We start from the raw sequence: 72,089 nt of genomic DNA, 5'->3' as shown, positions 1-72,089 counted from the left end.
GCTGCGGAGAGTTCTGTCGGATGAGTCAATCTTCCGTTTCACAGCCGGGTTATAGTTGCCGTCCTTTCTCCCGGTCCTTTCCACATACGTCGTCCTTCTCCCTTCTTCATTCTGGGGGTGTTCGTGCACTCTGTTTTCTGGACGGTGGAACGGCTTCTTTTTCTTTTTACCTTGAGTTTTTCCGCGGGGCAATTTTCTTTTCACTTGCTTCTGTCTCTCATTGGATTGCCCTTGTACTTGTCGTTTTCCCACCTCTGGAACTTGTACCTGCGGTGTCTGCCGTACCGGATCCTGCAAAAGATCTGAAAAGATTTTCATTTTATTACGATCGAAGTAGGGTTTAATTTGATCAATATTTGCGGAACAGGTTTCACCATTTCTTGCCTTTAACACTACAACAGCGTGAGTTATTTTTTCTATAACATATGGTCCTTCAAAGCGTGGAAAAAATTTGGCAGTTTTATCTTCTGGTGCTGAAGAAAGTGAATGCTTGATTTTTAAAACTTCATCCCCTACTTTATAAGTTACTCCCCGTCGTTTCAGATCATAGTATAACTTCTGTTTTCTTTGTGCTACTTCCGTATTCTTTTTTGCTTCTTTTATTAGTTTTTCTATATCACCCATTTTAAATTCTGGGGCTCTTTGTTGCACATAAAATAGTTTATCTAACGGTGTTATAACCTTTCTGCCTAGAAATAACTCAGCAGGAGTTTTGCCCGTTGTATCATGTTTTGCGGTCCTAAGGGCGAAAGCAAATTCATTGACATAGTTATCCCAGCTTTTATGAAAATTTTTAACATAACTACGGATAATTTTCACTATACTTCTGTTGACCCGTTCCGCTATATTTGATTGCGGCCGATACGGGACCATTTTTAAATGACGTATGCCCAGTTTTTGGCACATGTCTTCAAATATATTACTTACAAATTGAGGACCATTATCCGATATAACTTTTAGGGGCGCCCCGTATTTTAAAATATATTTATTTAAAATAGAATCAGTAACTAACTTCGCGGAGGCTCATTTTAAGGGAACAATTTCGGTCCATTTACTAAAATGATCAACCATAACAAGGAGATAGCGACTTTTGTTTAACTGACTTTTTGGGAAAGGGCCCAATAAATCGATGCCGATTATTTCATTTGGAAATTCGGATTTAATACTATTTAGAAACCCGGCCGGGCGGAAATTAATATAATTAACGGCTTGACATGTTGGGCAGGACTGGACATACGCCCTTGTTAACTTTTGCAGTTCAGGAAAGTAGACTGCCTCGCGTACGCGTTGGATAGTTTTTCGAATACCAGCATGAGAAGCTAAAGGGCTGTCATGGAGCTCTTGCAGGATATTTAATCTAAGACTAGCTGGGATAACAGGTCGAAATTCGTTGTTGGAATTCGTAGTTTTTGTGTAGAATAATAGACCATCTATTAGTTCGTAATGGGCCGCCCTATTTCTTATCGCCACAATATCTTGGTGGCTAAAATTTTCAGGATCCTTCAAATACTCATAAATACTTCCAAACTCAGGATCCTTACCCAGTTCGGTTATTACAGTTTCTCGGGAATTTATTGTACACGCTGTCAGCATTGCAACTTTTACGGTATTACCCTGTTCGTCTAATTTAATTCGTGATAGGGCATCTGCTACGATATTTTCCTTTCCGGGGGTATGCTTGATTACCAGATTATATTCTTGCAGCTTGAGTGCCCATCTTATTAACCTTGGGGATAAATTTTTCCCTGAGTACAATCTAGTTACCGCTGCATGATCAGAATATACTGTTATCGGCGCCTTTCCAAAATAGACTCGGAACTTTTGCACTGCTAACAGAACTGCAAGTGCCTCTCTCTCGGTCGCGGAATAGTTTCTTTGTGTTTGATTTAAAGTTCGGCTAAAAAATGCCACGGGCTGCTGATTTTGCGAAAGTACCGCTCCTACCGCATAATCCGAAGCATCCGCTGAAATTTCTAAATTTTCATCCTTTTCAGGAAATTTCAACACAGGGGCTTGCGTTAATGCTTGTTTTAATTTTTCGAAAGCACTATTGGCTTCAGCCGTCCACGAGAATCTTGCCTTTTTCCTTTTTAATTTTAACAATGGCTCAGCGATAGCCGCAAAATCTTTTATAAAGGACCTATAATATGAACAAAGTCCTAGAAAAGAAGAGAGCTTCTTTGCCGTGTTTGGAGTCGGATACTTTTGTACAGCGATTATTTTTGATTCATCTGTCTCGATCCCTTTTTGCGATATTTTGTAACCTAAATATTTTAATTCAGGGGCTGCAAATTTGCACTTTTCGACATTAACTTTTAGACCGGCCTCATTTAATAAAGAAAACACCTGTCTTAAATCCTGTATATGTTGGTCGAGATTATCACTAGTAATAATGATATCGTCTAAATAGATAAATGTGGACTTTCCAAGAACAGGTCTTAACACAATGTCCATGCATCGCTGAAATGTTGCTGGGGCGCCTGAAAGGCCAAACGGCATACGTAAAAATGCATAAGTGCCAGACTTGGTTATAAAAGCAGTCTTAGGCACGTCCTCAGGCCTGACCCCTATTTGAAAATAACCATTCGTTAAGTCTAAAGTCGTCATAAATTTGGTTGATTTTATGTTCCTTAAAATTTCTTCTATGATCGGTAACGGATATACCGGATATTTCGTTATGGAATTTAATTTACGGTAATCAATAGCGAATCTCCACCTTTTTGGATGCTCCAAAGGATAATCATTATTTTTCTTACATAAAACCACCGGACTAGCATAACTACTTGAGATAGGCGTTATGATCTTTTTACGTAGCATATCGGTAATATGCCATTCTATAATTTTTTCCTTATTCTTATCATACCGGTATGGTTTTTGACGAACCGGCAATGCATCTCCGGTGTCAATACTATGGTTAGTAACCTGAGTAAATCCTGGAATATCACTAAATAAGGAAGCAAATTCACTTACCACTTGTCGGATTCTATTCTTGCTCGTCATTAGGCAGGTGGTCAAGATTTAACCTTGGCGGTTCAACCTTTTCTACACGCACTGGTTTCATCGTCAGCTTAAGGGACGCTGCATTAAAATCCAGTGTAGCTTGTGCGTCTGAAAGAAAGTCTATTCCTAGGATTAAATTTGCTTCAAATTCTTTACTATAAAAAACATCACCTTTACTTGTTCGTCCTTGATACGGATGTACAAAGGTACTTTACCTACGCACTTACATTGTTCTCCTTGCGCCGCTAATACTGTTGTATTATCCGCATTATATATGCGGTATTTGCGAAAATACTTTCTAAAAAAGACTTCTGCCACACAGGAACACTGCGCGCCGGTATCCAGAAGTGCGGTGGCCGGGATATTATTTACCAAGACTTCAATCTTCGGAAGAGTTAAATTTTTCACCATTACTGTATTTAACTTGTAGGAAGAGGGGTTTTCGTGGCCTTCGGATTTTCGCACCCTCTCGTCAGCAGAAATCCGTTTTAGTTTAAATTATTTTTCCTTTCGGTGCTTTCCTTCTTTCTCCACTGGCCTTGAGACTTTTTTCCTGGGTTGCTATTGAACTGTCGACGTTCGCCGGCTGTTTTTGAATGCTCGGGTTTCCTTGCCCACTGATTCGCTTTTTCTCCGTAGCCATGTGCTTGAGTTTGCTGTAGTCTTGGCGTACCAAATTGGTTTCGCTGTTGATATTGGCGTCTTCTTTCGACGTCCGCCGTTCTTCTACTTTCAAACTGGATTGCTAGCTCAAATAACTTTTCAGTGTAGTCGGATTTCGTAATTCAATAAAGTCTTGCACTTGGGGTAGTAACCTCGGCAAAATCACTTGAATTATTTCAGGATCCGGACGGTTTCCATACAAGAGCTTGAAAACGTGAATTTTTCTTAAAATAAAGCTCGAGAGGTTTTCCATTCTTTGTTGATATATACTGAAAAGTTCTGTTTCTAATTTCGCACGATCCCTTACAACAGGGAAGGCTTTTAGTAGGGCAGTCTTGAAATTTTCGTAAGTATAGGTGGGACTGCCTGCTTGACCCAAGAGACTTCTGCCGATACATTTGAACCAGTTAAGCGCTTGGCCCCTCAAAGCGCTGGTAGCTAAGGTAACTTTTTGAAACTCGTGCACGGGGTAGAGCATGAAGTGGTCATCCAATTTTTCCAAAAAACTGGTTACCTGTGAGTTTCCATTAAACGTTGCTTCTGGTTTCATCGAAGCGCGCATGGTATGGACGATGTACCCAAATCCTTCCAGAGCGGCAGCTGGCATTTCTGGATTCTGAGCCGTTTCTGCAGGCGGCACAGGTTCTTCTTGAAATTCGGCCATGGTTATTCTTCGTCGGGCGCCACTATCAGGTTCAATGTTTCTTCTAACCTTCTTCGGAAACATACAATGACCTGACTAGGAACAGAGAGCTTACTAAAGCTATGTTCACTAATTGTAGTAAGTAGACAGGATACAGACGAAGGGTATACAAGACCCTTTATTTTTCTTTATATACAATGACTTCCGTACTTCGGAATACAATGACCCTCCACTCGGGGTCTAACGTAAAAGGTATAAAAATAAAACTAAACTCTAATTTAACTTTAGAATAAGATTGGCCTTATAATAACAGGAAGCGTATGTAGCACAGAGACTGTGAACACTACAATACGTTTAATTTATCAAGAGGATTAAAACCTCTGGCCTGGAAGGCAAATAGCAACTGCGTAACTTCTAAGGTAAGCGGCCTGCTTCGAACTCACTGCTTCCTCTCTCCTGCTTGGCAAAAAGGCCACACTTAAATACTTGGCGTTCGCCAGACAACTTTGCATAAAATCCTTCACGCTTATAATTCTGGCCGGAAGTAGAAAATAAGAAGTGATAGTAAAGATTTAAAATAAAATAAACGTTAGTAAAACTTAAGATCCTTACATACTTCCCGCCATACAAGACCCTTTATTTTTCTTTATATACAATGACTTCCGTACTTCGGAATACAATGACCCTCCACTCGGGGTCTAACGTAAAAGGTATAAAAATAAAACTAAACTCTAATTTAACTTTAGAATAAGATTGGCCTTATAATAACAGGAAGCGTATGTAGCACAGAGACTGTGAACACTACAATACGTTTAATTTATCAAGAGGATTAAAACCTCTGGCCTGGAAGGCAAATAACAACTGCGTAACTTCTAAGGTAAGGGGCCTGCTTCGAACTCACTGCTTCCTCTCTCCTGCTTGGCAAAAAGGCCACACTTAAATACTTGGCGTTCGCCAGACAACTTTGCATAAAATCCTTCACGCTTATAATTCTGGCCGGAAGTAGAAAATAAGAAGTGATAGTAAAGATTTAAAATAAAATAAACGTTAGTAAAACTTAAGATCCTTACAACTTGTCTTCGGTCACATACTTCGAATAAAAATCAATTAATGTAGGATTTTCAAGAAACTTGCATTTTACTGCAGAGTCACACTGTAAATCTATAAATTCTAATTGGAGTTGGAACAATATTACATAAGACAAGAAGATTATTACATAATAAGAAAAAGTGAAATTTATGAAAAATTCGTCATTTTCAGAAAATGTTATCTCATTTATATAAGGTCTGTCAGTAAAATGTTTTAAATATCAATAATAAGAAAAAATAAAAGTTTCTTTTAGGTTTTACGACAAAAAGCTGAGAAGGCAATTTCTATTGAAATCAAAATTTCTTCAAATTTTTCAAATTCAAATGTGGTGCCACCCGTGGCCCGCGGGCCACGGGTTGAAGATCCCTATCTTAGACTAAAATAAATAGAATTCAGTATTTTTTACTCACAATGCACAGAATTTTAATCAAGGTGGGTCTTTCTTTTCTTTTGTTATGTGTGTGTAAGTGATGATGGAGATAAGTTTAACATCCTGAGGGAGACATCTCAGACAAAGAATCTCTAGGTCTCAGATAAGCGACGTTGATTTGTCACAGAAGCAGGAGATGGTATTGCGGAAGTGCATTGCAATGTGTTTCACTGCACCCTTGTCAAAGAATATGACGTTTTCCCCCTTTGTGTTGAAAATTTGAACTGAATGAGAAGTTGTCAGATTGTAGTCGGGTTGCTTGCAGTCTTTCTATCAAGCGCTAAATCCCCAAACGCGCAGGGAGGTCACGTGACATCCGAACTACGTGTAAGATGATGTCACAGCAAAGGTACTCCCCTTATGCTCAGTAAATTTCTGCGCATAAATTGAAACATGCTTGTGCAATATGAATTTCAGAAGCAGAGAAAATTTTTCGGAAAATACTACAGATGCTAACTAAATACATACCAAATATTTAACATTTTAACATGCATAGCTTTCCAATATACTCTTGTGTTTATTTTAAATCATTGAGAAACATATGAGATTTCAGTTTTAAATTCATTCTGTTAATATTTCCAATACATTTCATCTAATAATTGGTGTTTTGTGCTTTAATTTCATCATTGTATTAGGAAAAAAATTAATATTTCTCTACATATTATTCAAATGAATAATTAATTAATTTAAAATTACCAACATTTTGTAATAAATGTCACAACTTGCTTTATTTTATTGTATATCTGAAAGGAATCTGGTTTAAATATAAATTATTAACATAATCTTTGGATGGAAAACTGTCATGTAATATATTTAAACAAAAGATCTACTGGAAGATTTTTTTTTTTAGTTTTTGCATGTTCAGAATTTTTAATGTGTATATAAGTTTGTTCTGAATAGTTTTGAAAAATATATTGCACCCACACTAAATTTAAATAACAAATTTTTATCCTGTGAAATACACTCAAATTTTAATATGAATGAGCCCTTGTGAAGCTGCCAAGGTATTTTCATAGAAAGCTAATATCAATTTAAGGCTTAAAAATGACTTCAAAGATGGATTCCAGGCTTTTCAAGTGTAGATACGAGCCAGTTTCTCCCAGAAAGTCCTTCACAAAGACATCCATTGTTTTAGGTTGATAGCCCTTATGTGCTATAATCTAATAAGTTAAACCAAGCTTTTGTAAGGATGTGATATTCTTTCTTCCTTATTATTATGGATCCTGTTTTTTAAAGTTGTCAAGATTTTTGATGAATCGCCAATGTAAACTATTCTGAAACATCTGGCAGCCCCAACAATGATGATTTACAGTTTGCTTATAATGAGAAGAGCTTCGAGGAGAACATGTGATCATATTTCTTCCTATGCAAATGTTAATAATTCATAATCACTCAGAATTCTCTCATCACAAGAAGAGCTCTCAGTATTCTATACGTTAATGAATTTTATTTATATTTTAATCTTAAAATTCTTAATTTACTGAGAAGTGAGGAAGATGCTTGCTATATCTTTCTTTCCAGAAATGCACATATTTTACATCACATTCGAATATGCAAAAATGGACATTCAATAAAATTTCACATCAGTGAAAGCATTTAGAGGTGCAGCTTGAAAATTTGCTAATGAAAGAAAAGTATATGTTTTAACAACTGGTTTAGTGGTTTCAGAATACTGTTTGTAACAGCATAAAATGAAAGAAACACTACAAAAATGTGACTATTCACTGAAACATTTTTACGAGAGAGATGTATTCTCTGCATATGATCCGCCAACCAAATATGTGAATAGGTGGCCCTGAAAAAATTTGAACATATCAGAAAATCTGTTCATACAGCAAAAAAAAAAAAAAAAAAAAAAAAAAACTGGCATGATTCTTCCATAATGCTGTATAAATGACAAGTTATGCCAAAAAAACTGAAAAATTCTTTCTCACTCAGTTTCTAAATAGAGAGCCATCCACACTCATGCCAAAAGTTGTCGACCAGACCAGACAAGAGGGAGTGACAATTTATTCAAACTTCTGGTGAGAATATAAAAGACAAGAACTGGTAAATACCAGTTTACAGATATTTTTCTGTGGACAATAAATTTCATTTTCTTGATCTAACAACAGCTGCTCATATATAAAATATAGAAAGACTGTAGAGCTTCCTAAGTGATGGAATAAAAATTGAAGAGGCACGTTTCACTATCATCATGAATCTTAATTTGCAGAGTTAATACAGCAAAAATCTTTGAGACCTTGGAATGCTTCTTATGCCATATTAAAAGCAATTGAGGAAGCAGGGCAGTAACAAAGTGTACATGAGACATGAAGTTGGCAATAATTCTGATGCCAGCTTGATGTTTAAAAAAAAAATGGAAGCTGCAATACTAAAGAAGTATTGTAACATTTTTAAAACTAAGGTTCTGTTTATATTTCAGTTCATTTTGTTGCCATATCAGTATGTTTTGATTTTGATGTCCTCCAATTATGAATGTCTTTTAATTTCTTTTTAAAATATAGAAATGTGTCATTACTCTGTATTATGTATGTTTTAGTTAATTTCATAAAGTCTACATTACACTTGGACTTGAAAATTTACTGATGTCTCCTCACAGGAAATTTCTAAATCTATAAATGTTTGAGCAGAAAGAGGCTGTGAAGTAGGTAAAGTATATTTAACTGATTGATAAGGGCATTATTTTAATAGCCACTGTATTGTCTATTAAACACATAATTTATCTATTTCTGTATAATATTTGGCACTGTTTCTTTACCAGGACCTAATTCAGAAATGTAGATATGTATGCATGTATATATGGATGTATGTGTTCATATATGTAAGTACGAATGTATGTGTATACACATACGCATATATGTGTACATGCATACATTTGTTAATCCGGTCCTGATAATAGAACAGTACCTAATATTTTGCCAGTTGATTTTTTTTCGTACACCTCCACCCATAAGCCATGAGAATATATTGATGAAGCAACGCACCATGTCGCCAAGAAGCATTTACGTAGCAACCCATGATGTCACCAAAATATATTTATTGTTCAACCCAGGGATATGTATAGCATTTTCCCAGATGGTTTTTCAGTAGCATGACTGCAGATTGAGATCCCTCTAATGGGAATTTTTATATTTTAGCCTAGTGGTGGACAGCATAGTGCAGTTTTGATTGTTTTCGGCAAAATCTCATATTTAGCCTTCTGCATGCATAGGCTGTAATGTGGCTTGCTTTAAAGACATCATGCACCTCTTTCTTCTTTTTGTTTTTAGAATTTTAATAGCAAGTTTATAATATTCTCAGATGTTTCCTTACCTGAAAACAGATGACTGTGTATATGGTGAGAAAAAAAAGCACAAAAACTTAGACGGATATGTATGTTATATAGAAAAAGGCGAATATAGAAAAACAAGTGGTAGTGGATGAATCGTTGCAATAGATATAATGTTTCTTTCCAATGATGCAAATGAGTTATTACAGTTAAATGCCTAATGACCTTACAGGGTATGGATGTCTAGGAATACGAAACGATCAATAACACATATTAAAGATAATGAGTAACTTTCTCTATTGTTCAAGAAATTTTTAAAAAATACCTTAAAATGTGTGATTTACCATAACTGTGAAAATTGCATTCAAATTTAAGGTTAGGTTATTTTAATATGGCACAAGTACACAAGGGCTACATGCCTAAGGACAGGGATACCTTTGTGGAGAACTTTCTAAGGAAACTAGCTCATATTCATGTTATACATGGAGAAAAACAACTATGCAGCTAGATCATTTGAGTGTGTTCAAACCTGGGTTGAACTACCAGTGTTCAGTGGTCATAACTTCTCAGTGATTGGTGCGACCCATATTTAATGTGTATTAACAATATTTTCCTGCGATGGAAATAGTTCACAATAGGCAATTGGTAAAACTGAGGAGTGTTGTTAGTTCAACCCAGTTTCAAATCCCAGTAAATTGATTGATTGTATGAGAGTTTTGTGTTTTTTTTTCCATGTGTAACATAGAAGCGAGGAACTTATAAAACGTATTCCACAAAGGCATTCTTCCTCTTAGGCAAATAGCTGTTCAGTCCTTTGTTATAATCTAAATAATGCAGTGCTAATTTGTAAGTATAATTATGATTTAAACAGAACTAAATAATTTAAAAACTTAAAATTGTAATTTTAGAAAAAAGAATAGCTTGTTTATAAACTGTACCAATTGCGTTAATAGTACAGAATAATTTCTTTAAAACACGAGGTATCATATTTCTCTTCAGAGTTTATACTCTATAAACACTAATGTAATAATAATATTAAATACAGTAAAAGTTACTTAGCAGTACAATAACAAATCTTTCCAAGTTTACTCTACGTTATGAACTATCAAACAGAAGTATTTACAGAGAAGATAGTTCATTCATAGTGCAACAAATTTTGAAGAGACTGATTGCCTGTGTGATGCAAACTGTTTTGTTATATTATTTGATACAGGCTAGCCAAAACTAGATCACTAAAGGAGATCTGTTTGGCATGTACAAAATTTGAAGAAATTTTTTATATACCACAAGGCACGTTTTTGCAGAATTTTTGATAGTTTACTATAAATTTTTAAAACCCTAGTCCGACCTTGGCACCAAATTAACACCATTGCTGTAGAAGTACATGCCGGCCATCTTTCAAAGTATATGCCAGTTACCTCATTGTGGTTGCGATGCATGTGTTGCTGTTAGTGATAGTTTATTTGAACAGTTTTTATAAATGTTAAACATTATTCCTTATAAATATTCATTATTAAAATAATATTTTGTTCTCCACACTTTTTTTCATTGAGTATTTAAATTTTGAAACAGTCATGGATTTATTTTCTGTTTTGTAGCTTTGAAAAATTAAAAAGGAATATAAGAAAATATATTGTTGCTGAAAATTCTGAAATAGCAAATTATATTATTGATTGGTTTGTTGATTATGCTGATTTGTCTATTAAGATATAATTTATGTCCTTTAAAACAATTCTTTTCCTGCATGCATATATATTTTTAGCAATATACCATTGCAAGTATCTTACTTACTAATAATCTTTTTAACTAATGAAACTAATTCCATGTACGCATACCTGAAAATTAAAATAATAGTTTAATACTAAATCAAGTTCAGTGACAGAAGTATAGTAGGTAGTAAAGATGAATGCTGAAAACAAAGAAAGTAAGTTGAATGGTTGACATATGTAGAAAAAAACGCATTCCTAGCACTGCTACCTATTATTTCCCAATTTGGCAGAATCTGCATTTAGTTTGTCTTTCGTAAAGAAGCAGCCTATACAATTGATATTCATTTTTTTTTAATATTCAGAAATGCAGTGTTTCATAAAATTATAGCAGAGGCAACACTGCAGAACAAAAGTGTGTTGAGTGCCACACATAAAATCTGATATTTATTAATTTTTTTCAGTTTCACTTGTAATACATGAAAAAAGTACACAAACATTTTAAAAACATACTTATTAGAGAAAAAATGAGCATAAACTTTTTAATAGGAACATTGTACAGAATTTTTTTTAACACATGTGAGCTCCGTGTTTTGAAAATATGATAATGATAGAAATAGTATTACAAGATATGTGCCCGAAATTTTGCTCATTTTATATTTTAATTGCATCATATAAAATTTTGACTCAAACACACCTAATTTCAGCTTGCAATAAAAAACTGTCTTTTTTTTTTTTTTTTTTTTTTTTGTAATTTCTGATTTATGTATCTGTTGGATTTGCGAAGTCAGAGAATAGAAATTCTCTACTTTTTTTTTTTTTTTTTTAACTTTATTGAATTGGCAAGGAAATTATTTAAAATTAGGTTAAAAAAATTGGAGCCTAGATTTTGGATGAAACTAAATTTATTTTGAAAGCGAGGAAACACAAATCACAGTTTGCCTGGAGCAAAGAAATTCAGTTTCTAGTTGTTTGATACCATTATAAACTGTTATATGAGAGTTGGATATTTATCCACAAGTATGAATGATGACATGACAAATATCTGTTATTATGCAAGCATCATAAATCCAATAAAACACACACATGTTTTAGCAGCAACTATATAAATTTTATTCACAAGTTTGTCCATGGTGATGAATGATGTGACATGAGAAAAAAATAGCAAATATACGGAAATGCAGTTGATTGGCATTTTCAAAAACTTAAAATCTATTTTTAAAGTCTGGTTACAAAATAACAGATAACTGTTAACATATATTTTTTTTTATTCAAACAAAGTTCCATTGTGAATTAAATTATTAATCGTACTGAGAAGTTACCATAATGCCAGTTTTATTCTGAATATTCTTTGAAAGAGAAATTTATAGACTAAATTTGCCTAGTTTTGCTAAGTTTAGCTTAATCAGTGAACTTGACAAAGCAATCGTATCATGTAAAAATAAGATTAAAAATATCTGATAGTACTAGAATATCTTACTGAAGATTTTTTTTTTTTTTTTTTTTTTTTTTTTACGTGCACTACATTTTCTATACAAGACCAATCTAAAAGATGATCATCACTATTTATTCTTTCGCTTTCTTATACGAAGAAACATAGCCAAACCATTCAGTTGTATAATGCTCAAAATCGTTCAAACATACATATTCACAGATATCCACCCACAAAGACTTATTTCAGATTTCCGAATCAAAGTTGCGAACCCATGGACCTTATAAGAAATAGACTAATCCAGTGGGCGGGGCGTGCGGCACCGACATGTCGGCAAGAAAGAGTAGGGACGATCTGGTCTACTTTAACATTGAAACCTATGGCGTTTGTATCACATAACTCTTTTTAATTATTAAATGTGATACGTTGTATAGTGATGAGATTATGAAAGCCACAGTTTTTTCCAAATAGGATTTAATATATCTCATTAAAGCACTTTTTACTGCATTTCGCGCAATTTTTTTCACGCGTAATTCTTGTACAAACATCTTTACTTTGGTAAAACGGTAAAAACTCTAAGCACAAAATTTATGAACTTAATTTTACGTAAAAATAAAGTAAAATTAAATAAGACTGATAGTATGTGATGCTTTGAAGTAAATAATTAAGCAAGATCTGATAATTTTTTTAAAAAAATTTAATGAAAATTTTCAGGCAGTGATTTTCTAAACAATAATAACATTACAAAACGATCATATTTATTTGATTATAGGATCATTAAATTATTAACGTTAAAGTGGATTAGTTATTTTAATAATTCATAAAATTCGGAGCATAAACATTTCTAAGTGTAATGAAGGGAAAAAAAAAGATTAAGTACAATCTAGAAGCACTCAAATTTTATATTATGCCCAAAAGGAACTTTTTTTAAAGTTTTGTGTGTTACCTATATTTATTGAATATCATGTTCTTCGCCCGTAAACCAAATACATTTGAAAACAGCATATCTTTAGAATTTTCGCACTGGAGATAAAACTGTTATTTTCGGTACAGTGCTCGCTCTGAACTCGTTGAGTTTGTTAATCAAAAATTCATTAAAGTTTTACAAAATATGAAATAGATTTAAATAAATTCGAAATTCGGCCGTCCAGATGCCCTTGTTCGCTTGGAGAATTACATTATTCAAAATTTGATGGCTCTAGATACTGTCGTTTTTGTCACAGTGCAAGAAAAATACGTGTATTCATGCAGATTCCTTCATTATTTAATTTTTTTACATATAATACAAGGCGATAATATTTGGTAACAACAATTTGCAAGGAGACACGAACACTTATAGTAAAACAGCGCAAAATGCAGCTTCGAAACTAACAGCCTTTCTAGGCGACCGCCGCTTTGGGTTAATAAATTAAATTAACAGTAAATAAAAAAAAAAACTTATGCAGAACTAAAAATAAATTTTAAAAAATAGTCTCTATAAAATACAAGCAGAATTAATTATTACGGTTAAATACAATTTTAATATTAGAATTAAATGTATAAAAATTTTTAAGACATCAGAAGTGTTTATAACTATGATGTATTATGAAAGATAATCGAAATAAAATTCCTTTATAGAAATTGTGCTATAATACTCATCTACAATTTTAAAAAAGCAGCACAATTTAGAATTTTAAACAAAACTTTCAAAAATTCGTTTTTAAATATTTTAGTACTTTTTACTTATTTACACCAATAAAAAGCATAAAAATTGCAAGAGAAAATTGCTTGTTTGAAATTTTCTATTAGTTCAGATTTAAAATATTATTTTCTAAAAGAAGTAGTTACAAATTTCCTTACAGCATAGGAAAAGCTAAAAAAATATCCATCCCTGAAAGCATGCAATAGCTTTATAATTATTTGAAACGTTAATTATGCTTGATAAATATGCTAAAGTTTTAAAAATCAATCTCAATTTCAAAAATAAAAATATATAGAAATTCTAATTTGTGAAATGAGGCGCTACATACAGCTTTTTCTTGATAATTATACACGCTGCAATAGGCAACCAATGTTAAATTTCTGCGAGTCGTCCCTACTCCTCCGGATGTGATCAAGGTGACAGCCGACAACACCTCAGACGAGGGAGAAAACCCGTTTGGGCTAGTCTATTTCTTATAAGGTCCATGTGCAAACCATGTTTACATCAAACGAAGTTGTTGATGCTGGGCGGAGCTTTGTTGTGACATCGGCTTACGCATTAAGCGACGATCACGTGACCTCCCTGCGCGTTCGGGGATTCTCCCCGTTTCCTCCTTACAGATTCTTTGCCCCGTTTATCCTGTGTTTCCACTTTGAAACGTGATAGCAAACGATCCTGTGCCAAAGAATTTCTTTGCCTGTGCTTCCAAGCCTCAGAAAGAATTCCATTAGAAAGTGATCAGCATGGTATGTTTTACATATTATACTTTATTAGTAAATGATACATTTATTTGTAAAAATTGGGTGCATTTTGCACTTTCCAACATAAGTTTTGCCAATGTTTTATATTTATGTTTAACAATATCTCTATTATTTAATACTAACATCTTCTTATATCAGGCGAATTTTATGACAGGAGGGTAGAATTCATTTATAATTTTTTTGAAACGTTTCTATTAATTCATTTAAAATTTATTCGCCCGATTACAGTGGTTTATTGAATTTTTAAAATTAAGAGAAGTGTTAGTTTCGCGAATAAAACGCGTATTATGTTATCCGATATTGGAGGGCCAAATAGCCCTAGTTTCTCACCTAAAATAGCAGGTCAGTGTAAAGTTAACTTACCTTATATAAAATTAAATGAAAAAATTTTAAGTAGTCATTAAAAGATCAGCTTTCTTTGAAAACATTTTGCCACGAAATTATGTGTAACTTTTTAATTTTTATGTTTTTAAATAGGAATTAATCGAATGAATTGCGCAGTTTGCATTAAATTATAAGTCATTTTAATTTTGCTTATAATCGTAGAGTTGGTTAATAAGAAAAAAACAAACAAGGGATAGCCCTTGAAAACGTTCTAAAATATTCCAGCCCTTCTTGTTAAGTTAAATTCAATTAATTTAATTCTTCTTGTCAACCTAAAAACATCAGTTACATTCTAGTGCTTTGAAAAGTTTTAAAAGTTAAAAATACGAAGAAAATAATTAATAATTTGAAGATGCAAAAATTAAAAACTGAAGGAAAATTAAATTATGCTCAGCGTGTAAAAGGAAAACGTCCAACATCTTTAATTGCTTTTGTTATGATATTTTACGATCTTTATGACAAACGGCCTTCCTTGCTGGAAATGTTGGAACAATAGCCACTTTGAAAAATTCTGCGTTAGGTATACGTATATCTCAAATTTAGATTACAGAAAAGAATGGATAATAAATTAAATCATTTGATAAATTATCAAATCTTTGCCACATGTTCAATGCAAATACTATAATACAACTAAAACTGTATATAACAGCAATTAAACAAATAAGATACAGATAGTATTGCACAGATGCTTACAGTGCCCATGCATGAGCTTCTGTTAAACGTTCTCCTCGTCTAAAACAGAGTGGCGACAGTATTTTTCTGCTGTAGCAATGTGCAAATAGATATTATTCATTTTATTATGCCAATGGAAGTAAATATGTGGGGAATAGGTGCTAAGGAGAAAAGGAAAATACATGGGGAAAAACAGGATTAAGATGTGTTTATATTTGTTTGGCATCTGATTCCTAATTTTGGTCTGTTATGTTGCTAAATTAGCATTAAAAGTCGAGTAATGTGCGTCTATTGCAAAATGCAGGGCAATTACTTTTCGATCCGATTTTATACATAAATTAATATATCACATTCCTGCTCATATGATCTACATATGTATGATAACTAGCTACTTTTGATACTTATTTCTGGATGTGTATTATTTTATAACTTTTGCTGCTTTGAAAACCCAAGTATTGAAACATTATGTGTATGCTTGTGAAAATATTATTTCAGATATTCTCGTATAACTAACTATACTATAATCTCATATTATTCAGTTTTCATATAACTACGATAGAAATATGCTTCTATTATTTACTTTAAAAATGCAGTATTTGATAGCCTTCCACATAGTAGCCATTCTAGAATTAGTTCTGTAATGTTATATAATGTTAATTGTCTTATGCATTATTTTGTCTAAATATTCATTTGCATGAAGAATATATAATTAATGTAGAGAATGCGAATTCAAGATATTTTAAAGACAGATAATAAACAAAAAATAAAAGGGAGACTACACATGCGACCAGATAAAAGTGACCACATTCTAAAGAAAGTTAATAAACTCAAAATGATGTGAAAGTATAGCCCATGCCACAAAATTCGCTTAAGTATTATTTCTGAGTGGTAAAGCAGAACATATATATCTGAGTGCAATTTTTATATCTAAAATAAAATCGGTTATTAGTTGTGGATGAAAAAGTAAGAAAACAATTTTTATGGATAGAAATTTATGTAGCTGAGTATTGAAAGTCTGATACTTCATCGACACTGAAATAGCAATTTAAATATTGTATGAAAGTGAAAAAAAGTATTGTTTTTTGAAAACTTCAAAAATCTGAATAATTTTCAGAACATATTTTTAAAACAAATTAAGAATATACTGTTTCTTAGAAGTTATTTTTTTTATAATTATATGTCATATACTTTTTGTACAGATCAAGCATGGCCAAACTGAGACTCAGAATTCATAATTTACTCACGTATTAAGCAACTCATGTTGCTTTGCTTTTGAAACAGAATTTGTGTGTCTTTTTAATAATTACTAATTTAATTTTTTGAAATCACATTGTGTATATAATAATTTCAAAATATGCCATATTTGCTAATCTCTGATAAGTAAAAACAAAAGTCAAACAGTGCCATATCTGTAACTACCATGTTGATATTACTCTTGAAATGTGTAGTGGTCATCATCGTAGCAGAAAAGATAAATGTTTTGTATCCTGGTAGCACCTGCATTCATAATGTACCTCAAATCGTACTGAATGCCCTATAAATATCTGTACTGTGATTTGCATTAGGAAATACAAAACATATCTAATGATCTAAATTTCCAACGAATTAGTTGTTATGTGATGCAGTAGTGAGGTTTGTGATCCTGAAGTGGGCTGAAGGCCCACGCAATAGCAGAAAAACTAACTATACTTTTCTATAACTCCAATAGTTTGACAGCTTACAGTCTCATTCCCATCTTTTTTTTTTTTTCCATGCTTTTTACCATTACCATGAGGAGATTGTATAGATTAAGAGTTAAGTAAAAATCCATAGTTCTGTATTTTCAAATTACTGCTTTATTTTTACGTTATTGTAAACAGCAGTATGCCGCTTCTTTTATTTTCAGTTTACTGCTATTAAAATCTGTTTTTAATTATAACCGAAAAAGAAAAATTGAAAATCTGAAGGAAAAGCTTTATTTATTAGCTATAAAAAGTAAAGTATAGAAAAGTTTACAATTCGTACATCCAAGGAAATATGCTTCCTCGGATAACTGAGCAAAAGCAGTAACAGTTATTTTGGTACTGTTCTATTATCAAGGGACTGGATTCAGAAATGTATGAACGTGTGTTGGTATGTATGTGCTTATATGTATATTTGTATGCACACATATATTTGTACTTATGCATACAATGAACACATACATGCATACATAAATGCATAAATACATTTCTGAACTCGATTCCGATAACAGAACAGTACCGCCATTTCTTTATTCGTGTAAGTAAGCATTATTGTTGAAGTAAGAAACCCTTGGCAATTTACTTAAAATATTTCTTTTTTATTGAAAAGCTTTGCTAATTTTGAAACATGATAAACACCTAATTGTGTTTCTTGAATATTTCTGAATTGTAACATGCAGTTCTTACTGACAAGATGTCTGATGACTTTGAAACAGAATTAGCTAATACAGGAATATAACTGCCTATGCAAATATTCTTAAATCTTTGTGAAACTTCTCCAGTCTTTATGAAACAACATGTGCAAAAGATCATTAAACACCAACAAGTGGTTTCTGGAGTTGGTTGCATAATATGATTTTTACTGTTTTCAACTCTTCTGAATTTTTAGTATCTACTCAACATTTTGTGAACTTCTGTGCAATAAAACATTTGTGAATTTATTTTTCTTTTTAGTCAAACTAAAGTTGTAACCTGGAAAATGATAATACAGTGCACAGGTTTTGAGAACATAAATGTTACAGTAGTATGACTAATCTGAGAATACAAAGGAAGTACAGTACTTTATGGCCTTCCCTTTCACAAAAATACTTCCTACATACACATTTTAGATGAATATTTAGGATGGTAATGTGTTTTTGAATGAAGATTAAAAGGATATTACTTTGATTCATCAATTATAAAAGTATCTGAAAGGCATGGCTTTAATTATAATAAATACTATAACATAGATGTATTAAAAATAATAAAACAACCTATTCTGCCCCATACATCTCTTTCGCCATTGCTAGAAAATCCTTCCCCCCCCCCTCCAGCTCTTGAAAAATGCATATACATTTATTTAGATTCAGACTATGTTTCAGCTTGTTTTATAAATTAAACAACAAAAGTGTAGAAAATGTTGATAAGCACCAAAACTTGAAAATTAGATTTTGATATTCATGAACTAAAACTAAATACTTAACTTATAAATAAAAGGCTGACCATGTTCTTCCCCCTGAAGCCCCCTTGGTTGAAAATTCCTGTTGTAAAAGATATATCAAGATAGGAGAGGAAAGAAATTTTTTTAAAAAGTAACATATTTTTCAAATCAAGTTGAATGTTTACCTCACAAAAGCATTCAAGGGATGGCTGCTATAAATATATACCTGGCTAAAGGGTTTTTTCTAAGGATTATTAATATGTATGTATGTTAATTTTTTCGCCACTGGGAAGTGAATGTTTTATCAAGTGAAGTATATTTTGAAAAATATTTTAGCTAATGGAGATCAATTTCATAAAATATTTAGAAATTTTCAATTAGGCATTAGCAGTTGTTACCTGTTATATACAGTGATGAAATTATATTTACTGGATATTCAATAATGATTATTATTTGTTTAATTATGAGTACACATTCAGTGTATGTGACACCATACCATAAATACTGGATCAAAGTATCACTAATAACAGTCATGGTAATACAGTAAATTTTAACTTCTCTTGAAATCAGTAATCTATCTTTGTGACATGTATAATAACAGTCATGGTAATACAGTAAATTTTAACTTCTCTTGAAATCAGTAATCTATATTTGTGACATGTAATACATTGTAGCATTTAATGGTGTTAAAAGTAACCAGCTCTATTTTCTAAGTACTATAATGATGTTGGTACCGTTATAAAGGACTCGATTTAAAATATTGGAGGCCATCTGATGTTTTGAATGTGGCAGATGTCACTAATGCAAGTTAAGGTTGATCTTTGGATTATGGTAACTTGGCGATTTTTTGGCGAAAATTTGGCGACCAACTCTGCTACAGCAACCCTCTATTTTTTTTTTCGCTGCCATTTTGTCTTCACGAAGTAAAGACATGTTTCTTTTCTTTTTATTTACTGAACACTTTTTCCAACAATCTACTAGCCTAATTACACTTATGCTAGAAATTTTATCTAACAAAACTGCTTAATCATGACAAATATTCACTGCAAAATTGGGAAAAAGTGCACAATACCATACTCCTTACGCGTTTTTCAAAATAACACATACACATAAACCATGTACACGCCGACTTATTTTTACTTAAAAAAAATCCCAGAATTACACAAAAATGGCATTGCGCACACTCTTCACTATATCCACGTACACTGCTTTTTTCTCATAAATTAGAAAAATTTCACGAAAGTACATGACAATTTTCTGAATCTTTAAACCCGGTAAAAAGAACATATATGAAATTACCTGATCGCGAAAAAGTTTATACCCTTTCCAAATATGAACATTTCCACATATAAAATAAATAAAATATCCAAAAACTTTTACCTCTAAATCATTTATTATATTATACACGTCACCAACCAATTCATACCGCAAGCATTACAAATACTTAGTGTCAAATATTTAAATTATTTCCATGCACGTTTACTTCAACTGAAACGTATACCAAATTCCTACAAACATAAAATTCACAAAATAACTATCATTTAATTAAAATATCACTAAACCATGTACACGTCGACTTATTTTTACTTAAAAAAACATCCCAGAATTGCACAAAAATGGCATTGCACACACTCTTCACTATATCCATGTACACTGCTTTTTTCTCATAAATTAGAAAAATTTCACGAAAATGCGTAACAATTTTCTGAATCTTTTAAACCCGGTAAAAAGAACATATATGAAATTACCTGATCGCGAAAAAGTATATACCCTTTCCAAATATGAACATTTCCCCGTATAAAATAAATAAAATATCCAAAAACTTTTACCTCTACATTATCTATTATATTACAAACGTCACTAACTAATTCATACCGCAAACATTACGAATGGTTACAAATACTTAGTGTCAAATATTTAAATTATTTCCATGCACGTTTGCGCAAATTACTTTACTTCCACCTTACATTTAGAACAATGCATAAAAATAATATCCTCAAATAATTAAAAATACTAACCTACCTATTCTTCTTCAGAATCTTGATTACGTGTCCGATAAACTTTTCTTATTTCTGTTTCCGGATCTTTAAAATCATACTTATAGTTCACACACCAAGGTACCAGGTAAAATAAATAACTTAATAAAACATCTCTACTTCTATCTCGCACAACCTTAAAGAAACACTTATTACTACCCCTTTCAATCCCACTAAATACCCATTTCGAATTCACTTTAGTTAGGGCCATGGGATCCAAAAATTAACGAACACTGTTTCACACAACACAGAATAAAGCCAAATACAAAATTTCCAGATTTTTTCCCGATTTCCCCCCTTTTCTGATTAAAGAACCGTAATTCGTCCAGTAATATCACATGACATATCCCATGATCTCTCATTTCCCTCACACAAAATAGTGCGTAATCGGAACTGAGTACTTCTCACATTATTACCAAAGTCCCAGGTAGTAACCTTTATTGCCTCCAAAATGTCGCCAAATTACCAGTTACCATATTCCAAAGATCAGCCCTAGTTAATGATATTATTCATGTAAATAATGTACAGTACATTTGCATATAAAGTATTTTGTGAAATAGCCTTATATTGATTCAGAAGTCAAACAACAGCCTTATATTATTTAACAATTTTAATTTGTTGTTATTTAAAGGAAAACATATGTCACCTTTTTGAATGTTTTGTTTTTATGGTTTCAGTTTATTATCTGTTGTATTAAATATACACTTACACATTTTTAACACAGGTTTTTTTTTTTTTTTTTTCCTTAAAAAAAATCTGAAAGAAACAGAAAATGTGAAGTACTTTAAAATACATACTGAATTTGGGCTAAACTTTTGTCAAGTTACAGATATGTGACAGTTTAATGCAATTAAATTGTTTATCAATTCAACAATGAAGTCTATGAATAAAATATAAAATAAATTTTTTTTTTTTAAACTGTGAAAGAAATAGTTTTGTCTAATGAATCTTCCTTTGGTATTTATATATTAAAACCATCTTAAAAATTAATTTTGAATTGTTTAAGAAATCATGTTATTTTGCTTTTCATAATTTATTATATAAAAGTTTAAATGAATAAGATGGCAGTTCTTTTTATATTTTATATCTCTATAATTAAATAGTCATCAATTAAAATTTTAAAAAAATGCTTAAGTGAGTAGAATATTAAAAAAAAAAGGTCAGTTGCAAAAGGGACATTAATACAGTTTTGATTAGTCTTTATTCAAAAATATCACTGCCCTGTAAGAGTATGAGATAAAAATACAAATTCTGATAAAAAGCTGAAATACAAATTTTGACATTTCATACCTACTTCTTGTAGTTTTTCTAAGTAGCCTACCAGGGACCAAGTGAATAAGAAAGCTGGATATTGTTAGTTTAACTCTTTCTCAAATCCCAATGAGCAGGCTGACTGCAGGAGTGTTTGGATGGCTTTTCATATGAAACATAAATACAAACCAGTTTCCTCTAGAAAGTCCTCCATGAAGATATATGTCTCCTTGAGCAGATATTCTCATGTGATTTGCTTTAATAAATTAATCCGACGTAAACCTGATTATCAGTATATCCCTATAGAGACTGAAATCTCAAGCATACCTGAATTCTGTATATGTTTGTGTCTTCCATACTATAAACAAATATTCACCAGTGGCGAAATCCCTAAATATGGGTGCTTCAAATCCTTGTAAATGGGCTGGCTGCATAAGGGTTTTTGTGGTTTTGGACATGTTTAACGTAATACAAGCCAGCTCACCTTAAGAAAGTTCTCCACAAAAGTACCTCCCTTCTGCAGATAACCCTCATGTGCTGTGCAATATAAATAATCTAACCTAATTTAGTAAAACAATATCTATTAACAACAGTTTTGCCATATAACTGTGGCTCAAGTCTATGGTATTAATAAGGAATTATCACTTTTTTTTTTTTTAAATTAAAACTATTCTGCCTCTTTTAACTATTGCCTGTATGTGTGTGTGGGTTTTGCTTTCAGACATAACATGAACATTTTGATTTTGTATCCTATCACATGCAGACCAACAAAGTTCTTTAATATTATCAAAGTACATTGAAAATCTTGTGTCATTGCCAAACTAAATTTAGTGACAGTTTTCACACAAATTGAAAAATTTTTGTTATTACCAGGTAGATTCTTTAAACAATCTCTGAAAACAATACATTGTCACTTGTGAAACGTGGTGTTACATAGTTTAGTGCCATATGAATTTTTTTTTTTTGAATTTTGTACAATCTTTATTTTCATAACAGCATTAGTGCTATGTATTAAACAATTTTTATTGCTTGCATTGCTTTGAAATTTTGCTTTCATGTTTGAAATCATACACACTGGAAAGGAATGGAACATACTGAGATGGCATAAAATCCATAAATGTGATTAACAACTGTATCTGTAATATATACAGTCTACCATGGAATCTGGTGGGTAAGACTGCTGAACATTGATAGTTAGAAAAACTCCAAATTATGGTGAACAAATTCACTCCGTGGATGCTTCCGTAGTTTTCCCTATATATAACATGAATAGAGGCAGTTCTTCATAGAAAGTTATCCATGAAGGCATCTTTTTTCCTTCACAGCCGAGCACGTAAGACAGCTGAGCACTGATAGTTCAGTCCAAGTTCAATTCCCAGGGAACAGATTGGCTGCATGCATGTTTTCATAGATTCTCCCTTGCATAACATGAGTACATGAGAGTTTCCATCAGAAAGCCCTCCTTAACAGCATTATTCCATCAAGGAATATACACTAGCATACTTTTCCATAACTTAATAAATAAATCCAAATCTCTGTAGGCAGACAGTTTGTGTCTGAAATCTGAACTATAGATATTAAAGTCTTTTTCTGCATATATATTTAAAAAATACCTCAGAAAATAGAATATTAATTTTTTAATGTTTCTTGTATATTGTTAAGTGTATATCTAGAGATTGATAGATAAAAACTATGTAAATCAAGATTCTAATTTAAATTTGTTTTGCCCTTAGCTCATAATTTTAATTTAGATATTTTCAGTTTCTGTACTAAAAATAGTAACTGCTTATAATAAACCTCTCTGGACTGCGTCATTCCTCTATTAATCCATGTCAAGTGACTTCCTACATACACATTTCTAGTAATGTCTGTCTATATAATGCTGGTGATGTTTTGTAATTCGAAACTTAACCAGCCAATATGGTTTTAGAGCGCTATTTATCAATCAGTCAAACAATGTCGAAACTAATTCACTCTGAATTAAACTATATAAATCATTTTGGATTCTCCTCCCCCCTGTACATTTATTTATGTTGCTCTTAATTTTTAGCTTTGAAAACTTCCTGTACTAACAGCATTTATAAGAATTTTCGGGAATACAGGAGAGGTTGTAAATAAATTTAGGTATATCTCACTATGTTTCTGTTAATAATCATTTTTAATATTATTTGAGGACTATTAAGTTTAAAAACACTCTTTATGGAAAAAAATCTTTTCGCATATTCTATCATATAGAAGTTTCATTCATAACATCCCAACTGGAAAAGGCAGTTGTAGGCTAAGTTAATTGGTAAGCACCTGTGCATTCCCGAAAGTACATTGTATATTGCTGAGTCTTGTTAACTAGTAAGCTGCATCTCAGTTTTTAATGGAAGATGGTCCTGCGGGTGTTCCGAGGGTCTCCCAACTTTTATTCCTCTACTATCAGCTTCTCGAAAGAATTTCGGCTGGCCTTGTATTTTGAGTGCTTCACGCGAAAGCATGGATGATTGTAAATTTATAATAGCTTCACATTATAAGCTGACTAACATCCATGCACATGGTGGCTTATAATGTGAAGATATTATAAGTTTACCAATAGTTACGCCTTCTTCGGGATTCGAACCCAGACCCTTCACTACTGCATTCAGCGTCATTAACCATTATACTGCCTGGGCAGCCCTATACATACCAACAGCATAGAAACAGCATTTGGATTTTATTCCTTAAAATACACTATAGGTCGAACTAGCGATCTGGTGGCCTTTTTGCATGCACGCACTGCACACTTAACAGAACTGGACCTGAATATGAGATAGATTCTGATATAAAGATGCAAATATCGACGGTTAAAAAAATTAGATTGTAATACAGATTCATAAGAAGATAACAAATATGGTGCTGTTATTTAAAATTTCTATACCAGGAAGCAAAGCAAATAACAGAATCATATTTATCGTATGTATTGTATTTATTAATATAATGAGAGGAAAATATGATTAAATTAACAAGTGGTTTGGCGTTCATAACATGCGGAATTCAGTACACAAAGCTGACACATCTGGCAGCCAGTAACATCTGTAATCCAGTTGAACATGTAATTGAACTAAGCTGATACAGGTACTTCATTCCATGCAGCTTTAGTTCTATTTTCTGGCGAGTGATGGCATGGCAATCTTCCGGAAACCCATGATAAGATGCTCTCAATGAGTGAGAGGCCTGGAGAATGTGCTGATGTGTGTGAATGTGTGTGAACACTCGGAAACATTCTGTCTCGTAGAACTTCAGGGCAGCACAGGCAGCATAAGTTCGTGCATCATCTTGTTGAAAGATGGCGTCAAGCAGGCCTTGAAGACAGGGCACGGGCATTAAGACATCACAAATGTAACGACATTTGCCCACATTACCGGTTATGGGAACATGAGGTGACCAGGATGAAGGTGGAATGGCACCTCATGCCAACACGCCAGGTGCTAAGCCTGTATGAATTTCACAAATGCAAGCTGGCAACGTTCATTCTCCTCTATGCTTCCACACACGGATGTGTTCATTCTCATGCTGTACGAAGAATAGGTTTCGTTTGAATCACGATATGTGTTGATTCCAGTGTCGTCGATGACGTCCATTGTAGGTGCACTTGTCTCTGTTGTAGCGTCACGGGAAGCAGCAACAGTGGTCACTGTCTGTGGTGCTGCAGACGTCGTATTTATTAATGTAAGTAAGTAAGAGAGGAAGTCGTATTTATTAATGTAACTAGTAAGAGAGGAAGATGTGATTAAATTAGCAAGTGGTATGGGTTTAATAACATGCGCAATTCAGCACATAAAGCTAACACCTCTGGCAGCAGCAACATTTATAATCCGACTGAGCATCTAATTGAACTGCCGCCCAACCGGTATCGTGGTTAGCGTTGCTGACTGCCATGCCGAAGGGTCCGGGTTCGAATCCCGGAGAAAGGCATGGATGTTTGTAAATGTTTAATAAAAAGTTATAAAAACGTTTGTTGTTAATTTCAATATTAACCCTCACGGATTGGAGGAAACAGCATTCGCCAAAGTACTCCTCTTCTTTCTTCTTGCTTAAAAAGCAAGATTGATACCGATACGGATCTAATCGAACTAAGCTTGAATGGCAAACACAGGTACTTCATTCCATGCAGCTTCAATTCTATTTTCTGGCCAGTGATGGCATGGCAATGTCCCGGCAACCCATGGTAAGATGAGTGAGAGATCTAGAGAATGTGCTGATCAGGACAACACTCGAACACATTCTGTCTCAAGGAACTTCAGGACAGCACAGACAACATAAGGTCGTATATCATCTTGTTGAAAGATGGCATCACAGAAGCCTTGAAGACGGCACAGTCACGGGCATTAACACATCAAATGTAAAGACGTTTGCCCACATTACCAATTATGGGAACAAGACTTAATGAAGGCGGAATGGCACCTCATACCAGCACGACAGGTGCTGGGCTCATGCGATTTTCACAAATGCAAGTTGGCAACGTCATTCTTCTCTGTGCCTCCGCACACGAATGCGTTCGTATCATGCTGTAAGCAGAATGGGTTTCGTCTGAATCACGACATGGTGCGCTCCTGTGCCCAGTGTCGTTGATGACGTCCACTGTAGGTGCACCTGTTTCTGTTGTAGCGTCATGGGAAGCAGCAATAGTGGTCACCGTACTGACTGTCCGTGGTGCTGCAGACGTCATCTCACTGCCCGCAAAATTCTCTCGGGTTTTAATGCCCCAAGGCCGCTGAGATTTTGCACGCCGTTCAATATGGACCCATTGATCTCATATTCGCCTTACAGTCGTGGGATCCCGACCAACATGGGCAGCAATGTCGCGGAAGAAGGAATCATAGTCCAAAGAGTCCACGATCTTGCCGTGCTCAAATTCCAGTGCATACTAGTAAGAGTTTCTTCTTTTTATAGGGGGCGTAATATAATCTTAATCCGAGCAACTAACGCTTAAATATGATTTCTGAATGAAAAACCCTTTGTTCAATTCCCCCCCCATTTATATGCAATGCAGATGGTACAGTCAAAAGTCGTTAATTCGGACACCCATAATCCGGACCTCAAAGCTAAAAACTTTCTGCGCATGCGCCGCTTAGGCACATGCGCACAGGTGTTTTACGTGTACGCGTAAGACCTTGACTACTGCGCATATGCGTGTGCGCAACTGCAGAATACGTTTTCGCATGCGCGTTTAATGTATAACGGACGGTGTAAGCTAAAATTATCTAATTATCTATTTCAGTTAATGTTAATGATTGCATTGTTCCTTAATCTTCGAATTGGATCCCCCTTATTATTTTTTGCAGACTGTACGAGCAATTTTATAAAAGTAAACTTGAACTTTCGATTATGTCAAATAGAATTTCCGATGCTGGAACTTCCAAAGGATCTACAAAACGAAAGTATGTTTCGATGTCCAACAAACGAAAAGTGGAATTGCTGCAAAAAATGGATAAAGACATGAAGAATGTGACAGAGAGGTTAGTGAAAACGAAAAAATTTCGATGGACGAGTTAGTCGGTATTTTCTCGGCACAGCAGTTAACGGGACTTGAACAGCGGAACTTTGTAACTGAACAAGAAATTATGTCTTTTTATAGAATTAAAGAGAAAGTATTATCACATAAAATGAAGCAACTTAAACAACTTACATTGAGAGAAATGTTTAATAAAGTAAACAAATAAATATTAAGCTTTTTTTTTTTTTTTTTTTTTTTGTAAATTTTGATACCCTTTAGATCATAATTGTTCTTTATTTCATAAATTATGGTTCCATATTTTTAATTTTAGAATTTCTGCATGCCATCTTACGAGATTTAAACTGATGATCGATAATCCGGAATCGCCGAAGTCCTGACGAGTCCGGATTAACGACTTTTGACTGTATTACTCATACATGCTTTGCGCGCGTGCCGGAATGCTAATTGTTCTTATATCCAGGATGCAGTACTTGGGGTTCATGCAAATTTGACATTTATTGCATGTCGCCTTCATGATGTTGCAATTTTAATAGGCAGTAGTGTAATGTTATCAGCTGACAAATAAGTACTGTTGCAAATAAATTGAAATCTATCGTACGTACGTATGGGTATACATACAGCGTATAACATAGAAAATCGACTCATTGAGAAGTTATCCAAATAGGTAGAAATTTCGTATGGCTATACCTTACGACGAAATATGGAAGTGACTAACATTTAGTGTTGAATGATTGACAAGCTATGGAGCTCCAGCGGAGCATCCAGATGAAATGGATAGCTGTGTCAACACCTCTACACTCCACTCCTCTGCCAACTAAGCTATGGACGGATGGATGGTACATAAAACAGAAGATATTCCACTGATAATGCATAACTTCCATGTGAGTATGGGTCCGTCGATCTAGGTGGACTGTACCAACGTCTCATAGACGGGTTCATCAAAAGTATGAGCAGATGTCACTATTTAAGAATAAAAGGAATGAGGGTGGCCGCAGAATAGCTAGATACTTGGATCCGAGCGATGCAACCATTCTATGATGTTAACATGAATGGGTGAACCATGGTTGTAGAAAGCGTCAAGAATGTAACGGTCGAGCAAAAGCGACAGTAGAACGCTAGGACAAAGTGATCGTCCGAGCACGCTCACAACCTGAGCCTTTGATGCTTTAATACGACGTGTAGCCAGAACATCAGTGCAATGACAAGTGATAATGAGACTCTGGGAATGGGGGCTGAAGTTACAGAAGGCATTGCGCCGGCTACCCATCGTCATTGCACACCGTTAAGCATGTTTGCAGCGGTGCCGGAAGTATTCGACCTGGGATCTAACAGACTGGAATATAATTGCTTTCAGTGATGAGTCCTGCTTCGAAGTGAGTTCCGACGACTAGCGAAGACATGTCTGGAAACGTTCAGAACAGCAATGCATACTCATCTGGATACTGTCAGCAAGACAACCAGGAGCTATGGTATGGGATGCCATTTCATTTGACAGCTGGCCTTGTTTGGTGTGGCACCCTTATAGCACGGCAGCACTTCGATGAGATTCTAGCCCTTTATTTTTGCCCTTCCTTTCACAGATCTCTGGGCTCACATTTCAGCAGGGTAATGCTTGGACGCACACGGCATGCCTTTTTACTAATTGTTTTCATGCATCTCCAACACTTCTCTGGCCGGTGCGATCGCCAGATCTCTCCCCAACTGAGCACGTTTGGGCTCTGAGGAGCCATGTCCGACCCTCCCTGGATGGCACCGATCTAACTTGCCGGTTTGAAAGTACAGGGTGTTCGGGATAAATTTGACATATTTATAATTGATTATATTTTCTCGTAGGTTGGAGGTATTGACACACACTACTTGTCATTTAAATGTTTGGACCCTTCTTCATTCATATACAAGATGTCAGAAAGGATGGATGACTGGAATCCACCTGAATCATGGAAAAGAATAACTTGCATCATGATGATTTGTGCCGGCCATCAAAATAAGGATATTATAACTGCTGCCCAATGCTCCCTGAACACAGTAAAAACAATCAGGCATGAACTAGAGGCTTGCAGTGGTGACTACGAGGATGTAGCAAGAAGAAAGATCCCTAGCAGACGATCTGATTGCGTTCGTACAGCAGAATTCCTCGCGAATCTGCAGGAACAGGTGTTGAAGAACCCTGGCATTGGAATTCGGGCTTTGTTCACATGAAATAAATGTTGCAGCCTCTACTATGAAGCTTTTTTTTTTTTTTTTTTCTTTCTTTCAATTCATTAAATTTAATAGATACAAAGCGGATTTTCTTTTTCCTTACAAAACTGTCAAATTTATCCCGAACACCCTGTATATGCCAAGGAATTCTCCAGGAGCAATCCGCCAACTCTACGAGTCCATGCTTAAGTGGATTAGAGCTTGCATTAGGGCTAAAGGTGGGCAATTGCATTATTTATTTTGCTTTTGTAGCTGTATTTCCTAAATAAAAAATTTAATTCTTATCATACTAGTTTCGTTTTCAATCCATCTACAGATTTTCGTCTCATTCAGATAACTTCTTTTTGGTGTGTCGTTTTATATGTTACAGAAATGCAACTGAAATTGTAGGTGAAATTAATTGAATATGGCGATGTTTATAAGGGGTATCTGCTTAAGAGGAACGATGCTTTCATGGAAGACTTATTAAGATAAAGTGGCTCATATTTACTACGCATGGGGAAACCACGAAAACCAATAATGGCCTTTATTTGTGTGTCTTTCTAATACAATCTTACATATCTTATAGCTAGAATAGAGCATTTTCACAGGCTGATTTCATAAATATTGTCAAAATAATGTTAGAATTATGTTTAATGAATTGGTTTTTCCTACATTAAATAATTCCTTCACTACCTAAATGCTTAACTTTCCTCTTATTATAATTCATTAAATATCAGGGACACAAGTGCAATTGCTACCATATTAAGACAGATCTTTTTTTCAGTGTCCTTCAGCTATTTATGAAAAATACTTTAGCTATATAAATTCTATCTTCTTTTTGTAATAAAGATTATTTACAATATTTTTCTTATTTGCTATAACACTTCAGTTTTGCATTGATAGGACAATCAAATTAACCTCTTTTGAAGCTTTTGATAAAGATACCTATAAATCTGAAAGTAAGGCATTAAATTGTTTTAAATTTTACATACTGTGCATGTAAGTAATTTTAGAAAAAGTTGTATAATTTCATCTTTAAATCTATGAAAGATTTAAGGATGCTTTCAATTGAACTGCTGCCATGGTTTTGGTGTTAAGAAGCATCTTGTTCTAGGCAGATAGCACTTGAAATGCATATGCTTATGATTAATAAAACATTAAACCACATAGTCAAAATTCAGTGTAAAACTTCTCATCCTTTTGTAGAATGTTTTTCAATACTGACATGTAAAGTTGAAAGCCTTGTGAACTTTCTTCTTGTTGCTTTATTTATACAAGATAATCTATACCGTACAATGGTTCTATCTATAACGCATTTTATTTTAGAATTTCATTCCCTTCTCTATATAACATTGTAATTTGTAATTTACTACTCTTGGTATTCTGAATAACTATTTACAAGAAATTACTCTTGGTATTATAAAAATTTCTGAAACTATTAATCTCAATGTTTCTGAAAGAGATAATTTTTTCCCCTCACGGTTTTTCCCTACCTGTACCATGTATATGAGATAGTTTCCCCGAGAAAGTACTTCCCTTACAAAGGGAACCCTAGTTTCCTTTGCAATAATCAACTAAACCAAACCAATTATGAGTCACAGTTCAAAATACCTCTAATTTATTAAAAATATACCAAGTTTATGAAATGAATTTAGTTACATAATGCGAATGTGCATAATTTCTTATTAACAGTTTCAGATATATACATACCTTAAAATTTATGATATACTGAGATTTATAATAGCCTGAGATATCTCAATAATTACTTTTGTAAAATTTAAGTAAGTTTAATAAACTGATCACTAAAATTTTGAAATTCTGTAATAAATACAATTTTTTAAAATAATAAATGATAAGTAAGTAATAAATGAAGGTACTTCCGAATGAAGGTTTGCCTTTTTGGCAAACGTGCTCTGAAATGAAAATATATTTGAAAGCATAAGATTGTGTATGCAAAATAAAGTGAACTCATTAGCCAATGGTCTTGTAATTAGCTACCCGAACGAAAGTATCGGTGTCTGATTGGCTATTCACTCAACCTTTCGAAACAGGTGTTATCCATAAATTTAGGCAGATTGTGACGAAAGCGTGAAGCCGGAAGTTGTTTAAGAGGCGATGATGAAGGTGCTCGAGAAAAAAAAAAGGGGGGGGGATTCTGAAAATATTTGCCAAAATTAGAGCAATCCCAACCTGGAAGGCCACAACCCTTCCGACGCCAATAGGAACGAGATGCCTGGAAAAAGTGCATTTTCAATAAACTGTTAATTTTTTATCACCTTCTACGAAGTTTATTCTCTTTTGCACATACTAATATGTATGGGATATCGGGATTATGAGTTTATTTCTGCAGAGGGTCTGTTATCGATTTCGCGGGAAATCTGTTAGCTCCATTTCGATTTTAGGTCGCCAAGGGCAAATTCGGTAACGCTAGCCGAGAAAATGTGAAGTTCGGAAATACGTTTTGAAGCTTCAATAGACAATTAAGTATTTGGTTTAAACCTATGTTGTTGATAGTAATGCATAATTTTTGCTAATGGCGATACAATTATTAGTTGAAAATAACTAATTAAAAATTTTTTAATATTTTTAATACTCTGTTATTTGGCGTCGCTGCATGATTCATCACTCAAGTTGTCATCCGTTGATAAACATGCGGTGATGAAAGCAAAATGCAATAAATAATGATTCGCGATTTCGGCATCAAGGATATAAAATATTAGTTGGTGTAAAATTAACAAATGTTTCGGTTTGAGATTATGCCAAGCAGATACGCAGCTATGGAGTCAAGTTACTAATCACACAAATTTATACTAAAATAATTATTTCTTCAATAATGAGATATTTTATTTAACGCCAAACTGAGATTAAGAATCGAGATTTCCGACATGTTTTTTTATGATGAGGAAAAAAATCTAATGCGCGTGCGTAAAGCATACCCCTTCCCTGCAAAAAAGCCCTAAAAAATTGGTTGGTGGTGGCTTTGAGGTTCGGATTTTAGATCATTCCAGATATTGCATGTCCAGATCTCGGACTTTGTACTGTATATATATATACATCTTTCAAAATATAACTTACCAGTATGGATTCACTCTTTTAAAATAATTCTACTTTAATTAAACTTAGGAGATAATATAATCAATTAATCAATATTGCTTAGGAAATAAATTATATATAAATATATATATAGTAAAAGATGTTTATTTTCACTATTCAAGTATTCACTGTGACAAGTAATCTTATCTTGTCACATGAACAGGCCTCTGTGGAAAGGGGCTTCTCTGTAAATAAAGCAATTGAAATTGAAAATTTAAGTGACTCATCATACATTTTTCAATGCACAGTATTTGATTACATAAAATTTTCTGGAGGTGTTCTTAATATCGAAATTAATAAAGAAATGAGATCAGCAGCAGCTTCTGCAAGAAGTGGAGTTCGTTATTTAGAAGTTCAGTATTTAGAAGAACAAAAATCTTTAACTAAATCTGAAAATTCAAAGAGGAAAAGAAATATTTTGAGGAAGAAACTGATTATATGAAGCAGAAGAACAAATTTCTTAAAATGAACATTAAAGATGTTAATGAAGAAGTAGATACTTTAGCAGATGAAGCTGAGACCAGCAGGAACATTGATTTGTTTATCAAAGCAAATGAACTTAGAAGAATAGTTAAAGAAAAGGAAATAGACATAAATAAATTAGATGTTAAAATAGCTGAAAAGATTTCAGGTTTAAAAAAAGCACAAATGTTTTGTATCTTTTATTGTACAGTTTATTATTCTAGTATCTTTCAAAAAACCAAGGAAATAAGTTGTATGTTTACAAATCAGTTATTTTAATCTGCAAAATATTCTTACATTGTGATTATAATAGTAGTTGACTGTGTTTAAATAAATATCAAATAAGTTAAATAATAATCATGTAAATCTCTAAAATAGTGACTGTTATTAGTGTAAAATACACTTATACATGTTTTTCAAGAAATTATGTCCCTAATTTAATGTTATCTACTTCATAACTTGTAGGGAGTTAGTTTAATTTTCAAAATTGTTTTGTGGTAAGTATTAAGTAAGTTGGAGATGATTTATATTTATGACAATTAAAATAAAAAATGAAACAAACTATTTTTAGTTTATTCTTATAGCATTTAAATCCACTTTTATTAATTGCATCCAGCATTATTTTATGACATCAGGAAATATTAATTTATTAAAATTTTTTAAGACTTCTCAGCTTCATAATGCATTATATATATATAAAATACTATAAAGACGAGGAAATGTTTAATGCAAATTACTCTTTCCATTACATAATGCATGTAACTAAATATGTGTTTAAATACTACAAAATATGTATCCTTCTAGCAGGTTTAATGAAATTTTTATATTTATACTGCAGTTAAAAAATGAAATGCCATTGCATTTTGTCGAATTTTGAGAAATTAAGACTTACCATGTCTAACAGCACACAAATTTATCGCATACATATTTCTAAACAGTTATTATTAATTCTAATTCGTACAATAAATACTAAAAATATTAAATGTGCTATTAACTAAATATCAGACTGGGGCTACAAATGTCCCAGAACAAACATACTGCAAACATGTTTAGTCTGAGAACTTAGGTCTGTTTAAACCAGATATTTCTATCAACTGTGAAGTAAAACTGCCACTCTATAGGGAAATTTAAAGTTCCTCTGAATTCAGATTACTGTAAGTAACTATGAATATGATATGAAAGCACACATTGACTTATTTTATTGCACTACGATATGAAAGCATACATTGCAAGAAAGAAAGTACAAGAAAATGTTTATAGATTACTTGCAATCAATGCACATAAAATAAATACTGAAAAGCTATAGAATAAACCATGTTTGAACATCGATGAGTACAGGGAAGCATAACAAAGCAAATGAAAACAGAAAATAAAGCTTTAATTAAATATTTACAGGTGCAAGACACTTATTTTTACATATATTATCAATATTTTATATTTTATTCAATTATGTGCTATTTCTAATTTAATACTCTTTTCTTGATAAGCAAACAGCAAACATAATAATATTTTTCGAATACCTATCCCGATCTGCTGCTATGGATAATCCCTTAGCAGGAAAAAAGTATCACACTGACCTCCTAGAAGAAGTACGTCATCAGATGACAACCATAACTTGGTCTACCATAATAAGCTGTTTCTCCCCGTTTTGGCGTTAAGGCTGTTCTCCGAACCTTATCCAAATTTTGACTATTGAGAGAATTTCAGAACAGCCATCTATTATGGCTCATGTGCCATACGTATCTCAAATCGTTTTCGAGAAGAGCAATATGTTTGCCCTAATTTCTGTTCTTCCGTAAAAGATATATGGGAAGTTTTCCCCAAATCAGATTGAATTAATTTTCTGATTTTTGATAGCTGGTGATAGATTACTCATTTTTGTTCAAGAGGCTGCTCCGAACGCCAAATATTCGTTAACACTCTCTATACGTAAGAGATGAAATAACTATTAGCGATTAGCCAGAGATAAGACACACAATCCTCTGGAATTCCTTTATTTTATTTAAAGTATGGCCCATATTTTAAGAGTCACCTTTCGTTTTTTGATACTATATCACGCGTAAACTTGATCTAATTAGGAAAAAGAAAGAATATGGTGTAAATTCTATTCGTAATAATAGTAAATATTTAGGTTCCTTGAAATAATATTTTATTCAAGTTCCCATTTAAATATCATAGAAAACATTTGAGTAACATATGTAGTAGATTCTTCCTCCATTCTGAACGCTTTCGTCGTACAACTGGAAGCACAGTAGACGCCTATTTGGGAGGTCCCGAGTTCGAATCCATTCGAGGGCATTGCACATTTTTCACATTCCTGCATCGATATAACCTAATAAGTCTACAAACTCTTTACTTAAAAATATTTTATTAAAATAAGATTAGGTAATTAAATAAATTCTTCTCAGCTTATAAATATGTCCGAAATTTAAAAATCACTTTCGAAAATACTAAAAGTAATGTGTGTTGTGAAGAATAGCAAGGAGTAAAATAAAGCTTTCCTTTCTTACACTAGGTAATGTTAGATGTGTTTGTGTATAAGGTATTTCTCCCGCTTTCCTAGAGTGCCTTCGTGGTGTAGTGGTTTTGCACGCTGGGGCGGTATTTCAGGAGTTCGTGATTCGATTCTCGGCGAAGACATTTGCTCATTTTTCATCTTCGGAAAAATCCTAATGTCTCTACAATGTAAACTAACAGTTGAACAAAGTTCATTATATCAGTATTTTCATCCAAATGCAATGCGAAATACTTACTATGTTTTATTTTTTGAATACACATCCCTTTTATAGAATTTGCCGTTTCACGAATTCGTTGACTTATTGTATTACTCGATAACGGGATATTATTAAGTTCATTAGTGATTTCTCATTGAATAATTTTAAAATGATAGCTTTAGCTGCTGGCAATGTATAGCTTTAGCTGTTGGCAATGTAAGGTTTTCTCCAATACTGTGAGCCTGCCCAGTCTTGGCAAATCTTAGGCTTACTGAATAACTAGCTTCTAAAGCTTTTTCACTTGAACAAAACATTTTATTACTTGTCTACTATTTTTGAACTCCTTAAAAAATACCCAATTTTCTACATGTGTTACAATCCCTCTTTTAAAAATATTTTTTTTCTGTTAATATGAACATAAAAACTACATTTTTTTGTAGAGTATACAAATTCTCATTGACGCTGCAAAGCAAGCATTGGTGGATAACAATACTGAAGCTGTTAAAGAAATTATAAGACATGATTCCTATGCAGATTATATCTTCCCTTCAGTGTCGGATGGTCGTGTTCAAGTGTCTGTTTGGGATCTATTCATGAAAGAAAATGTTAAATTTCCAGGTAATGCTACTTTTATTTGCACCAGTATTTTGTAATGTTTTATAGTTGGAAAACAATTATAAAAAGAGAAATCATATTTGTTAATAATAGTTGTCTGTTAACACACAAGTTTTCTAAAATTAATTTTTTTCTACCTCATGTCTTTTATGTAGTAGCAGCGTTCGTAAAAAAAAAATGAGTTTTTTTTTAACACTTGATTTGGATCGCTCCTCCCACCTCTTCGTAGTCTTGACGGGCATAGTTTAACCTTTTTGGATGTTCAATGTTCCATGTTTAGTGTTTATCGATGTTGATTCTTGAAATAATCTCTTCCATTTAAAAGCATTCTGGAAAAAAAAAATAAAAAATTTCACAGCTTGCTAAAGTACTTTTTGCCATCATTTGTTGAACAAATGAAATGTTGGAAACAATAGTTTTAATTCTTTCTTCCGTTTATTATATTTTTACTATATTATTTTATTAATTTTAATCTTACTTCTAAAAACTATATTCTTAAACTTATTTTTGTCTAAGTGTGGTGTAAAATTTTGCTTCAATTAAATGCTTATAATAAGGTATGTCTAATTATTTGGTATTTTTCTTATTTCAACATGGAATAAATTTTCTGTCATAATATTATTTATAATTCATAGAAATAATATAAATTATAGTAATTTTTATAAATTATAATCATTTCAATATTTATTCAAAGAAATCTGAAAGTGTTCATGTTTCAATCTTCACTCGGAAGTACTCTTTTAAAAGATGTATGTATTACCCATAGACATAGCGTATGTGGAATAGGGAAATATTTCCTAGGATATTAAATGGATGTGCATTTAGACTAACATGGAACATCATATACCTTCTGTATATTTAAAAATTGAAAAAATATGTAATGTTATTCTATCATACTATGTATATATTTTAACTGGGTACATAGGGTTGACAGGAAAGTTTTTTTTTTTTTTTTTTTTTTTTTTTTGTTGTAGTGTGAAACAGAACTAAAGTCTTTCTAAACAAAATTGAACTTTAATCAACGGAATATCTTTCATTCTTTTCGATGATCTTTTGTCATCTTTCTGATATCTTCATGACTCCACGTTCTTAGAACTTCTGGTCTTTATGAGCAAGAAATTCAGCTATGAGCGATTTAATGTCATCGTTATTACTGAATTTTTACCATTTAAGACGTTTTGTAAACTTTGAAATAAATGGTAATCAGATGATGCAAAGTCAGAGCTATACGAGGGGATACAGCATCACTTCTCAACCAAGCTCTAAAAATTTTGTACGTATTGCTTAATATGTGTGAGGCGTCACAATTCGTAGCTGGGGCACAATTGTTTTTCGATTTACCATTTCTGACCCTTTCTCCTTGATTCCTTCCTCTAATGCAATATGTTGTAGCCATTAAACATCTTAACTTGATCGTACTCATGCCTCAAAGCAGTTCAAAATACACAACTGCTTAGTAATTCCCCCAGACTGGCTGCATAATCATTTTCTGATTCAATTTAGCTTTCGCTATGATTTGTGCTAGTTTATCATGCTTGGATGATGATATCCTCCCATTAACGTTATTATAAACAATCCATTTTTCATCACCAGTGATAATTCAGTTGCATTATGTTTGAAATGCATATCACAAATATAGATTTGCTGTGTTAAGTGAATTTCTTTCAATTAGAGTGGAACCCAAATATCCAGCTTCTTAAAGAGTCCAAGACATATTACCAGTTCTTAAAGTGGTTGTGTTTCATACATTTAAGCTTTCTGAAAACGCTCGGACAGTTATATGACGATTCGATTTAATTATGGCTTTAATTTTGTTATTATATGACGATTCGATTTAATTATTGTTATTATGAAGTTTGGTTAACTTCAAGTGAAAATTCTCCAGAACGAGATTTTTTAAATTAATTTTGACAAATATTAAACAAAAAATATCATAAATGTCTTTCTAGCCTTTATGAAAACAAAAATTTAAGAAAATGTTTATTTTGGCACCCCGATGTAAAAATTCACCCCTAACTAAGAGTTTTAAACAAAAATGAACGGAATTGTTTCTATAGTCTCATAAAAGCGTTAGCTGCTGAATCTAAAAAAAAAAGAACTAAAAAGAAGATGACGGAAGAACTTTAACTTGACAAAAAAAAAAAAAAAAAAAAAAAAAAATATGAAAGTAACGGTATTGATTTGGGCAAACTGAAATTACTTCCTTGACAACCCAATACATGAATTAAATTAATTGTTGTTTAAATCAATCAGATTAAAAAGTAGAAAAAAAAATACAAGCTGTATTTCTTGTTTTAAAAATTATTATTTTTTTAATAAATAATATACAGATTAAATCTGACCTTACATTTACCCGAATGTCAATAGAGTCGAATGAAAAAAGAAACAAGTTAAGTGGAACATGCAAAACCGCATTTTGAGATTAATAGGCATTTTGGGTTAGAAAGGATATGTCTCTGATATAGAATTAATTTCCTTTTAAAGCTAAAGATATCTATCTATATTTTTTATAGTTGAAGGAAAATTGTTCTTTGTTCGTGATATAATGAAGCATTGTTTCTCAGCATATATTAAAAAAAAAAAAACGATTACAGTTAGGATTTTATAAAAACATTTTATTAGTTCTTTTTATGTTAACGGAAAAACAGGGATGGATAGAAAATCAAGAATTCTGCTTCTCAAGTTGTTTCCATTATCCTCTAGTTTGGAAAAAATATGTTTTATTCTTTTTTATTATTATTTTAAGCTAAATATTTTATTTGGGCAAATAATATTACATGTTTTGAGTTGTAAATGCACCTGATTTAACATTCATCTCTTTTATAATAAATAACAATAAAATTATGAAACTTTCTTTTGTAGTATGATATATATGTAGAATAGCCATTCAGAGATTCCAGTAATTGTTACATATTGAACTAAGATTGCGTTTAACATCTACTTAAGAAATCATACATAAATTCATATTTTCATACTTTGTACATGATTTTACAGGTTATAGAATTTTTACTTTGTCTTTTTCAGATAAGTTCAAAAATCCAACCGTTCAGCGTGCAAATTATGACGCCGCCCTAGGGAATATTTTACTTCATCAGGCAGCCATCATTTCAGATTATGAGCTGATGAGATTAGTTATAGAAAAAGGAGCCGATGTTACCAGCATAGACAGATACAAGCAAACAGCATTACATATTGCTTGCAATGAAGAGTCTTTAGGTAATATTAAAATTAATGTTGAATGTGTTTACATTTTTTATCTCATTTGCACAATAAAATAACTGTAAAAACAATATTACGTTATAATAAGTTAGAAAAGAAATTAATGTAGGTTAGTTAAGAGAAAGGCAAATCAATTATTAATGAATTTTGAGAACTATTATATAATTGTTATTATTACTTACATCAAGAGGAAATAAAATTTCCTTAATTGTATTTCCATTCTGCTCGTAATACATTGAAACATGTATTAGTTATCATCAGAAAATACCTTCATCAGAATACGAAAGTAGATATCAGACACGCAAGGCAAATTATAAAAATGATTATTCATATGTGAGTGATGTATCTTCTTAATCATTAAAGAAAGTGCTTTAAGTCTTGAAAACTGCTCTTATTCATCAAACACATAGACAAAATACAACAGAAGACGAGCGACGAGTTCACTAAACCGTTCAAGTTCGAAGAGTGTTCAGAGTCCAGTGAACGGTCTGTCTTCATGTTTTCTTCAAGTTTTACGCGAGGACGTCCACTTTCCACTAAAATTTGTTAGACGATGGTGCCTTTGCTCTTCAGTACACAACCACATTGCTTTGGTAAAATACAGATATTTTAATTTACACGAGCAAAAGTATTTTTGTTTTTTTGTTGAATGGAAAAAAACAGGTGCTGGCGTTGCCTGAAAAAAAAATTATTTCCCAAGCTCCATCTTGTTGCTATTATGGAAAGCGTAAGATATTAATTTTGCTTTTAGGTTCAATCTCTCTATTAGTCATTAAGAAACTAAGCGATTTAAAAGCAATAATCGCAGTTCTACATCTACTCTTTTCTTTATAACTATTATTTTAGGCATCTATTTATTTTAAAATTTTTAATTCTAAAAATGTGTCTGCTTTAAAATTTTGAAATTCTCACCCATTCTACATCAAAACCTTCGCACTCTTTTAAAACATTATTTGTGTCATTTCCTACATTTCTTAGAGAATATGCTGTATATCACTTTTAGCAGTGGAGTAGCTTTTCTTCTTTATGTGCTTTTCAAGTTGTTCTTTTAGTTGCATTGTCATTTATACGTAACGCTAGTTTTCAAATATTTATATTAATTAATTATTTCCTTATGCATGCTAGAAAGAATTATTTTTCATGCAAACTGTAATATATTATTCTTTTATGGGTCTTTAAAATTATAGCTGAGATAGGTAACACAAGTCTGCTCGTCAAAAACATCAGAATAATAATAAGAATAATAATGATTTAGCATAATGGAAAGCGCGAATGAACCGTCCAGGATAATCTAAGATCAAATACGTTGGAATTATTATTTATAATAGATATTGCACATAAATATGAATGTAAAACTACAAATAACATAATTTGAAGTAAGGTTGTAAATAATTATGGAATTTGGAAATAAAAGAGTTATTAACGAAAATCAGTATTTAAAGTGAACAATTTGATTGATAACACGCCATTTAATCAAAAACATTAAGCATTTATATAAATTCTCGAAGAAATCATAAAATAATTAATGAAATAAAACGAATAAATTAATTTATCATGTAATTTGAAATAAAGTTAACAAAAGGTTAATTAATTCTCTTTTCAAAAGCAGTCTACAATTTTATATAATCAATTATGTATGCACAGAAGCCTAAATGCAATGTAATAATTTACACATTGTCAAAAGTACTAGTTATTATGTTCATAAATTTACTAAGCCGACCCACACTTTTATTGCTTGTGACACTTATTTGTAGGAGATCTAGCAAAGAGAATTTTTTAATCCCATGTTCCCGTTATGGTTCAGGATAAACTATTTTAGTTTTTGTTCTTGAGCTCATTAATTATTCTACGAATAATAATTGAAATCCTGTTTTATTTAAACTTCATTTACTCGTTTACATTTTCGGGAAGTTCATTTTCCGTACCAGGCAATAGGTAGCAGCGAAACAGATAATTCTAATTTCACAGTGTAAGAAAATATTTCTGAGTGCTTCTGTGTGGACTGCTGCATATAAATAATTCCTATTCCCATTTGTAATTGGTATCGATAATCCTTTTTTTAATTTTAAATTTTACTGTATGCTTAAAGTTGACGCATGCATTATTTTTCAGAAATTATAAAGTTCCTGACTGAGAAATCGCCCGCATACATTCTTGACCTTCGTGATACATTCTTGACCTTCGTGATATATTTGGATATACACCGTTGGACGTAGCGTGTGCATTTAGTTGCCCAGACGTTGTGCAGTTTCTCTTATCACAAGGCAGTAGTGTGGGTGCAAAAGACGTCACACGACATCCTCTACGGAATGCGCTTTTCATCAATCAGGCAGAAAATGCAGCCCCCATTGCACCTCTCCTTTTAGACGCTGGTGCAAACGTAAGTAACGAAATCAAGTCTGTGTTTCTTAATGATAGATGTTTCATGTTAAATTTTGAATAATACATGTTTCTAACCGAATATCACAAAAGAATTCAGAATTTAAATTTTGACATATAAATTTAATGTCAATGAAAGGAAATTTAGCCCAATTTTGGGGGTAATGAATTAAAGATATTTTATCAAATATACACATAATCCTATTTTATGCACAATTTTAAGTCTACAAATTTCTGTATTTAGGAGATAGTGTAGAAATTAAATAAATTCAAGAGTGGGTATATAAATGTAAAACTGTCATACCCTATTTTTTTGATGAAATTATGTGTGTCAGATTTATCGTTTATAAGACTGTCATGAAACACATAGCAAGGCGAAGAACATAGAGGAAAATCCAGTACTATCGGGACAACTCTTTGTATATTCAAGTCGTTATTGCTTTATACATCTTGTTTGAATCTCAGGACAGTGTTTAGTAACTTTGCTGGCTAACTTATTTCTAGGCAAAATCCTATTCCATGAATCCATTTTATAGGCCAAATGCTAAGGCAAAAAATTTGAAAATTAATTCTTCTTTGCAAATTTCAAAAAATGATATTTAAATTAGGGAATTTTATGCTAAAGGTCTTTAAATTAATTGACAATTAAATTTAAAAATTTACTTATTTATATATTTTTATTATAAATAATATGCAACAAATTTGTAATCTTGGAGTGATTTTTCGTGAGATTCGATAATATAATAGTTATCTGATTTAGTTAAAAATTAGGAGAGGTCAAACTTTAGAGGAAACTAAATATGCCTTTTAAAACAAACTTTATTTTGCTATTTGCTTTATACAGAAAAAGAGAAATAAAAACAGTTATGACAAACTTAGGGTTGAAGTGTTCATACTGAAAAAAGATTCAAAATATGCATATCCAGTACTGACAAAAGTTACTAAATATCTCTAAACGTGCTGACATTGTTATATAAAGTTCATTTAATTATATAAGATAATTGTGTCAGAATGAACCACACCCTTGAGCAAAAATAGCTTAGATGCTGCACAGGGTGGAAAATTATTTATTCTCATTATATAAAGAATTTGGTCAAAAATGCTTCTGATAGCTATTCGTAAAAAATTTGGGGAAATTTCTCTCAGAACTGGAGAGCATTAACAAATTCTTTGCCTTCCACCACAAATCGTTCTCATTTTTTCTAGAAGTTCCTCATAAAGCCACTTCTGGGTATGTTACTCAATTCTTAACAAACAAAGAAACAAAAAAAAAAAAAAAAAAAAAACAGCAGTTCTTTTGAGTTGATAACCTACATTTCCCAGTAAAAACAAGTTTAACTAAACAATTACTATTATTTTTTAAATACTGAGAATGCAAGTAGTTGACATCTGTGAGAATTTATGTGGTGTTATTAGTACATGTATGTAAAACACTAAAGTCGATTGAATCGTTCTTTCATTTTCTTTTTTGTACACTACCCCACCCCCCACCCCCCCAAAAAAAGGTATAGTTATATCTCTCGTTCTACCGGCCGATTGCCGAAATTCAAATTACGTTCTTTTATGTCTTCAAAGCGAAACTTTGGATTTATATTAGATTTATATATAGCTTTGTTCTAACATAGGTATTGGCACAAAATCAGACGTTTTCTGAAATGACAATTGTTTTCCATATTTCGATTCTACGACTTAAATTATGCCTAAATATTAAATTTTGTAAAATTTGTTGCCAAATTTACGGAGACATTTAAAAATTTATCTTGGCCTAATTTTTTTTCAGGTTGCGCTAAAAATAATTCACGGGGCAATCTTCTTAATTTATAGCAACCTATTTCCGTTTCCCTTTTTTCTTTGTGCACGAGCAGGAAAAACAGTTAACCATTTTATGCTTTCAAATAATTTATAACAAAGTGCGTAAACCACATTTTCGTAGTTATCACTTATATATTATTATCGGAAAACTGTAAATCTTAGGAATGAATAAAGAACTCTAATTGCTTTGAGGTATGCTTAGAAATGCATTTACTTTAAGCTGATCACAAAAATTTAATAAGTTATAATTCAAAATGTTCTTCGAAAAATTTATAAAATTATTTAAAAATAGAAATTTTAACAATAAATCATAAACATTTGGCGAATTTTATTTGGATTGAACTTAAATTTCGAAATATGAACAACCCAATAAGTTAAATAAAGAAAGAGATATTAATAAATATATATCAAATTCCATTAACACTGAGGAGCTAAAATTTTGAGAGGTAATTTTTTAAAAAACTACTCGTATGATTTTTACAAAACTTGGCAGTTTGGCATACTTTGAGTTGTGGAATCGAAATATGGACAAAAATTGACATGTTATTTCAGCAAAAGTCCAATTTTGTGTTGCAATACCTATGTTAGAACAATGCTATATATAAATCTAATACATATCCTAAGCGCTTTCGAGACATGGTAAACGCAAGTTGAATTTCGTCAATCGGCCCGGTAGAACGGGAGATATAGAACTGCCCCCTTCTTTTTTTGTGCAGTGTGCATTAATTTTTTTTATTTTCGGTTTTGTGAAAATTGATTCTAAACTCCTTACTTATGTCTTTACTGATTGATTCTAAACTCCTTACTTATGTCTTTACTGATATATATATAAAGAAATATGTAAATAGGCTAAAAATTCAAGTAAAATTTTTGTTGTATAATTTTGTATATTTTCCCATTCGCATTTTTACTTTTCGTGATTTTTTTACTATGAATTCCATCTTTAATTCTATTAGTTTTGATATTATATTAAAACTCTTATTCACGGTTGCATAAATTATACAGGGATTTCCTTCATTTTTTTCCAATTTACTAATTAATTTAGATACTTTAAGTTTATATGTATATCACATATTATATATCTCAAATATTAATCAATACTATTAAGATACACATTACTAATATTTATTTATATACAGTGGTGGCCAAAATTGTGGACACTTTTGGAAATTTTTATGTTTTTGAACTTTGTATGCTTTTAGAAACTGTTACGTTTCGCAAAATGCTAACTTGTATATATCATTTTAAAGAGAATTTATTACTGAATTCAATACAAAACACAAAATTCAATTATTTGCAATACAAAAAAGTTATATGTACTAAGTACTTATTATATAAATAAAAAACACAGTTATGAAGTGGTTTGTAATGTCTAGCTTTCCTGGCCAATCACTGTTCTTGTTCTGAGAACCAATCAAATGTTAGTAACTGCCAGTAGAAGCTGACATCATGTTTACACTTGAAACAATTCATTATTTTGCTTTGTTCTGTAGAAGGAGGACCTGTTTCTTATACACTGCAATTACAAGTAAGAATTTTTGTAAAAATTTTCAACAATGCTTCGTTTATTTTTCAGCAGGATTCTGCTCCTTGCCCAAAATATCGAAAGAGTGGTTTTGCACAAAGGGCATTAAATTGTTATCATGGCCAGGAAACAGTCCTGACCTCAATCCTATCGAAATTTGTGGCACCGTTTCATAACTCTTGTCCGAATGATGCGCCCATCAAATAAAAGGGAACTAATTGAGGCTATAATTGTTTCCTGGCATCATGTAATAACGAAAGAAGAGCTTAAAACTCTTTTTCAGTTCAATGAAACGTTGATGTGAAGCTGTAATCAAAAATAAAGGGTACCCTACTAAGTACTGATAACTCACTGCAATCATCATTATCTAATATATATCGATAACTATTATAGTTTAACTTTTTTGTATTCAAATAATTGAATTTTGTGTTTTGTATTGAATTCAGTAATAAATTCTCTTTAAAATGATATATACAAGTTTGCATTTTGTGAAACGTAACGTTTTCTATAAGCATACAAAGTTCAAAAACATAAAAATTTCCAAAAGTGTCTACAATTTGGGCCACCACTGTATATGCTTTTTGCTTTGCTAGTAAAATGATTTCAAAATATGTGCGTATGCTCGTATGTATTTCATACTAATATTCTGGATTATCTAAAGTTGTGTTGGATATATATTGTGCAGTATATTTTAGGATATATGAAGTAGTTTCGCAATCATTTTGCAATATACATGCTTGCAAATAAAGAGATGAATAGTTTCTCAGAAATTAAAACTTTCATAAAATTTCCGTTTTTCGGAACACTTCAAAGGCCAAAAGAATGCCTTCAGTTCTAAAGCACTATGTGAACGAATATTATGAGGAACAATTTAAATAACAACGAAACTGATTTAATAATCCATATTCTACGTAAATTTAGTTTTTTAATCAACTATCCCAATTTTCAAAATGAGGGCAGAATTAGCATCTCTAATAGATATTTTATGTAATGTTTTTAACTTTTTGTGTGAGATGTTTATTTTTGAAAAGTCTGCCTTCTTCCATGAGATCATCAATAGTTGAATTTCTGTTCTCATGTATTAATATATTTCCTTTTGATATTTATTAAGTTTGCATTCCATTACTTTTATAACTCCTACTGCTGTTTCTTTTTCTATAATTTTCTCAAACTTCTAAAGAAATAGTTACATAAGTTCAGTGACAAAACAGTTAACTCTTTATTTATTAGGAGAGAATCCTAAATAAAAATTAATATTGAAATTTTAAATATTCATGCAAGACAAAAATATGTAAATCATCTTTAGAAGTAATTTTAGTAAATGCACTTAATTCGTCATTTTTAATTTGGCTATTTCCTCTTTGTATTCTAAAAATCATAATAACTTTTCTGGACTGTGCCATTTCTAGATCAATCTATATAACATGGTTTGCGTAAGGCTGATGACGTAGCTAATTCAGAAACTAAATTCAAAATTTCACGAAATAAAATTAAGATTATCTAAATAAACGACCTAAACCCAAACATTCCTCTATAACGGATAGCCTCCATATTGGATAATCTAATATGGAGGCCATATGGTTAGCCTCCATATTGCATAATCATGCACTTCAGTCTCTAAAATTCTTCCTGTAAAAATGCTATTTCGCTGTGCTCTCTTGTTATCGGAACAGTATCACAAATGTAAATGTTCTTGAATAATCAAGATTAGAGGGCCAAGTAAATTGTGGCGACAAATGTAACAGCCCCGACTGCTAAGTTTCCTAGTTGTTACGGATTCAACATTTTAGTACTCTACGCAATCAGAATTCTTCCTAGTCAGTATGGATCTATTTGCTACCACAATCAGTATTTTTGCATTTCTACCTCTCAGTGTTTCTCATCAGTACTTCTAAATTTGATTTTATAACATACAGATAATATCAAAACAGATTTCTTACAGAGTGCGATATTCATAAAGATGAGAACAAAAAAGTATTACCTCTATTTTATTAATTCAATAAATTGCATTTGCATGACATTTCTTCTATACTGGGTTTCTACACTCTTGTCATAATTAAGCCTTTATTGAGAAGAAGAGCAATTTGGGTGGTACAGCTATTATTTCGTTAATTTATTGTCCTTTTATATATCTTCCTATTCAAATATTTTAATTTATATAAAATTTTTATGCATTCTTTCTTTTGCAGGTTAACCATGCCGAGCGTTTTAGGGGATCAGCACTGATACGTGCTTTAGAATTGTATAACTTGCTGCGAATCAAACTTGCTGAAAATTCCACTGCAAGTCAAAATAATCCATGTGTAGATTTGTGCATGCAGTTGATTGACCATGGATGTGATGTTAATGGTACTGATTCTGAAGGTACAACTGCTTTGCACCATGCTGTAATGGCAGGGCTTGAAAAGGTAGTTTCGAAGCTTCTGATTTCTGGAAGTGACACCGACAGATGTGACTGTATTGGTGATACCCCATTGCATATTGCATGTTTGAATGGAAATCAAAGACTTGTTGATATACTCATAGCTTCCGGTGCTAATTTACGGGCTGTAAATTGGGAAAACACATTGGAAGAGTGGAGCTATTGGGATATTTTAAATGGCAGAAACACTAAGCTATTATATTATATTATTTGTCAATCAAAGCAGTGTCAAAGCTTAAAAAACCTCTGCTATATAAAAATCAGAAAAACTATTAGGAATGTAGAAAATGACGCCACTAAACTTGGATTACCAGAATTCTTTGTAAAACGCCTACAATTTAAAGATTAATGGAAATATGACTTTATACCATTTATTGGCATATGCATGAAAGTTATCTTTAAGAGACTAGACTTGTTCCGTCATTTCTAATTATGTAGTAGAACTTACTAATGTTAAACATTTAATAAAAAGGAAAAACGTATTGGTCTTTATTTTCTTTTTTCTCGTGAAAGAGCAGTTATTTTAAAATTTAGTACTTAACTTTGGTACAATATTTGCTTTCCTTTTCTGTAAAAATTGTTCTATATTTATAAAAACACAAATAAGCAATGCTAATGAAATGGATATATCCTAAGTTTGTAACAGTAAAATAATACACAAATGGAAATTTACAGATTTCGAAAACAATAAAAAGATTATCAGACTCAACATTAGTTAAACTAATGCGGCAAAGAATAAATGTTGGAGATTAACAAAGCTAACAGAATTCACCACATTTTTCGTAAATTTGCAGGACTAGTTTCGAAGTTTTTTATTTACATTTATTCTTGTCCCTTAATAAACGATTATCACTTGAAACTAATGTACATCAGTGCTTGCAAATAGCGTTAAAAATCAAGCAACTAAGAAGAAAAGTAAAACAGTCAGTCATATTCCTCACTAGTAGAGGAGAAGAATTGTGCTATACAAGATAAGCAAATAATAACACAATGGAACTTCCAAAAATTTAAATTAGAATTGACAAAACGCTCTACTTGAAAAAAAATTGAGAAAAGTCCAGACTAGAGGACCATACAACTTCTCTTTACATCCAGCAAAACAAAAGAAAGTCTAAAATATTCTGTGAAATAAATTCATATACAAAATTATTTCTGCATGTACTCAGTATACACTCTACTCTCTGCATGTATAGGCAAATAATATATGTTCTTTGCATTTATGTATATAATCATGTTATATATATGTTTGTAAATATATTATTATACATATGCCATTATGTATATTAATATGCTGTATGTATTTACCATTATGTTATGAATTTATGTTCTGTATTTACCATTATGTATTCGAGTATGAAAGGCACCATATGAGAGACTCATTTCATGGAGGCAACCACCTGTAAAAGATAAAGTATACCTGACAACATAAGTATATATTGGTATTGAACATCAATCACCCCTTTATGGTGACCACCTCTAAAGAAATATTTTTGATTTGTGGCTGGTCGTCATATTTAATGTTCGTATTTATGTAGATTCTTAGAAATACTGTCTTATGGAAGTAGTGGAGACGTGAGTTTTTTTTCTTTTTTTTTTTTTTTTCCAATTCAAACATTCGTATTGGTTACAAAACTGAAATAATCTTAGCCGCAACAAAATAAAGCATATTAATAAACAATTTAAAATAACTAATAGACAACAACAATACAAATGAATTTTGGTTTACCGATACCATTATTAATTTCATCATTTATAAGAGGTCTATTGAGGTCAGTTAAAAAATTGGTACAAATTCATATAAACCAATAGACAATTTATTTACCATCCATTTCGATTATATTCAATATCTATTAAAATAAGAAAAACCAGTAAAAGTCAAAATAAACCAATACAAACCAGCAGACAGTTTTGACATTGATGTTGGTTATATTGGTGCCAGCTGATACTAGTAAGAAAAATCCACACAGATCAATGAACGTAAAAGAGACTAGTGAAAGTGAGTAGAAACAACAGAATTAATTTTATGCGTACCAGTAGAAAGTTTTATTGGTTTCTGGGGAGCATTTTGATACCAATAAAAAAAAAAACCCGGAAATGCCAATAAATGTCGGTAAAAATTAGAAGAAACTCGTATAATTCTATGAGTACCCATAAAGCGATTTATTGGAACATGATTAGCAGAGATGATGTATGTCAAAATAGGGAAAACTTTGTAGGGTTCCTCACTGTGTATTTCTAGATTACCGTTGGAAGTGAAGAATCCTAGGAACTGATAATCGAATAATCACTTGAGTTCGTGAGATAGGAAACAACCGGTAAGAAGGGTGAAATAACTCTTTATTATTACAACTAAAGTTTAATAAAACTCCGTCTTGGAGTGTATAATAAAGCTGACATTTGGGCTCGAACTTAAGAGACTAAGAATTAAACTAAAACTATCTTAACTAAAAGAGATATAGCCGAAGCTATCAAAAGTCTAACAGAGTTGACCCCTTAAAATTAAATAGACTGCGAAGCTATCAAGGTACGGCCGAGTGTCATAACAGCTTACAAGAGCGTAGCCTAAAAAGAGCAGACGCGTGCGATCCAGAAACCTGGTCTCTCTCCAAGACCGAAGAACTTCGCGGTTAAATACCGCTCTTTCTCATTGTGTATTCAGACGTGATTCTAAAACTACGTTCTGGGAAGAAGTCGTAAGTTGAAGTTAAGAATTGATAGGAAAGAAGTTTAACTCAAAATTTAATTGTTAATGAAATTAACATAATCTTTACAGCTTAAGTAACTGTACATGTAAATAAACTGTTGAATGTTAAAGGAACAAAACATTCTGAATAAGATGAAAGAACACCAATAATAAACTTACTTGATTATTTTATTGACGTTTATACAGTTTTATTTATTGCAACAACAACCGGTGCTATTCTGAATGAGTAAGAATATAGCCAAATATTCGGTCTTTCACTGTAACAAATTCCATGTATTTCAGGTAAATTTATTTAAATTTTTATACTTTTGAGAGAATATTTTCCTTTTTTAATTCCTTATAAGATATAAAGGAAATACAACAATTACAAAAAATTTCAGGTATCATATTTGAAAGGAAATATCCATTTTGACCGTTCTCGATTCTATTTAGGCGATTTTGCTCGATATCTATGGACTGCATAAAGGACTTTACTCCAAAACGGATTATAAAATGGATTCAGAAGGAATTTTTTCATGACGAAGGTATCATGTATAGCACTCAGAAAAGTCAAAAAATGATTAGTGTTAGAATATTGAAATTTTATAAATGAGACAGCTATAAAATCTAGCTGTGAATTCCCCTTTTTATTGTAATCGGCAGTACCAAACTTATATTTATATATATATATATGTATATATATATATATGTATATGTAAAATATAAAAATCACGATGGCTTTGCTCTATGCAAACAAGCAACCTCTAAGTTACTTTCCGTAATTTAGGATCTTCCCCCTTGACCAGTACCTTCCAGAATTCTCTAGTCTATTACGTTACTCATATAAATAACGAGCTCACGCCATTTTGCGACACAGAAGCAAAGAATCTCTAAGGAGATTCCTCGCTGCTGCTTATGCCATCTTTACTTTGTTAGAAAAAGTGGTGACGCCAAAAGCATAAATTTCATCGTACTTAGTTTAAATCATTATGTAATATGTAATTTGGGGAATCTAAAATATGCCATTCGAATGGAATAAAGATGTGTAATTAAAAGATAAACCATTTTTGTGTCATAATTGGATTCAGCCTTACCACTCTGCTACAGAAATGCCTGCCGCATCATCACACACACACATGTACGAGGGCAAGTTGAAAAATAAGTTTCCCCTGTCGACTGTTGTCAGAGTTGTGTATGAAAGGCAAAAAATAGAATTAAACATTAAAGATATGACATACCTTTATTTTTCCACATAGGTACCAAGCGCATTGAGACATTTGTCATATCGCTTGATAAGCTTCAAAAAGCCTTCCAGGAAAAAATCAGGGCTTTGTATATGGAAGAAGCGTTGAACAGCTTGTTTCACTTCAGTATTGCTTCCAAAGCGCCTTTCCCCGAGATGTTCCAGGCTGACCCCCATGCGTTGTTCCTTGTTTGTGGAGGTCAATTGTCGGGGCACCCATTGTGCTGACACTTTTCTGTATCGAAGAATGTCGTGGATGATGTTTTGAGCTCGCTTATGTGAGATTCCAAGTTCTTCCGCTACTTCATCGATAGTGATACGCCGGTTCGCTCTAATCATGTCATCCACCTTCCTGACATTTGCATCTGTAGTGGTCGTGCGCGTTCGTCCAGCTCTCGGTATGTCCTCCACTTGCTGACGTCTATCACTGAATGTGCAAAACCATCTCTGAACCATTTGCTTCGACATCAAACCTGGCCCATAGACTTCCATGAGGCGGTTATGAATTTCTGTTCCTGATACTCCACGTGCCCATTCCATACCTGCCAACTTTTACGAATTTTTTGTAATTTTTACGAAAATGCGTTTGTTTTTACGATTTTACGATCGTAATCCATTTTTTTACGATTTTTTTCCTTTTTCAAGCGTTTTTAGTGATTTTTGCCGAAATTTTAGAATTTTTCGCCAATTCAGCGATTTTCGCCAATTGCATCGTGTTTTACCGCCAAATACCGACTACTTCGAATCCAGTAACCTGCGGTTTCTCCCAACTCGCCGCTTAACCAGCTAATCCAATGCGTTGAACTTGCTTCTCCTATTCTTTTCTTTGTGGGCGCCAGATTATTTTCGCGTTCGCTTCAGCAGCAAGGGAATTACTCAGCTCGGACTCCACGAGCGTGGATTGTCGCAATCATATTCACAAAGCCTACAGACCATTTCTCTAAGGTCTGCTCTCATTGGATGAAACATCTGCTTGGCGGTCATATTTTGAATGGCGAGTTATCGCCCTGTAGGCGTGGTAATTAACGCCAAACAAACGGAAACAGCGTTCATTTCATTCGATAATTTTTATTTTATGAATGAAAGCTAAGAGGAATTGTGTGGAATATGTTTTAAATAACCTACTAATCTTATTAATAGTTTATTTGTATTTGAATTTAAACTATTTAAAGTACGATAATTGTTTTGCAAGAAAAGGTTTTTACATGGAAATGGCACGTGTACTTTTTCGTCATTTCTGTTAGAAAGAATCTATTGTGTAAATTTCCATAGCGCATTAATTTATACAAATAAAGGAATATTAAAAAATAAACCAAATGAAAACATTTAAGGGCGTCTGATACCTATTCTTTTTTACCTAAATTATGAAAAGTAAGTACAACTAAAATTATATTTTATTCCATTATGCGCTATTTCTATTGAAACGCTTTTCGGGATCTTGGATCGTAATCTTGGTACTGGTACCTACTACAAAGAGTACAAACCAGTAAATAAAAATAAGAAAAATTAACAAAAATAGAGAAAATAAAGGCGCTTAATTTTTAACACCGTACCCAAACAAATAATGACGAAGTCGTTCAATAAAGTTGAAATTAAAAAAAATCCGTGTAGAGCACAGTTTATGAAAGCTACGAACGGGCATAGAACCGGCAATTTAGAAGTATGAGAAGTTTTTCCGCGCTTGTTACCGCTGAGCTGCGGTTTCGCTGGTCAGTTATGCTCAATTTTTGATACACCACGGTTAAATCCAAATTCTAAAGGCGATGAACCGAAAGTCGCCAAGCACTAGGTTCTGTAACCCTACGTTTCCTGTTTCAACCAATCGGAGCAAACAGCAGTAGAAACGGTCTGTAGGCTTTGTAAATAAGCTTGTCACATTCTGTTTTTTTTTTTTTTTTTTTTCTTTTCTGTTGTTGTTTGCACGTGCTACGAATTTTCTTAATACGTCGTTGTTACGAAATGAGTTCAAAAAAACCGTATTCTCAATATTTTCGGCCTGCCTGCAAAGCCGAATTTCCAACAATTAAAGAATCCTTCAAAGGAAATAACTATGCATTTTGCAACGTGTGCGTGTGACTTCATAATAAGTCACGGTGGAAGAAGCGACATTGTGAAGCATGTTAAGTGTAAAAAGCATGAAGTTAATGCTTCGGCTTCGACAACGTCAAAGAAAGTGGATGATTTTTTTTTTCAAATTCGGTTACGAATTCGGATGCCGATGTCATTTTGGCAGAGTGTTTGTTTACTGCATTACTCATCGAACACAACGTGCCGCTAAGCGCTGCCGATCACGCCGGTCAACTTTTCAGACGGATATTTCCCTACTCCAAGATTGCTCAGAAATATGTTTGTGCTCACACGAAAACATCTTCTATTGTGAACGAAATTGCTTGTTCAATGTGTTAGAAAGTACTTTTCCTCAGCTTGTGATTACATTAAAAAGAAGTTTCCTTTGCAAAATGAAGTTCTTGAAGTGTCAAATTTGAAACAAATTGAAAATTCATCTTTTGAAAAGATTCGTTTTTTTATTGATAAATTTCCATTTTTGTTAACAATTAAAGAAAATGAATGCCATAATGATGCTTTAGATGAACTACAGAACCAATTTTCTGCTGCAAAGTTTGAAGACTTTGCCAGTTCTGGAGAAGATAGACTTGATGTCCTCGTTGGTACCTTAAAAAGAATAAAAAGAGCTGATGGAACACCAAAATATGATAGACTAGCAAGAGTTTTAAGTGCTATTCTCGTAATTCCACACAGTAATGCTGAGTACAAGAGAGTCTTCAGTGTTGTGAAGAAAAATAAAACTATGTTTCGTTCTTCAATTTCACCAAAAATTCTAGAAAACATTTTAATTGCTAAATGTTATGAGAAAACTAATTGTTATGACAGGAAATGTTCCAAAGAATTTTTGGCTAAAGCCAAAAAATGAACTCTAAATTCATTGCAATAATTTTTTTGTGTAACATTAAGTTCTTGTTTTATGTTTCCTAATAAATTTTTTAGTTACTACTTAATTGAGAATTACTAATGTAAGTACAATTTTCTTTTTTCTATTTGTATAAATTTTTATTTTTTTAATATCAAAGCATGATATTAATTCTTCGTGTTCTTCTGAATTTTGGAGAAATCTTCTGAATTTTTATCTTTAGAGGTTGGCAGGTATGCCATTCATAGCGGATAACCGCTCTCACTTCCTCCTTTGACCACGAATTCAAAGCGCACCTTCTCTCCATACCTACCGGGGCTCAAATGAGAGGCTGTTCTCCGCTTTGTGCAGGCACTGCAACAGCGCCATCTACTTGATTTGCAGCGACCTCTACCCAATGGTGTATCGGTGACAAAGAGTACAAACCAGTAAATAAAAATAAGAAAAATTAACAAAAATAGAGAAAATAAAGGCGCTTAATTTTTAACACCGTACCCAAACAAATAATGACGAAGTCGTTCAATAAAGTTGAAATTAAAAAAAAATCCGTGTAGAGCAGAGTTTATGAAAGCTACGCAAAGCGTTTTCCTGCTGTGTCGCCTTTCGCCCATAGCCGTTCAACGCTTCTTCCATATGCAAAGACCTGATTTTTTCCTGGAGGGCTTTTTGAAGCTTATCAAGTGATATGACAAATGTCTCAATGTACTTGGTACCTATGTGGAAAAATAAAGGTATGTCATATCTTTAATGTCTCATTCTATTTTTTGACTTTCATACACAACTCTGACCACAGTCGACAGGGGAAACTTATTTTTCAACTTACCTATGTATATATATATGTAATGATTTCAAATGCGTAGATGAAAGCAGTGGACCTCCCAACAGCTTACGATACTGCGTAGATGACCGAGAAGACCGTAGTGGCTTGAAAATGGCATTATGACGCAATTTAGCACAACATATCTTGAAAAATCACAATCTTTATTTTTTTCCATGCATATCAAATAATCCTTTTTCAAACAAGATATTTCTTAATAATATTTGAATAGAATAACTCCCATTTTGAAGTAGAACGTCATCTTAAGCAAGTAAGCGGCAGCAGCATGGATTGAAAAGCGTCTTACCATCAGGAGAGCTCACGCGGAAAAGGGGAAGGTTATAGTACTTTCATAGCAAGAAGGCTGAAGTTTCAGTTCACAGTTTTGGTTTAGAATTAATTTGATTGGACAAGATGTATCTGCATTAAAACGTTACATAAGATAGAAAAGTCTGGAACCTGTGAGAAGAGATGAATTTAGGGGTAGATCATCAAATTTAGAATGTTAATTTTGAGGTCGTCAATTATTATTATTATTATCTTTTTTTTTTTTTTTTTTTTTTTTTTGAAACAGCTAAATTATTTTTTTTGAAACAGCTATCATATTTTGCTATATCTTACATATACCCCCCCTTCAAAAGAAAAGTTGGGTGAGCAGGGTGGAAGAACATGCATTAGAGCAGCAAAATGTGAAAGATATAATTTTGAAAATACAAACATATATTAACTTTTAAACAAAAAATTATTGTCATAAAATTTTGACTGATATTTTGGCATTTCATTGAAAGTCATAAAATTTTGAATTCAATAATAATTTTAGACACTGTACTCTTTTAAAACAATTGCACATTTTAGTGTTCTGAGATGTCCAATGAAATTTTGTAAAGTTCTTGATAGTTCCACATGGTAAAAGTTCAAATTTTTTCACAAACTAAATGTTCAAATAAAAGTGTTTCCAATTTTTGTTGATGAAAATATTTCTATTATAATACAAATTAAGATGCCAACTTTCATATTATTTAATTATGTTTTTCAAGGAAGGCATTTTAAAATATAAAAATTTTGTAAAACATCATTCATAAACACAATTTCAAATTTTTCACTGTTATTAAGACATTTAAAATGTACTTATTCTTTACAAAACTTGAAGACTCTACAACTTTATCTAAATACTAGCATTTCCATCATATTGGTTTATCAGTTGAGCAAACTGGTGTTTAATATTCTTCACCAGTGGCCAAATTAGCAGTTACTGTAGAAAAGGCCTCAGTTCCTTCTGTAGAGGCAACTGGCCTTTTTCGAACGGCTGTCATTCCATATGAATATTAAAAACACACTCCATTTTATGAAAAAATAAAAATACTTAGATTAAAAAAATTATTTTTTCATAAGGTGAGAGCCTTCAACGTTTATCATAAAAACATTAAAGAAATTACTACAACTCAAAAATTTCAAACAATAATTTCATTCTTAACATACAGTAAAAATTTAAAAATATAAATTCAAAGAAACTTAAACAATAGTACAAAAATATTATTCGCATTAGAAACCTTCCCCAAGTAAAACATTCCTAATAAAAATAAAGGTATGTCATATCTTTAATGTCTCATTCTATTTTTTGACTTTCATACACAACTCTGACCACAGTCGACAGGGGAAACTTATTTTTCAACTTACCTATGTATATATATATGTAATGATTTCAAATGCGTAGATGAAAGCAGTGGACCTCCCAACAGCTTACGATACTGCGTAGATGACCGAGAAGACCGTAGTGGCTTGAAGATGGCATGATGACGCAATTTAGCACAGCATATCTTGAAAAATCACAATCTTTATTTTTTTCCATGCATATCAAATAATCCTTTTTCAAACAAGATATTTCTTAATAATATTTGAATAGAATAACTCCCATTTTGAAGTAGGACGTCATCTTAAGCAAGTAAGCGGCAGCAGCATGGATGAAAGCGTCTTACCATCAGGAGAGCTCACGCGGAAAAGGGGAAGGTTATAGTACTTTCATAGCAAGAAGGCTGAAGTTTCAGTGCACAGTTTTGGTTTAGAATTAATTTGATTGGACAAGAGGTATCTGCATTAAAACGTTACATAAGATAGAAAAGTTTGGAACCTGTGAGAAGAGATGAATTTAGGGGTAGATCATCAAATTTAGAATGTTAATTTTGAGGTTGTCAATTATTTTTTTGAAACAGCTATCATATTTTGCTATATCTTAGATATATACACCACTTGGCTGAAAAGTCCTTACCCGGCCTTTATTTTCACAATCGTTAGTCATATAGTTCCAATTACAGAAGGCTTTTAAATGAAGGGAAAAAAATCATGCTATGGGAATGTCAAGTTTAAAAAAAAAAGAAAGCTAACTTTTATTGCGATCTCCAGGTTCCTGCACTAATAAGAATAATTATAGGGGATAAGTTAGTTTTAGAATAATTCAAGGTGATAATTTTAAAATATGGAACAAAGAATGTGTATAATTCAATAGATCTTACAAGGAAGTCATGTGGTGTCCATTGATTAAAGTAAACCTGTGTCAGTAATATAAAAAATTAGGAGATCAAAACGCCCCTATTTAATTCGAGGCAGAGGGGAGTGCAGAAACCTGTGATCTTTTAAATTTAGCAATAGAAACTTCGGTATGTATAGATAAATCGTAGACAAAAGATCAGCCTATTTTTAATTCATGACAGTACTACCGTTTCTACAGCAATCTTTTAGTTGTCATTTTTTGGCACATTTTAAAGGAACGAATGGGAACTGCCTGAAGCTATACTTCAACTCTGAAAGAAGAAAATCCTATTCAGATATGTTCCTTGACTAACAGCTTACTTAGTGGTCATTTTACAAAAAGCTACCTCCAGCCATTGGGAATGAGATACACAAAGTAGGATTCGTTTCCGGGATAAGATTCTTTGTGGTTTTTAGATCAATTATTTTATAGTTTTCGAAATACTGCATGCCGAAATAATGTAGCGAGAGACTTTCCTACTTGAAACAAATGTGGTGCCAGTTATATCTTTAGTTTTTAAATGAAATTTAATTAGTAAAAAAAAAAACTATGCTATATGTTAATTAAAAATAGCTAAGAAAGAAAGAAAAGAACGAAAGCTAAGTAAAAAATTTGAATTAATAAATTAATAGTAAAATACAGAAAAATGAGAAACCATAATTGTTTACGTCCCGTGTTAGAATGGCGCCGAAATGGATGACGCAGTTTCGACTTTAAATATACTCGATAATAAATTCAGTCACTCTCGGTCTATTTAAATCAAACTGAATACATTTAATAATATAACATTCACACGTAAACGTTTAGTAATAATTCATCAATACAGATAAGCTATAAAATAAGAATTACAACCGTTATAGGCTAGCTACGCTTTTAGCGACCGAATTCTACGAACGACAAATCTCAAAAGCGTGTTGCCAACGCAGGGCAACGAAAAGGTGGAAATTAATTCGATAGGCGTGGAAGTGAACATACTCCCACCCTATCAGGTTTAGTCCTGATACACAGGCAAAGGTGAAAGTTTATTAATTGGTCTTTTGAAGACACCAGTTTTAGTTTTGACTGTAGCTACGCGAACTAAGCCGTCCTTTCCCGGATGAACATCGATGATCCGTCCTATAGGCCAAGCTAAAGGTGGAGATCCATCTTCAATGACAAGAACCACCGTGTCTACTTTCAGGTTGGGTTTAGTGTGCTGCCACTTAGATCTCTGCTGAAGAGAAGTCAAGTACTCTCTTTTTCAGCGATTCGAAAATCGGAGACATAGATTCTGTACAAGTTCCTACCTAGAACACCTTGTGCGAACAGACTGATGTGTCTCTGGAAAGGAAGTCAAAGTATCACCTGTAATAAAATGAGAAGGGGTTAAAACATTAATAGAGTCAATATCAGTATCGTTCACGTAAGTAAGTGGACGTGAATTCAAAATAGCCTCGATTGGGTAAGCGTTGACAACTCTTCATAGGTTAAAAGAATGTCTTTCAATGTTCTTCTCAGATGAAATTTCGCTGGGCGAATGCCGGCTTCCCATATTCCTCCGAAGTGGGGCGAAGCAGGCGGTATAAAATGCCATTCAATAGATGACTTAGTTAGTTCTCGGGAAACCGATTCTGTTGCATACAAGGAAGACCAAATCTGATTTAGTTCTTGTAATTTTCGGCATGCTCCCACAAAATTGGTACCGTTGTCACTGTAAATGTGCCGTGGTGCACCGCGACGGGAAATGAAGCGTCTAAGTGCAGCGATAAACGAGTCTGCCGTCAGGTCACTGACTGCTTCTATATGCACAGCTTTAGTCGACAAGCAAACAAACAGAGCTATATAGCCTTTCGTTGTTTTAGAACCGCGACCCTTATTAAATTTCATGGTAATAGGACCAGCGTAATCCACACCAGATGCGTAAAAATGTCGTTTCAAAGTCACACGATGTTCAGGTAAGTCACCCACCAATTGCGGATTTGAAGCAGCTTTAAATCGATGACATATTAAGCAATGGTTGACACAACCGCGTATCAATCTCTTTCCGCCAATTATCCAGTAAGATTGCCTGATGAGGTGCGATAATAAAGAAGGACCAGCATGAAGGTAAGAAATATGAAGTTCTTTCACTAGTAATTCGCTAAACTTATGTTGAGAAGGAAGTATGACATGATGTTTGATGTTAAATGCTAAAGATGAATTTCGAAGACGTCCCCCCACCCGTAAGAGACCATTTTTATCTAAGAATGGATACAAAGAACGTAGTTGGCTCTTCTTGGGTAAAGGTTTATCTCCCTTAATACATTGCAAATCATCTTCGAAATAATGATTCTGAATCCAACGAATAATGAAATTTTCTGTTAATCGAATCTCTAGAAATGTTAGCGGCATAAGGCAGCTGGAGTTAATGACACTACGTGAAATGTTCTGCGTAACAAGATGCTTCTTGCAGTTAGTAATAAATCTTTGACAGTAAGCCAGAATACGAACAATTTTACAACGCGAAGAATAATGCTCGAACAAATTAGCTAATAAATCATTCCATTCACCTATATGAAAAATAAAAATAGGATCAGATTTTTGTTCAGCCTTTACTTCAGTATCATCTTCTGATTTTAATTCATATTTAGGCCATTTTTCCTCTTCCTGACGCAACCATGGTGGACTATTCCACCACAAAGTACAATTTGGTTGGAGTTGAGGTTCAATACCACGAGAAGCAATGTCTGCAGAATTCTGTTTAGAGGAAACATGATTCCAATGTTTAATAGGTATCACTTCTATGATTTGAGATGTTCTGTTTGCAACAAAAGTTTTCCACTTACGTGGATGAGCGGATAGCCAAGACAGAACTACCTTGGAATCCGTCCATGCATAGATTTCAAAATTAAACCTTTTTAAAATGTTCAATAGAGATCGCATTAATCTGGTCAACAAATACGCAGCACAGAGTTCTAATCGAGGAATAGATACTTGCTTTATAGACGCGACTTTAGTCTTTGATATCAAAAGATGGTGTCCGCCGATAACATCGCGGCAAAATCATCGCGGGCGAAAACGTCGCAGAGAAAACAACGCAAGGCGAAAACGTCGTGCTACAAAACATCGTGGGAGAAAACATCGCAAAGAGAAAACATCGCAGTTCTAAAACATCGTGGTACAAAATATCGTCGTCGAAAATAAAGCGGTTCAAAAAATAATGTATCAACAAATCATCGCAGGACGATAACATCGCAGACCTGCTTTTTCAGGCTTTAATAATTGTAAATGGATATTCCCATAATGATTTGTGAGCGCGAGATGGAAAGAAAGATAATTTTTACTTTCATATTTTTTATTAACTAATCAATTCTTGCTAAAAAAGTTAGAAGGAAACTTAATACTTAAGAATAAACTGAAGCAGAAGAAGAAATAATTTTCATTAAGAGTATTAGATTGACAAAAGTGAAGAAAATAATCTCATAATTAGCAATTTTTTATAGATAAGTTCATGCAGTTATGTAGCTTCCTTTTTCTAAACATTTTTAGATTATACTTTTAATGAAAAATTACCAGTACAAACTTTATAAAAAATGATTTATTAATGACCTTTGTTAGTTAACTATGTCAGTTTAAAATTATATTAAGTGCTATAAGTTGCCTTAATTTTCTATGCTTAAATTTCTTTCTTACTTTTTCAGCAAAAATTTATTAGTTAATAAAAAATATGAAAGTAAAGAATATCCTTCTTTCCATCTTGCGCTCACAAATCATTATGGAAATATCCATTTACAATTATTAAAGCCTGAAAAAAGCATGTCTGCGATGTTATCGTCATGCGATGATTTGTAGATACTTTATTTTTTACCACGATATTTTCGATGACGATGTTTTTAAACTGCGAAATTTTTTAACCGCTTTATTTTGGACGACGATATTTTGTATCACAATGTTTTAGAACTGCGATGTTTTCTCTTTGCGATGTTTTCTCCTACGATGTTTTGTATCACGACGTTTTCGCCTTGCGTTGTTTTCTCCGCGACGTTTTCGTCCGCGATGTTTTTGCCGCGATGTTTTCGGCTGTAACCCAAAAGATTAACCTTAACCGTACCATTGCATTTTTGGCGACAGTAAATGGCTGCTGCATAAGCCTGCGAAGATGCATCAGAAAATCCATGTAGTTGGATAACACTGTCCGTTGTAAGTATGACACATCTCGGAATTTCACAATTATTGATTTGACTGAATTTCTCTTGAAATTTAAACCAATCGTCTGAGATATGCTTGGGAACAACTGAATCCCAGTCGCCTTTAACTAACCATAGCTTTTGATAGAATATTTTAATCAATATAGATAGGAGATAGGAGACCTAAAGGATCGAAAATGCGAGCAGATTCTGCCAATATGCGTCGCTTTGTTATAGGTGCGTTGATGTGTAGTGTAGCTTTAAAACTGAAGGTATCAGTAGTTGAATTCCAAAAAAGTCCTAAGACTTTCGAACTCGAATTAGGAGATATCTCGAAATTAGAATTCAGTGAACAATGTTCCTTAAATTCAGTTAAGAATTCTACAGAATTTGAATTCCACTTCCTCAAATCAAAACCACGTGCATGTAAAATTGAAGATATTTTCTTGCAGACAGATACTGCATCATCCATATACACATCCTCTTGCAATATACGAGATACATCTGATTCCTCTTTAGAATCTAAAGCTACCTGCCTCAGACGTCGAGTTGCTAAAAATGAAGCAGAGGAAAGACCATATGAAACTGTTTTCAACTTGTACGTGCGCATTGCATCACTGGAATTGTATCGCCAAAGTATCAATTGATAATTTTGATCTTCAGGGGCTACCATCACCTGATGATACATCTTCTCCACATCGGCTGTGAAAACAATTTTAGGAAATCGAAAATTAATCAAAATCTCAAAAATATCTCTTTGTGATTTCGGACCTACCCCTAAAAGACAATTCAATGATATACCTTTTTCAGATTTACCAGATGCATCAACAACTACTCTTAATTTTGTCGTTGTGCTAGAAGGTTTAATGACCACATGATGAGGAAGATAAACTTTTCTATATCTGATCTGTTAGATAAATCATCATTAATCACAGTCATATGCCCTAACTGTTCATATTCATGTATGAAATCTTTATACTGTTTTTCAAATTCCGGATTATCTTTGAATTTTCGTTTCATGGAACGCAACCTAGAAATTGCTGCCGGTTTTGAATCACCCAACTTCAAATGCGATTTATAGAATGGAAGTTTTACCACAAATCGCCCATCTGAATTAACAGAATGAGTGTTTTGAAAATGTGATTCACAAAATTGTACCTCAGGTGTCAGAAATTCCTTCTTCCCAACATGGACAATATCCTCCAATTCCCAGAAACGCTTAAGTTCGTAATCAATATTTATATTATCTTCTAGCTTTATGAAGTGTGAATTTGCTGTTTTTGGGGCTTCCATATTATTTCCGACCTTCCCAGCAATCACCCAACCGAACATGGTATTTTGAGCTATAGACTCATTTTTGAACCATATATTTGGCCAAATCTTAAAACGGAGAAAGAATAATCAGCTCCTGAAATCAAATCAATTTCTTTGGGTTGAGCAAAATTCGGATCCGCTAACGGAAAGATTTAATGTATTCTATATGCTTTACATTAATGACTTGTTCCGGCAATGGCAAAGTTAACCTATCCAAAATGTATGTGTTAACATCAATTATTTCATTATTTACCCTTGACTAAACTTTAAAATCAACAGAACCACGAGTCTTGGAAGCTGGCATTCCGCGAATTCCACGCAAAAAGTAACCTTTGATTCGTTCTTTTTAATGCCAATCTTCGAACAGCTCGTTCAGAAATAAACGAACTTTCACTTCCGGTATCCAGTAATAATTTAACTTCGATAGTTTCGCCACTGCACGAAAATGCGAGTGCGAGAACCGTAGGCAAAATTTCCGAGTTGCAATTTTGAATCGTATTACTGACAACTACCTGACCTTGACCCTCGCATGATTCATTCGAAATTCTCTCTGGAGTGCTTTCGTTTTCATTTGGCGCTGTTAAAAGCTGTACGTTGTTAGCTTTAATATCTTCATGCAACAAACTATTATACGTTTTTGAATTACACAAATTACACTTTAACTATAAATTACAGTTTTTGACTAGATGTGAATTTAAACATAAAAAACACAACCCTCATTTTCGTACAAAGTTCTGTCTAGCAATAACATCCAAATTCTTAAATTTAACGCATTTATATAACGCATGAAGTCCGTTACATTTCGAACATTTAGTATTACTAAATTTAGAATTCTGTAACGTTTTAGAACTAACATTACTATTTTTATGAACAACATTAGCTTCTGCTTCTTTATTTATGATAATTTCGAGAGAAGAACACCTTAAATTTAAAAATTGAAAAAATGATTCCAGTGTAGGAAAATCATCTTCCGCTATTTTCTGTGCCCATAACTTTCGAGCTTCTGAATCTACCTTTTGAAGCAACATAAATATTAACCGTGGATCCCTAGAAGTTGTTTTGTCACCAAGAGCTTTTAAACCTCTGATAACTTCATCGGAAGTATCAGCTAATTGCCGTAAATTAACATTATCAACCTGTGAAATACACTTTTGATCCAGAAATGTTTTAATTAACGATTGTACAATTTGCTTCTTTTTATCGTACCTAGCGAGCAATTTTGCCCATGCTTCTTCATAAGAATTATTTGCTAACGGAATATGTTTAATTATAGAAGCTGGTTCATCAGCAAGTGATCCGATTAAATACTGAAATTTCTGTATATTCGATAAAGAAGTATTATGCACTGTTGCAACAAATAAATCTTTAAAATTCATCCAGTCATTAAAGTTACCCGAAAAAATAGGAATATTCAATTTAGGTAACTTAAAAGTTACTAATATTAAAATTCCCTGGCACATTTGGCACATTAGCCACATTCAATACGTCTAATAAATTTTGATACTGAAGTTTCAAACTAAAATACTTCGATTCAAAATCTTCAATTTCTGACTGTTCTTCTGGTAATTGGGCATCAAATTTATCAAAATCTGAAAAAATCCTTTCCAAGCGCTCCAGATGCAAAATTATTGCATTTTTAGATAAATCGGAAGAAATGGTATTCTGAAGCCTTGCGAAGGCCGCTTTTGCCCTACCACGCAATCTAATTACAGTAGCTTGGTCCATAATAAGTAATCGAAGTATTCAAGTTCAAAATGAAAATCAATACAAAATAGATATAAAACTTCAAGAATCAAATTCAGATGTAAATCGAAATAAAAAGCACTTATCTGTACTCGAATTGCTGACGAATTCCCAATCTCGCCGGTGCCTCGAGAAATTTGTTTACGTACGGTTACGTTTTACCGTGTTAAAATGGCGCCGAAATGGATGACGCAGTTTCGACTTTAAATATACTTAATAAAATTGGGTGAATGAAATGAATCCGCTGTCCCGCTGCGGATATTAGTAAAATATATTTAGAAAATTAGCTGCGTTGGAAAGGATGAAACCTTGTGTTTGAATTTGCGGTATTTTTCCTCATAAAGTTGCATCGAGTTCAGAATATTATGCCAGGCTTATTCACCCTGGTGCAGATAAGTTCAAATTTTGTTTATTGTGTTTATAGTGTATAACTTGAAAATATATGAATAGAATTCTATTAAATAAACATTTAAAATTCTGGAATGGTGTTTTAAAATTTTAGATGTAGAGTATTCACATTGCTATGTCGGAGCCAGTGGCAGTCAGGTGTAAAGTAAAATTGTTTTTGCTCCACGACATAACATAAAGGCGAGCCTGCCAGGATTGCGATCCTGATTCGAATGTGTTGGGATTATTATATTAATATAGTTGAGAAAGTACTGTGTTTGCTATATTATATTATTGTAGAAGTAAATATTAATTTAAGTGTTATTTGGAAACGTAATGCGTTTTATCGTCTGGAATGTTGAATTTCGTATTTGTATTCGAATTAGTTTCAATTTTCAATTGAAATGCTATGCGCTAAATCGTCTGCAGTGTAAACGTAGAAAAGGTTATGCGTTAAATCTTCTACTGTGATATTCAAAATAATTTTGTTTTGCTGTATTATGAATGTTATGACATATTGTTATTCATTTTTATTATATTGAGTTATATTTTTGCAATAGCTGAGTAAAGACGTTTTTGAGGATTTATCGGATTGATTTTACAAATTCATTACAGATTTTGAGTTTTAAGTGGGTCTGCATTTAAAGATAAAACGGATGTTGATATGTTGAAGAAAAGGCGTGCAACGGCACGCAGTGCCTTTACTAGGACGGCTAAGATTCTAAAAACCGAACTTTGTAAAGATGTTCAAGCGGATAGAGATGTATTGAAAGACAAAATTTTGAAGTTGCAGAAGATAATTGCTGAGTTGAGATCTTGCGAATCAGAAATACTAGATTCAATGATTAAGGGAAAAGCCGCTGAAGATGATCTGGAAACAGAGGTCATAGGCTGCGAAGAATATTCAGATGAGTTTATCACGCTTAATCGTCGGGTGAAAGAGAATATAGATAATGCGGTTGACCGTAGTGTCAATACGAGTTCTAACACGGATAGTAGCATAAGTGCTTCTAATGGAAAACGGTACAAGCTGCCGAAAATTCAAAATAAAAAATTCGATGGACAATTATTAAGTTACCTTACATTTTTGGGTCAATTTAAAAGGATCCATGAGGATAAGGAGCTTAATGACGTTGACAAATTCCATTATTTAGCTCAATCAATGTTACTCGGAACTCGGGCTAGTGAGTTGATAGATAGTTATCCTTTAACTGCTGAAAATCCCCGAAAGCCATTTCTGCGTTTGAGGAACGTTTTGGAAAGAAGAAATTTTAACTGAGATATATGTGAGGGAAATGTTAAAATTAATTATTCAAAATGTACGCTCACAAGGAAAGGATCGGTTGCTGCTAGTGTCACTGTTTGACAAAATCGAATCTTATCTCAGATCTCTAGAGTCTTTAGGCTTAGCCCTGGATACTAATGTTTCCTGGTTATATCCCATGGTCGAGTCTTGTCTGTCTGCTGAGATGCTACGAGTATGGCAGAGAAGCGTTTTGTTCAGTAAAGAAGGATCACGTCTCACGAATCTCCTGAAATTTTTGCGTAAAGAGGTCGAAGGAGAGAAGAGAGTTAAATTAGCTAGGTCTGGATTTGAAATCTCTTCTACTTCGCGCAATGAACATTTTAAAGATGTAAAAGTTAAGACCAAAAAACCAATCGCTAGCGCAGCAAGTCTAGTTGCTGCCAAAGAACAAAAATGTGTTTTTTGCGAAAAATCTCACGAAAGCAAAGAATGTTTTACAGCTCGATCGAGGAGCTTAAAGGAAAGATTAGACAAATTAAGAGAATTAAAATGCTGCCTCCGCTGTCTTAAACCAGGGCATCTTGCGAAGAAGTGTCCACAGTTTATTCAATGCTATTTGTGTAGGCGATCTCACCCTATAATTTTATGCCCGGAGGTATCAGAAAACAATGTTGACAATAAGAAGAAACAAAACGAGTCAGTAATGGTACAAAGTACAATGTCCTCTCCCTTATGTATGAATGAAGTCACTCTTATGACGTTAATGGTTGAAATAGTTGTAGGCACTGTAAAGAAGGTGGTCAGGTGCCTCTTGGATTGTGGATCCCAACGATCTTACTTTTTACAATCCACAGCTGAAGCTTTAAATCTGAAAAGCACTTCCTCTGAAACTTTAACTCACGCGTTATTTGGCGGAACAAGGACTGAGTCAAAAATTCACAAGAGATATTCTATAGGTCTAAGCCCGGTTGGGAGAAACAAAGTGTGCCAATTTAGTTTTCTGGATAAAAATACCATTTGTGGAGGCATACCACGCATACCTAAAGGATCGTTATTGAAGGAATTATAAAGACACAGAATTTAGATTTCAGATGTCGGTGAGGGTCACCCGGAAATAGAAATCCTCATAGGGAGTGATATTTATGGGCAAATACTTACTGGTGAAGTAATTCAGCTTAAGGGTGGTTTGACAGCCATAAATACTAAACTGGGATGGACGCTGTGCGGGGAATCGAAAGGAACGATTATCCAAAGTTTTGAGGGTACCCCATCTATGTTTTGAGTAACTAATTTTCTTATTAAAGACATGGAACCTTCCTTTTTGTGGAAGTTAGAAACTATCGGCATTGCAGATGATGCGCAAAGCATTTCCAGGGTCGCAGAAGATCAAGCAGCGAAAGAGCAGTTTCTTAGGGGCCTTCGCAGAACCGGAGATGGTAGATATTGCGTGAGTTTACCTTGGGCTCTAAAATTCCCTCCTGATATTCCCTCTAACTGGCATATTGCAGAAAAGAGGCTCTTTGCTACTACGAGAAAATTGAGAAAATTAAATAAATTTGATGAGTATAGTACAGTATTTAGCGAATGGCTAGCGGAAGATGTCATAGAAATTGTTCCAAAATCAGTAAAGAATGACGGAAGGCATTATTTACCACACCATCCAGTAATAAAATTAGGTAGCCTCACTACCAAGATTAGGCGTGTATTCGATGCGTCGAGCAAAGTCGTTGGTTCGCTTTCGCTAAATGATTGCTTGATAAAAGGTCCAAACCTTGTAGAAGAAATCTCAGCCATTCTAATGCAGTTTAGGGAAAAGGCAAATTGGTGTAACATCCGATATTAGGCGGGCCTTTTTACAGATTGAGGTAGAGCGTGAGGATCAAAATTACTTCAAGTTTTTGTGGTGGGTAAATAATAGAATTGAAGTGTTTCGTCACAAGAGGGTTGTTTTTGGGTTAGCCAGTAGCCCCTATTTATTGGCAGCTGTGATTTCATTTCATTTGTCCCACGTTTCACCTGAATTCAAAGCTGTTGCGAATAAACTTGCCAAATCATTTTATGTTGACAATTGTGTCACGTCAGTCGATGATAACGAAGAGCTAAAGGTTTTTATGAGCCAGTCGATTACTATTATGGCAGAAGCCAAAATGGATCTTCGAATGTGGACTTTTAATCAATATGGTGATCAAGAGCTAGCAGCTGAAGATAGTGATACAGTCTCCGCAGTTCTAGGCTTCCAGTGGGACCGACGAGATGACATCCTTACAATATCCGTCCAAAGAGAAATCGTTAAAAGAGACTTATCAAAAAGGAGACTATTGTCTCTAATCCATGCTGTTTTTGACCCGCTAGGTTTCTTTGTGCCCTTCATATTACCTGCGAAATTAATTCTTCAAGAGGCTTGGGCAACAAAATCCACCTGAGATAAGCCATTACCGGATGAACTTCAAACAAGATTTGAGAGATGGTACGAAAGGTTGCCTAGTATTTCCAGTCTTAAATTACCTCGTCGCATGGGTCATGAAATTAAGGATTCATGGACTCTACACGTCTTTTGCGATGCCAGTCAAGCTGCTTATGCAACTGTCATTTACTTACGAAGTAAGGAAGAAGACAAAGTTTTCGTAAAATTCGTCATAGCAAAATCACGGATATCGCCCTTAAAGAAAATAACTATTCCGCGTTTGGAGTTGCTAGCCTGTGTTCTAGGTGCACGCTTGGCAAGGTATACTGTTGAAACCCTGTGCTTAGTCGATGTCCCGATATTACTGGACAGATGCTACTGTGGCTCTTAGCTGGATACAACGAGAGGAAAACTGGAGAGTATTTGTGAATAATAGAGTAAAGAAGATTCGGAAACTCTCGAAGCAGGAATGTTGGAGACATATCCCTGGGAAATTGAATCCGGCAGATGTGGCATCTCGTGGCTGTACGCCTGAACATTTGCGGCAATGCAATTGGTGGGAGGGCCCCTAATTTCTGAAAAGCTCTCCGAAAGAATGGCCAGACTTTGAGTTTACTCTAGACGAAAATTCTGTTGCAGCAGAAATTAAGAAGGGAGTAATTGTCAATTTGAGTATAAAATTAGAAGATTCTGAGTGGTACAAACGTTTTTCGAGTTTTTCTAAAATAGTTCGAGTATTCTGCTGGGTTCTACGCTTTACTAATAACCTCCTAAAGAAGCCCTCGTATTCTTCGGATACCTTAAGAGCAGAAGAAAAAACTAACGCCGAAACATTTTTGTGGAATTTAGAGCAAAGGAAGCACTTTCAAGATAAAGGAGATTCCGTCTATGGATTATTGGTAGTGAGAGACAACAACGAAGTTCTCAGAATTAAAACTAAAATCATTGAACGTGATGATGAATTCTGCTTCCTTTATCCCCTGTTGCTTCCGTCCAAGCATTACTTAACTGAATGCCTCATTAGAGAGTATCATGAAAAGAACTGTCATGCGGAAGTGCAGATATTAGCTGCTAAGTTAAGAGAGCGATACTGGATCATTTCGTCGAAACGTAATATAAGATTTTGCGTAAGTCGATGTGTAGTATGTAGGAGATTTACCGCTAAGGCTTTATCTACCCCTCCGATCCAGTTACCCCTTGACAGAATAAGAGATTCTGCAGTCTTTGAAACAACTGGAGTCGATCTTTGTGGACCTTTACTTCTGAGACCAAAGAGTAAAGCTTGGATCGTCTTGTTCACCTGCGCCGTATCCCGGGTAATTCACCTGGAGCCTGTCACCTCTCTGAGTACCGAAACGTTTCTACAGGCTCTGAGACGGTTCATTGCCAGACGAGGCCGTCCTGCGACAATGTATTCAGATAACGGAACCAATTTTACCGGAGAGAGAGAGAGAGAACGGAGGACGTGGGCACTACCCCTTTATCAAACGGTTAATTAGTATAGCACCACGTCCACCACTATCTATAGCACCCCTTCAAAATACATAATGCCACCTGAAAGGTATTCAACGTGCACGACAAGATATACAATGTAATATGTTACAGAGTTACAGATTAATATTCAAGATACATTACTGGTACATTACTGATATAAACATGACAGATGCTGAACTGATAAAAGGCTGATATAATACTAATATTAACACTGATTAATACTGCTACAGTACTGATACATCACTGATATAACACTGAATATTATTACTGATTACAGTACTGATATAACACTGAATATTATTACTGATTAAATGGGAATGATTTTGCATAAGTCGGTAAATAAATCCACGAAATAATACGTTACAGAGACTCAAAATATTGCGAATTAAAATATCACAAATGAATGTTCTACTATTACATTTCTTGTACTATTGTACTATCTATAGCACACCTTCAAGATACATAATGCCACCTGAAAGGTAATCAACGTGCACGACAAGACATACAATATAACATGTTACAGAGTTACAGATTAATATTCAAGATACATTACTGGTATATTACTGATGCAAATATGACAGATGCAGAACTGATTAAAGGCTGATATAATACTGGTACTGATATTAACACTGATTAATATTGCTACCCAATTTTACCGGAGCAGACAATGCTCTGAGATGCCTGGATTGGAGAAAAATCACAGAAAACGAGTGTTTTCCAACAAAATGGAAATTCACCCCCTACGGTTGCGTGGTGGGGGGGACGATGGGAGCGCTTAGTTCGTTCCACCAAGACTCTTCTCGTGCGAATTCTAGGGAGACCGTCGGTGAATTTCGAGGAGTTACTGACCGTCCTGTGTGATGCTGAATCCACATTAAACAACCGTCCTTTAATATACATCTATGATGATTCGGAAGAGCTCGTACCTCTGACACCTTCCCTGTTTTTGCAAGACATAAAACAAGTGGAGGTACCAGATCTGGATTACATCGGTTCCCAGAAACTGAATGTGCGTGTAAATTACTGCAATACGTTGAGACAAGAACTGAGAAGTCGCTTCCGCAAGGAATATCTGGCTCAACTAGTGCAGAAG

At 33.2% G+C, this 72,089-nt stretch overlaps 1 protein-coding gene across 1 annotated transcript; it reads left to right on the top strand.

Annotated features, from left to right (window-relative positions):
* The first annotated feature begins 14,489 nt into the window (after window positions 1-14,489).
* LOC118197845 (uncharacterized) lies at window positions 14,490-48,546 on the top strand. The gene is made up of 5 exons (XM_085819978.1): window positions 14,490-14,661; window positions 36,533-36,710; window positions 39,732-39,923; window positions 42,039-42,306; window positions 47,832-48,546. Exons 1-4 carry the CDS (start codon window positions 14,659-14,661, stop codon window positions 42,140-42,142), a joined length of 477 nt encoding a protein of 158 aa, XP_085676104.1. The 5' UTR covers window positions 14,490-14,658; the 3' UTR covers window positions 42,143-42,306; window positions 47,832-48,546.
* Window positions 48,547-72,089: the final 23,543 nt, after the last annotated feature.

This window comes from Stegodyphus dumicola, chromosome 7 (assembly GCF_044657685.1).
Source record: "Stegodyphus dumicola isolate Sdum_Otavi_A_Nest chromosome 7, ASM4465768v1".
Taxonomy (NCBI): Eukaryota; Metazoa; Arthropoda; class Arachnida; order Araneae; family Eresidae; genus Stegodyphus; species Stegodyphus dumicola.
This window is presented reverse-complemented; position numbering and strand designations above follow the sequence as displayed.

Excerpts from the sequence above, each read along its gene's own strand:
- LOC118197845 (XM_085819978.1), top strand. Across the intron at positions 36,711-39,731 it reads AGAAAATGTTAAATTTCCAG|ATAAGTTCAAAAATCCAACC; the intron begins GTAATGCTACTT and ends TGTCTTTTTCAG. Across the intron at positions 39,924-42,038 it reads TTGCAATGAAGAGTCTTTAG|AAATTATAAAGTTCCTGACT; the intron begins GTAATATTAAAA and ends ATTATTTTTCAG.